This window comes from Cibotium barometz, chromosome 5 (genome assembly GCF_041138505.1).
Source record: "Cibotium barometz isolate CiBa-2024 chromosome 5, ASM4113850v1, whole genome shotgun sequence".
Taxonomy (NCBI): domain Eukaryota; kingdom Viridiplantae; phylum Streptophyta; class Polypodiopsida; order Cyatheales; family Cibotiaceae; genus Cibotium; species Cibotium barometz.
The window spans coordinates 34216233-34284931 of record NC_141050.1 but is presented as its reverse complement, the minus strand read 5'-3'; the positions used below and the strand labels follow the sequence as shown (position 1 = coordinate 34284931).

General features: G+C 41.2%; 3 protein-coding genes across 4 annotated transcripts; 1 reads left to right on the top strand and 2 right to left on the bottom strand.

Annotated features, from left to right (window-relative positions):
* Positions 1 to 11958: 11958 nt before the first annotated feature.
* LOC147638394 (protein RETICULATA-RELATED 4, chloroplastic-like) lies at positions 11959 to 19870 on the bottom strand. 2 transcript variants are annotated; one of them, XM_086798321.1, is made up of 10 exons: positions 19653 to 19810; positions 18509 to 18610; positions 17613 to 18362; positions 17422 to 17490; positions 13227 to 13358; positions 13099 to 13152; positions 12963 to 13007; positions 12736 to 12875; positions 12450 to 12575; positions 11959 to 12248 (listed from the first exon to the last, which is right to left on the bottom strand). In XM_086798321.1, exons 3-10 carry the CDS (start codon positions 18252 to 18254, stop codon positions 12200 to 12202), a joined length of 1257 nt encoding a protein of 418 aa, XP_086654447.1. In that variant the 5' UTR covers positions 18255 to 18362; positions 18509 to 18610; positions 19653 to 19810; the 3' UTR covers positions 11959 to 12199. The 2 variants fall into 2 exon arrangements, with proteins under 2 accessions (XP_086654447.1, XP_086654446.1); XM_086798320.1 differs by lacking the exon at positions 18509 to 18610 and having other exon boundaries at positions 19653 to 19870.
* A 16992-nt stretch (positions 19871 to 36862) lies between these two features.
* Positions 36863 to 44035, top strand: LOC147638393 (uncharacterized). The gene is made up of 2 exons (XM_086798769.1): positions 36863 to 37206; positions 43561 to 44035. The coding sequence occupies exons 1-2, from the start codon at positions 36863 to 36865 to the stop codon at positions 44033 to 44035; spliced, it is 819 nt and encodes a 272-aa protein (XP_086654895.1).
* Positions 44036 to 54262: 10227 nt separating this feature from the next.
* Positions 54263 to 57472, bottom strand: LOC147638392 (putative pentatricopeptide repeat-containing protein At3g01580). Its single transcript, XM_086798319.1, has one exon. It carries the CDS (start codon positions 57365 to 57367, stop codon positions 54788 to 54790), a length of 2580 nt encoding a protein of 859 aa, XP_086654445.1. The 5' UTR covers positions 57368 to 57472; the 3' UTR covers positions 54263 to 54787.
* Positions 57473 to 68699: the final 11227 nt, after the last annotated feature.

Sequence of the window (68699 nt, the reverse complement as noted above, 5' to 3'; positions counted from 1 at the left end):
TTACTTATAGATAGGTGAAATTATATCAATTAACACTTATACACGTGAAATTTATACCGCTTATACATAGGTGAAATATAATGCCAAATTACCATACCCCTTTATATCTTAATTCCATAACAAATATAATGCCAAATTAACATACCCCTTCATATCTCCATTCCACTTATACAAACGTGTAACCACCATCTTCATGTTATCGACACATTAATAGATGAAAGAGTTTTTCATAGCAATATTGACAATATCTTCACAAAAAAGCAAGTTTAAGATTGCAAATCTACACTGGCACTAATTTATTTAAAGTCATTTCAATAATAATACTAGCATGTAGAGCAGTGTGCATATAGGAAACACCCCTTTAATACTCTACATTCACAAAATTGAGATAATACCTATAATGTTTGAAGCTCTACCACCAAGAGTAAGTATAGAAAATGTCTACAATAACCAAATACAGATAATGTCATAATGTTCAAAGCTCTAAGTATAGGAGTAGCTTCTAAATATAAATAAACAAATATAAAAACCAAATTCTAAACAAGAAGGCATCATTAGCATTCGAGGTTTTTTACTTTGTTCTAAATCTATTAAAGAAACATATAAACAAAAATATATATGTTAAAGAGGAATTAATTAACATATATATCAATTAACACTTATACACGTGAAATTTATACCGCTTATACATAGGTGAAATATAATGCCAAATTACCATACCCCTTTATATCTTAATTCCATAACAAATATAATGCCTTTAATGCCAAATATATTTGAATGCATTTTAGTGGTAATTACTTAATCTTGAGAATACTTATGACCTTGGTAGAGTAGGTTTGAGTAAGCTCTCATAAATGTGCTCATCCTTCTCTAACAATTGCATTAGCGGTAATTACTTAAGCTTGAAAATACTATGACCTTGGTAGATTAGGGTTTGAGTAAGCTCTCATAAATGCGTGCTTCCTTCTCTAACAATATCACATTGCAATCCATATGCATTGCTGTAATACCAAGAGTCCTAGTCCCAATGAACAAATGCACAATAGTATCCCTAGGTTTGCTGAACAATGAAACAATATAGTTGCATAATGTCAAGCCTCTTTGGCAACCATCTCTCCAAGTAGAGCCCTCTTTAAACCAATTCTTTAGGGGAAACTTTGATTATTCAAAAAAATATCAAACTACAAGACGAACATAAAGATAATGATAACTTAATGAGTATAAAGTTAATTGAAAGTAAATACATATATATCATGAATGAGTTCATGCCCCACATTAAGTTCCTCTCCAAGGTTCACAACTCTTTAACTTGATCACTATTATGAATTGGCAATACATTTTTCGGTGAAGAAGATTATACAAATGCAGTACGATAAGACGTCTCCTGTGCTACACATTTGTTAAGATAATGAAAATAAAGTTTTATTACCATTATATGTAATAAGTTTTTTCATTAAAAGGTTACCTTTGTTGGCATTAGTCTCTTTTTCCTTCCCACTAGTGGTGTACACTCCTGCACCACTACTAAAACCTTGAATTGAGGCACAATGCTCAACATTTGTAGCCTCCTCCATTATGTATAGGCATGCAAAGAAGCCATCATTGGGGCAGAGATATAGAAGTTGGTAAATTTAAAGGCCGAGGAGGCATATAGATTATCATCAACTTTATTCCAATATGGAATCTTATTTATGGAACAACAGTACAATGTCAAATGGGAAGTCACCAAAAATAAGATCAACACAATGATCCACCATCTTCTCTTTCACCTTGCATTTAGTATAAATTATGTTTAAAACTTCCATAACTCCACTCATGGTGGTAGACAGCTGTTTCTAAGATTGAACATCTAATGCAAGATCTACAATGTTTACATTAAAGGCAAATATAGTTCCTGTCACAATTTTAAATGTTAGGATGGCTTCATCTTGTGGGGATATCTATTGTGATATATGTGGAGAGTCTACTCACCTTTTGGTTGCAAAATATATATTATTATAGGTTCTCTAATGTTCTCAGTCTTCTGTGCTACTACTGCTTGTGTCGCTTGCCTCTTGGTTGTCATCCTAGGTTCACAAGTGTTATGAGTAGTGTGGCTGTCGATGTAGTAGACCGTGCATGGGATGAAATGGGAGTATTATAAATAAACGACACATATATGAAACACATGTTACGTCATATAATTATATTAAAACTCATGAAAGATTATTGACTCTCAATTTCCTTATTTGTAATCTCAGGTTGTGCTCACAGAAGTAATATAGACTTATGGCATTGGTAAGATCCATCTCTTCATCTGAAGAATTTTTTTTTTCCATGTCCACCATGGGTAATGATATCTCTCAATACTAGAAATAGCATGTACACTCACTTAACAAGCATAAGAATAAATAGTAGACTCTGGTAGTATAATAAAAACTCGAAGGTTACACACTTACCCTTCCCAACTACAAGTCTTCATACATATATGATGGTGTGTCATTTACAAGCCCATATGATTGCAAGAGGAGGCTCACTCTCAAGTGAACCCATGCTCACAAGCTTTAGAAGCCACCTGCTTATTATATAAGCTGATTTTGAAATGAGTCTATAATGATAAATTTAATAAGTCAAGAAACAAATAGAAAGAAGGTAACCTATAAATAATACGTTGTGTATACTTGTGAAGCTGATGCTCAATGTCATTGTTACAACTTATGCTTCCTGTTGATAAGTCTTAAAAGGCTTTCTACAGTACTTTTTTTGATTGGTCATGACATACTCTGTGTACACATTGTCATTAGGAAGTGTCACTCTATCTGCATTATGTATAACATCATACAATAATCTAACCCCCAATTGAGAGATTTGAAGCTAGTAAACAAACATGTGTAGCCAATCTCTTCTCTTCCTTTTGTCATTAGGTAAGTACTCCAAGATACATATAACAGGTTTGGAATTGTCGAGCATCCCCCCCCCACAAGATAGGCCTTATCCTCATCTTTAATGTAGGCAACATTAATCATGTTCAATTTCTCCTCTGTGGCCATGGTTTGATTGTCTCATGCCATGACAGAGAGAGCAAAGCACACCAATGACACTCACCATTGCAAGGACCTGCAAGCCTCACATACTTTCATGCTTTTCCTCTACATGACACCTATAATCTCTAATTAAAAAATACAAGTTATATAGATGATGGAGCTCAAGTGTGTGTCATGACTGAGGAGGCTATACATGATTTAGGTTTGTAAGTGGCACGTAAATCTATTTTTAGTGTCAAGATGGCCAACATTTCAAAAGTTGTGTCTTGGTGTGATTGAGGGTATGGAGATGAATGCACTTGGACAAAAGGTAGTAATTTATATGCATGTCATGCCAGCAAGGGTTGGGGCATATCCCATCATTTTGGGAAGACCCTGGGCTTATTGCAATGAGATCTAAACAGGATTGGTATAGAGGATGTATTGATTTATTTGTTGACAGGCCCAATCAACTGTAAAACATAAAAATCAAGAAATTCATAGATTTAAAATTTATAAATAAGTAAGCTTACATGGAGTTTGTAAGCTCTCCTTTGGCTTGAGGGATTGAGGGTTCTACTCTTGTTTGAAGCAAGAGAGGCCACCAATTCACTTTGGAGAGTATTAGGCCAAAAATAATTAAATTATTAAGAAATTCAATGTAGACGGCTCAAGACATGAGTAGAGTAACAGTGCATAAACACCATTAAGCTTTTACAAAGGGGGTAGGAAAAAGTGAGCCTCTAACCAAGCAAACTGATTCTAGAATTTTCCAGATCAGTTTGGTCAATTTTTGACCATTTTGGGTCAGTTCAGCTTACTTTTTGGATCTAGTTTTGAACAGGAGAGATGAAAATATATCATTTTATTGATTAAAAATTGGGGGTAATGATGAGAAAAAAAGGTGCCTACTTCATGAGGGGAGATCCCCACTCTGAGGTGTCAAAAATCAATTTTTTAACTCTTTTCTTTGGTCCTTAGTCCACTCTTCATCTTTGTGAGCATTTACTCATTTTAGGGGGGTTTTTCTTTTATTATTCAATTTATCTCCTCCCTACATTTGGATTAATCTTATTGGTCCATAAGAACCTTAATCCAAAATTTTCAGAATATCTTGACCCTTAGGCTGTCTTTTGTGCACATTATAATTTATTTCTAATGCACCTTAGGAATGTCTTTTTAAACTTCTGTTTCGAGGGAATTTATTTTAATAAGAAGGGATATTTTTTCATCCAAAGATATCTAAAATTGGATTAGAACATTTTCTCTCTCTAGGCCAAAACAGGTAGAAACAAGATCTCTTATTATTCTGAAAAGGGGATTGATTACAGGGGAAGAAACTGGACATCTTGAGGGGCTAGGGAGAAATCTTACATCCTCTCCCACTTGAAAAATGCAAGATGTCCTCATCTCGCAAATTGGGGGGTAATCCCGCATCAGTTCGGCTTCTCTCCCAGGTGTGGCATCTTCAAAAGGATAGAACTTCCACTTGACTAATAATTCTCTCAGAATTCTATTCCAGAGAACCTTCTCTCGAACATCAAGGATTTCTTCAGGTTGGAGTTCCATCTGCCCTTGGGTTGAAGAAGTTAAGAGTTCATCATTAAGCACATGACTCGGGCTCGGTACATACTTCTTAAGTAGGCTGACATGAAATACATTATGTACTTTGAGATGAGGAGGCAGCAGAAGTTCATAGGCTAAGTCACCTACTTTCTTTGTAGTCAGATATGGCTCACAGAATCTGGGGGATAACTTCTTGTGCTTCCTAAGAGATCGAGAACTTCTTTTGGGGCATACTCGAATGAAAACCATATCTGCTTCTTCGAATTTTCTGTGACCTCGTCTTATCTGCATACTGCTTCTATCTATCCTGGGCAGCTTTTATATCCTTGCCGATTGACTGCATCTGCTGCTCCATGTCGTCAAGCATTTGTTTGGACATCTCGACCCTAATCAATGAGTCGGACCAAGTTAAAGATGGGCAACTTTGGTTAGTCTGTCAACTACCACGAAGATGAAGTTGTAACCTGATTGCACTGAAGGTAGTCCAATAATAAAATCCATATTGATACATTCCCACTTCATCTGGGGGATATCTAATGGATGTAACTTCCCATGCATTTTTACTCTCTCGGCTTTGACTTTTTGACATATCAGGCATTGACGTACATGATTAAGTATATCCTTTTTTAGTCCAGGCCAAAAGAAGCTTTTCTTTACAGACATGTAGGTCTTGATGAAACCTGGATGTCCTGCTATAAGGCTATCATGGGCTTCATTCAAAATTTGATCCTTAGTCCCCTCATCATTGGGAATGCATAGCCTGCTATTATAATACATAATTCCTTCATCCAGGCTGCTGTACCCTTGAACTCAGTTCACCTCTTGAGGAGTTTCACTTTCTTGCATAAGTAGGGTAACAATAGGGCCAAAGAATCTATCCTGCATGATCTTCTCTCTTACTTCATTAATCAATGGATTTGACACCACTGTGATTGCAAGCAAGGAGGCTTTTTTGCTAAGGGCATCTGCTACCACATTTTCTTTGTCTGGGTGGTACTTGATTTCAAAATCAAATTCCTGTAGGGTCTGCATCCACCTTCTTTGGCGCATGTTGAGATCCTTCTGAGTGAAGATCCACTTTAAGCTCTGATGATCTGTCATCAAAGTGAATCTTTGACCCAGTAGGTAATGTCTCCACCACAACTTCAGGGCATAGACTACTCAAAGTAGCTCCAGGTCGTAGACAGCATAATCTCTCATGCGTTCTGAGTTTTCGAGATTCATAGGCCACTGTATGACCTTTTTGCATAAGCGCACCTCCCAAGGCAAAACCACGGTTTTAAGAAAGCAGGGTTTCTATTCAAGTTTTAGTTTGATTTTCTTTTGAATACAAGGAGTATTTCTTGAATCAGTGTCCCCAAAACTTCTTGATTGGAATTCTGAATTTCATACCAGAGTTCTCTTGGATTCTATAACCTTGATCCACATATCAATTCGAAGAGTCTCAAAGTTTCAGATTTGGCGAGAGATTTGAGAGTATTTTTTTCTAAACTGGTCACACCTTCTTTCCTCAAAACTAACAAAAGAGTTTGGTCTTGGTCATAGTCTGATTCAAAGTTCGAGTCGGATAAGTTTTTTCCTGAGCTATCTTTATCGAAAAGGTTTGATAATTCAGTTACTATTTTACTGAATTTCTTTCTTTGAATATTCACTTAACTGACTTCTAAATTAGTTATGAACTCCAATGAGGAATAAATTAATAATTTATCTGAATATTTCGATCATCTCGATAGATTTTTTGAATTTTCTTTTTACAATCCGTGTGAATATAAAACAATAGAAATTTCTCTCTTACAGTATTTAATTATTCATTTATCAAATACTCATACAATTTAAACATAGAATTTAAGAGAATTCTAATTTTGATATAAAAATTCTTTATGCATCTATTTATGCATAAAAATCAACTTCAATGGGAATAACACTTTTATAAAAAAAAATCCTTTTATGCATCTATTTATGCATAAAATTAATTTTAATAAGAATAACACTTCTAAAATAAAAAGAATTTCTTTATGCATCTATTTATGCATAAAAATTATTTTTTATAAGAATAATGCTTTTATCATAAAAAAATATTCCTTTATGCATCTTTCTATGCATAAAAATTCAAATTTAATAAGAATAACACTTTTATAATTAAAAAATATCCTTTATGCATCTTTCTATGCATAAAAATTAATTTTAATAAGAATAACACTTTTGTAATTAAACAAATTCTTTTATACATCTTTCTATGCATAAAAATTAATTTTAATAAGAATAACACTTTTATAATTAAAAAAATTCCTTTATGCATCTTTCTATGCATAAAAATCAAATTTAATAAGAATAACACTTTTATAATAAAAAATTTTCTTTATGCATCTTTCTATGCATAAAAATTAAATTTAATAAGCATAACACTTTTATAATAAAAAAAATTTCTTTATGCATCTTTCTATGCATAGAAATCAATTTTAATAAGAATAACACTTTTGTAATTTAAAAAATTTCTTTATGCATTAAAATCAAATTTAATGAGAATAATAATTTTATAATAAAAAATTTTCATTATGCATCTTTCTATGCATAGAAATCAATTTTAATAATTAATATCAGTGATATCTATGCATATTCATAGGTAAATATGTACATGGAGTAATTAGAATATTTCTTTTAGATGCAAAAATGGTGGAAATTACTCGTTTGGAATAACATAAAAACAACTTTCTTTTCCACAAAACTATGGAAAATTTTACCATAACCTCCTTTGTATGGCTGACCATTTCTCATTTTTATCATTCTTTATTTAACTTAAATTAACCCAAATTAGATTCATAGAACTCTAATCTACATAATTTTCTAAATTCAAGAGAGTAAACAATAAGAAGAGTTTAATTAATCCCTTAGTTAATCTTTCTAAGATTAAGAAAGGCTGGAAAGTAAAGAAGAGAAGGGGTGGCCTTTTCCTCTCAAAGGCATAGCATTTGAATTTAATTCAATCAACTGTAAAACATAAAAATCAAGAAAATCATAGATTTAAAATTTATAAATAAGTAAGAAAAATAGCTTACATGGAGTTTGTAAGCTCTCCTTTGGCTTGAGGGATTGAGGATTCTACTCTTGTTTGAAGCAAGAGTAGCCCCACCAATTCACTTTGGAGAGGATTAGGCCCAAAACAATTGAATTATTAAGAAGTGGCCCCACCAATTCACTTTGGAGAGGATTAGGCCAAAAACAATTGAATTATTAAGAAATTCAATGTATACGGCTCAGGACAGGAGTAGAGTAACAGTGCATAAACACCATTAAGCTTTTACAAAGGAGGAGGCTTCTATTTATAGAAAAAAGTGAGCCTCTAACCAAGCAAACTGATTCTAGAATTTTCCAGATCAGTTTGGTCAATTTTTGACCATTTTTGGGTTAGTTTAACTTACTTTTTGGATCTAGTTTTGAACAAGAGAGAGGAGAGATGAAAATATCTCATTTTATTGATTAAAAATTTAGGGTAATGATGAGAAAAAAGGCACCTACTTCATGAGGGGAGATCCCCACTCTGAGGTGTCAAAAATTAAAATTTTTACTCTTTTCTTTGGTCCTTGGTCCTTAGTCCACTCTTCATCTTATGTGAGCATTTACTCATTTTTTTGTTGGGGGGGGTTTCTTTTATTATTCAATTTATATCCTCCCTACATTTGGATTAATCTTATTGGTAATTTTCAGAAAATCTTGATCCTTAGGCTAAGGTCTTTTGTGCACATTATAATTTATTTCTAATGCACCTTAGGAATTTCTTTTTAAACTTCTGTTTTGGAAAAATTTATTTTAATAAGAAGGGATATTTTTCCATCCAAAGATATTTTTAAAAATTGAATTACCTCTCTCTAGAATATTTTCTCTCTTTAGGCCAAAACAGGTAGAAACAAGATCTCTTATTATTCTGAAGAAAACGGGATTGATTATAGGGGAAGAAACTGGACATCTTGAGGGGTTGGGGAGGACTCTTACATGGTTGAGCAAGATCTACAAGTGAGGACTAATTCTCAAGAAAGAGTACTTTGTGAAAGTTTTTAAAATCAATGTTGCTTGGTTGTAAAGGGTAACAAAAATAGAAACTTAGCTATGGATCTCACATCAACATTGTTGTTCACACATGTTTTTTCACACCCACCTGTGCATAAGAGTTTGTGGCGGATATAGCGTGCTTGTGTTCCTTATTCTACTAGGCTAATGGGTCCAACAAAATCGATGCCCCATTTTTAGCAATGATACTATGTGAAAAAGAGGCATTCTATCTTGAGTGTGGGTGATGGCAAAAACCATTGGCATTTGTCACATTCTCTAACAAAAATTGTCACATTGCCAACAAATAGAGTTAGCCACAAGCCTATTAGTAAGACATTTTTAATAGTAATATCCCTCAAAAAATGTTAACAACAAGCCTGCTAGTAAGACGTTTTTTTTGAGAAGATGTGGTAGGTAAACTAGTTATAAAGTCCATAGAAATTTCTTCCCATGGTGTTGCGCGAGAAAAGGTAAAGGCATGAGTAGCCCATACTATTTTCCTTGGCGTCTTTTAACTCGTTGACATATCACACATTCCGATACAAAAGAAGTAACATCATGTTTTAATTGTGGCCAGTAAAAATATTCTTCTATGGTGCGAAGAGTAGTGAGAACGCCACGGTGGCCAACATATAGGGGACGATGCATCTCTTCAAGAGAATAAAAGATCTATCCCATCCTAGCCTAGTTTGTACAACTGCCCAATTATCAACAAACTAACAAGGGGATGACTCACATCTTGGGTAAAGAAGTGGTTGGCATATGTTGTCCCTTCCCAACCCAACTCTCCATTATTGGGTCATCTAATGTATAAGTGTTGTGGTGGGATCGGCGGCTCTTTTGCCCTTGTGCTTGCCTTTGAATGATGAAGTCCTTTTAGGGAGTTCGTCAAGGAAACACTCCTCGAGTTCTCATGAAGTTTTCATTAAAGTTCATTGCACTTTCACAAGGAAACTCTCATGGAGTTCTTATGAAGCTTTCATCAAACTCAATTGCACTTTGACTATGCTTTGACAACATGGTTCAAAGGGCGTGTGTTCCTCGAGTACAAGGAAATGTGTAGTGTTGAGTCTTGGGAGTCCCTCCAAAAATCTCCCTGTCGGTGTCTCATCAAAGAATTTGTCCCTATCCATGCAACACAAATGAAGGTAGCACATGTGATTGATGTAATTGCTAGATTGACTCCTCCTTGAGTGTTTCACATAGTAAAGTTAATATCCAAGAGATTCCATAAGGCCAAGAGTTGTTCTACCTGAGCTAGTAAGGCTAGCAAATGTTGCCTCATGGGCTAGTTTTTATAGCAAGTCGTGTCATGATTTCTGACTCTGTTATAATGTGCATACCATAACCCTCCTTTTTTTTAGGTCTCAAATGTTGGGGTCATATGGTGGATAATAGGAGTGGCATAAAGCCATATGCATTAGTAGTTCCTAGTGTTGCTATAATAAGTGTTAGCAGTTTCGAAGCCATTCTCAAAAGTACCTGTGCCGAAGAGTGCAGAGGTGAAGCCTAAGTCTCATACTTCCTCTAGCTCCTGGCCCAAATATTCCAAGGGTCCTTCCCCTAGGCCTCTAGGATATTTGAGGAGTCTGGGACTAGGGCTTCCCAGCTAGCTAAGCCAAAGGTTCCTGATGATGAGGCTACACAACAACTGAGTCATTTGTGGATTCGAGAAGGAATGCTTTCTCCCGTTACTTGCTAATCTTGGTGCATTGGGTCTAGTTTTAGGATGTGATCTCTGATTTCTCTTGTTATAAGCAAAGTGGATCTCAAGAATTGTGGCAATGGGGATTTTTCTCTCGTCCCAAAAAATTGCATTTTTATGACTCGAGAACTTTTTCTTTGCCTTGAAGCAAAGATCTTGTTGTCAGCTCTTCAGTCAATTAAAAACAAAACATTGAATCTTCTATGTGAAGCAGAGACGATGGATTGAAATTCTCCATGAATATGGTTTTGAAATTAAATTTAGACTAGGAAAAGAGAATGTAACAATCAACATTCTTAGCAACAAATCTTTTGTCACCACTGTCAAACTCAATTCCTAGTCAAACCAAACAATAACGGTTAGAAGATCATTTTTTCAAGCCTATTCTTTATAAACCACTCCAACAAAAAGAAGAAAAACCTAAAATTGAAGAATTTATCTTGGAAGAAGGAACCCTTTAATTTAACAAAAGGCTATGCATACTAGATAGCTCGGGTCTTAGAAAACAAATTCTTGAGAAAGTCCCAATGGCCACTCATCCAAAGTATCATAAAACCTATACTTCTGTAAAACAGAGTTTTTCTGGCCAAGTATGAAAAAGGATACCCTAAATTATGTTAAGAAATATTTAGTTTGTCAAAAAGTAAAAGCAAAAAGAATCAAATTACCAAGAGCCTTTCAACCCTTAGATGTGCCCCAAATGAAATGGTGGGAGTATATCAATATGAATAGTCACCCAAATTCCTAAGGTTTAAGGAGGGTATGATACTATTATGGTAGTACTTGACAAGTTGATTGAAATAGCTCACCTTGTCTAAAAAAGACCTATACAGTTGCCAACATAGCTAAAAGGAAGAAACACTCAGAATTTCCCAAAGTGTGCTAAGGATTTTGGTTGACGCCCATACTCAAGAGTATTTTTAAGGTGCTTTAGTTAACTAGCATGCTTAGATGCTGTTCTAGAATTGCTAAGCCCTTTAGTAAAAAGCAAAAACTTCATTTAGTGTAATGTTTGGTGAGTCAAACTTGTAATTATGTCCATCAACCTTTTCTTTTATCTTTGCTGTGTGATACTCCATCTAGGGTAGGATGACCTAGATTGGGTTTCATGTGTGGAATCAAAGTTACTATTTAGGTGTAAAATAACCGATGTAAAAGTTAACTCGGGGTTGTTTAGAAGCATTAGTTCCATGGTTTTAAGTTGAACATATGGAGTTCCAAGAGCCGAGTTCTTGAGGTCTCCCTGAACAGTGCTATTCATGAAAACAGATGTGACACTAAGCCAAGCAGCCATACCCCACACAAGGCATGATACCTAGCCTAGAAATACTGCACCCCCTCCCCCTCAATGATGCATAGAGCTTGTCTATTAAGGACCATACAAAGTGCGTACACTGAGGTGTGTGCGTGTAGATCAAGACATGCCTGCATTTAATAGCCCTTACCCCAACACTTGTGATGTCTATGGTAGGCTCCCAACAACCACTCTGTGTTTACGAGCTTCGGATGGTTCTGCAATCCTGCTTTGAGTTACCTATAGTACACTTGCAACAACCTACCTGCCTTTGTCAAACACATGATTGAAATGTCTTCCAGCATTCAACCTTTTGGTGACACTGATCAACATACTCTTTGATGTAGGTAAATCATTCATAAAACTAATTGATTTTATCGTTTTTTGGGCCTAGCCTCATGAACTCCTGAGAGAAATAAAGCCACTTATCATGCATGCAAATCCACGCTGCTTGGAGAAAGGGATGGGTAATACGCGATCAGCTATGATATGAAACATTCTTCAACAAACAACAAATGTTTAGGTAAGCTTCTAATCCATGTTGCCAGCTGCATATGAGATCCTGCCACCAAACTAGTTTGATAATTACTCTCGTATTTTTTGGACTCCCACCCAGCGTGCATAGTCTACCCACCTGCACATGAAAACAAACAAGATACATGAGAAATACTTGCATGGTAAGGCTCTCCTATTATTCTTCTGTTAAGAGGGTAGATGCCTATTTGCTTGAGGCATTAAAACTTATGCATGTGCAGGTGGCATGCATGCGTGAGTGCGTGATTCAAGAAAATACTTTAATAAGTTCAAAAATGCTGCACAAAATAATGACACTTACATTAACGAGCCCAAAAATGTGTTTCCTGTTCTTACTGCAAAGCAAACAACACTTAGGGCTAACTTCTGGCTGTGTAACCAAGGTTCCAACATTCTCTGCTCGATCACGCCTGCAAGTATTTGGTATCTGTGGCCACAGCAGGTGCATTGTGTCAAATGCCCGTGGTGGAAAAAATGACAGAAATAGTAAACATTATATAGCAAAGCAAAGAGGGCCCCTATGTGCTACATGTGCCTGGGCCTTCCTTGCCATTTGGTTGTTGGAGTACTAGTAACAATAAAAGTACCTCAGGTTACTTGACACTGCCATGTATACACCATATGCTAAACTTGTAGATACAATAGGCACGTCCTCTGCGTGCCCAGCAAAGTCCTTATCAAAGGTTTTCCTCACATTGATAAGGGCATTGGTAACTCCAGTTCCAACCTGCATAGTTAAGACAGCAAACACAAAAGGTTATAGTTTTACATGAACATGACCACTTATTAACCAGGGGAAAAAATTCAATCTCACCAATGATGCAGATGTCCCGACAATCAACAGCTTTGCTCCATTACGCTGTGCAAACAAGGTTCATCCATCAAAAAGCTGCCATGACAGGGAGTTTCTTCCATACGAGTAAAGCAAATAATTTTGAAGCTCTACATACCACAATGGCTCCAATTCGTTGTAGAAAAGAGTACGATGTCCCTCGCAATGCAACCTACTTGAACAGAGTTAGTTCTATTTCTGTGTAGATTTTGAGATGGCTTTGCTTCAGCTGATCTATCGCTTTACCTGGAAGGCATTGTCGGGGCATCCATAGAAAAACTTTGCAATGCTGCCAGCTTGTTTAGAAATTGGAGCCCGCAGTGAGACCGTTGGTGCAGGAAGCCACACTAGCATAAAGTCTGCAATTAAAGCCATCACCTGCCCAGCACTCAACCAATGTCATCTCTCTCTCTCTCTCTCTCTCTCTCTCTCTCTCAGCAGCCACACGGAACTGGAATGGGACCTTATGGTTTGATCCGGGTGGCTTTGCCGAGACATACACTTGAAGAGACATCATCTTCTACATATCAATTGTGAGAAAATGACCATGGAGTAATTGCAACACGATCAACACCATGAATTTATTGCAGTAAGACAAGCGGTTACAATGATCTTCTCTCTCTCCGCCTGCGTTGGACTCGGGTGAGCTCCTCACCAATGTGCCTCAGATGACTCTTCATGAAGGGATTGTGAATACAAGACCCAGGGACCCTATTTATAGTGTTTAGAGTGGCCAATTCTACCCAACTAGACAACAGGATCAAATAAGGCTCGTGTCCATAAATGACATCCCCCACTGACCCACCCAAGTCCACCAGAACTCGTTCCATAAACATAATACAAACTTGTGTCCACACGTCCAAGCTTTGTTCATGTATACAGAACCACACAACACCCCACCCCCGCCCCCACCCCCAAAACCAGTCGAGCAAACATGCAAGACATTGGGCTATCTCCGGACCATCTCACGGGAGAGCTCCCAACATAGATATGTATATCACATGTCTGAGCACACTAAACCCAACACCACCCCCACTCATCTCTATGGTTGGGAAGTCGATGTAGATATGTCAATGTCGATGCTCCTTGGGATGGCTCTAGCAACTCTAGAGAATGTCTTCATGCATACATCCATACTTATCTGCCTGCTCCAATTTTTCTAATGAGTTCAAATCCATGTCCTCCTTAAGTACAATCTTCTGGTACCTCGATCAACACCCACTCTCAATCATCACTTGCATTTGCTATGCTGAGGGATTTGGTGACATACACATCCTTCTCCCAAAGGTCAAATTACAACCATCACAAAGGTTTATTACTCCAATAACAAAGGCATCACCACCTCACATCTTCCCAGCTGCTGGCTGCAGTCCCACCTCGCCCATGAAGAAAAAATAAGACAGGACCCCGTTAAATCTGCCTAGATCTGTACCAAGGATTCTTAGTCCCCCTCTCGATACTCTGTACACATCTTCAACTGTTTCAGACCACCACAATCCGACGAGTCAGAACCTCAAGAGACACTCCCCCTGTGTCCAAGCAAAAATGAGTAATCCAATTCCATATAAATAAAGCCTGCATACTCGCTCCACCTCCACCTGGACCATAGACTCCCCGATCTTTCAATCTTCTGCCACGACTTAACACTGTGTAATGGCAAAGGACACAACATTCCCATCATCACCAAACTTGCTAAGATGTGGTTGCTGTCAAATGTGGTTCTACCTTCCAAAAACTTAATTGTTTTAATTAAGATAAGGAAACATCTCCCAAGCTGAATCAAACTATAGGTGCTGCACCATATTTTCAAGCTCTTCTTTCAACCATGGATCCCACTATGCTTGCTTCCTTGGATTTGCTAACATGGGAGTTTTCTCTGGACTCACTTCACCTGCCATTGGAGTGAACTTGGACAATGAAATTTGATGACTTTGAACTATCGGGGTTACCACCAACTCTAGGTTCCTTAACTTGTGTTGACTTTGCAGAATCAGAGAACTGAACTTGTTGGTTTTGCACGACTGAATGATAGATTGGCTGATGTTATTAGTCTTCACCAAGTACTTTGCTTTTATAGCCTTAGAGGTTCATCTATCTCATAGACTCACATAAAATGCATACTAATCCACTCTGAAGTTGGGTTCTCACACACACATACAGACTAACACTCATAGCGAGTGTTCATACACATACGGCACACTAGCCTTTTTAGAGACTCCAAATCCCAAGAAATACCAACAAACCCCCCTTCGGAACAAGTATGGAATTGCTTTGAGAAACCTTAAGTAGTCATGGTGATTCTAAATTACTGTATCATATGCTCAAAAGAGAGACAATGACACCAACATCAAAACTCTCCAGTCAGGCCTGATATAAGAGCTTGACCACTCATGTCAGCCTACATCAGTCTACCAAAAACAATCCCCCTTGCTCTAAGCAAGGATAAGATGAGTATGATGGAGCCTTTTATAACATCAAGGCATTACAAAATAGAAAATACACAAAAGGTTTATTTGATTCAGATTTTGGGGGACTTCCCGGGCAGAGAATCCTTGACACATGCATAGAGCAATCAGAATGCCCAATCATAATCATCATAAAGAGAAAGATGTGGATGCTTGCTTCTACTTCATCTTCTTCTTCTCTATCTTTAACTAGAATTTCATGCTCCTTTGCTAGTTCCTTGGCCATGTTCTTGAAGCACATATCTTCAGTGTGTCCAAGCTGCTTGGAGAAGTTGCACCTAGTTGTTATGCCTTCCTTCTTACCTCTGAACTTTGTGACCACGGTATTTTCAAGCTTCAGTGTTGCTTTTCTTGAGACAACAGTCTCCATCTATAATGATTGCAACCATATCATTATAGGAAATTTCTTGAGCTACTCTTATGGCAGTCAAGGTTTCAGAGTGCTTAGAAATCCCTTCTATACTAGATAGAGGGACTGCCATCATATCATCTTCGTCAACATTGGCTTTTGAAGTGCCAAGTTGCTGAAGAATTGACCCTGATTTGCTCAATTGTTCTACCGTGGTATCATTCTCATTCATTTTTAAATTGAAGAGTATTTGCAAGACCGACGAGTGCAAGTGCTTTGTCATTCTTGTCTTGCCAGATTCGGACTTTATCAGCACCTTTTCAGGTTCTTCTGTTTCCTTGTCGGTGAATTGACCACATTCCATACTCCATCCCTCATCAAGAGAAGCTGGATCTTCGTCTGCCACGCAGGAAAATTGGAGCCATTGAGTTTCTCCAATGCAAAGTTGCATCTATTGATCTCCGTGGCTTTTGCAAAGACTACCATTTGATGCAGGATGCCCGATTTTGGAAAAGCCCCGAATTTTGCTACATTAGGGGATTTAATTTGGTCAAATTCACCTTTTAGGAAGGTGCATGTTACATACTCATGGTAGTCAACCCACAAGACTATATAACTATCAACTCCATTATGCATTGTACGGACTAGATACGACATCCCCACTAACGTCATCAGTGCCCAATAGTGGGTGTAGAACTATGTATCAAGATATGCTCTCACACACACACACACACTCCACACACACACACACATAAGAGCATATATTCACACAAAGCCCTTCGTACTAAGTTTCTGTCAAACCTCCGGATATGCTCTAATGGTAACTTTAGCCCAATTTCTGAAAAGCCCTAAATTTTGGTGAGTGCAACAGCTTCAATGACACATTTTTAACCTGATTTTTTAAAAACTCCCTTAATTTGTTGCTGATGTGACATATTGTGGGTACATCAGCTGAATGTGGAGGCATCTATTGTCAGACAGGTGCTGATGGGCAGCAAGATGACGTGTGGGGGCTGGCGGCCGGAGCAGGTGTTGGTGACTGCTAACTGCAATGCAGGTGAGAGTAGCACAAACTGGCCGCAGCGGTGGCCGTCGTGGATGCAAAGCGAAGGCATTGAAGGTGCTGATCAGAGCCGACAGATGCAGTTGAATGACTATTGGCATATCTTGCTCTGATAACATGTTATCTTACAGACTCACATTAAATGCATACTTATCCACTCTCCTAAGAGTGTGTTTACACATACACATACACACTAACACATGCGTGAAGGGGCTGTTCACGCATATGAGACTCCGAATCCCAACAGATCAAGCCTATCCACCAAGGACATTTGTGGTGAGTCTAAGTTAGCATTACAGAAAAAGGAAGATTCACAGCTTTCATTGCAGAATGCAGACTCAATTGTAACAGTTGTCCTTTACTCAGCCCTTGTAACTAGGACTCTTCTAATCGTGTAGCTCCAAGCTACATGCAATGTCTCTAGAAAAAATCGTTTCTACATTTAATTAGTAACAATATTTAAGGATTTAGCTGACGAAAAAATAAACCAATTGGGTGAAGCCCTATCAGCACAACTATGACAGAACGAGCATGCAAGCAACTACAAGGGGAAAAAGGCATTACCACATCCGCAAATACAAAGTCCAACTCCTTTTTGAAATTTTCTCTACGGCGCTCCAATTCAGCTGCAGTCTGTCACAAACAAGAGAGCAACATCAGCAAAGTAAGGGAAGAGAGTGGCAATTCTAGTACATAAGGGAACACATATAACCCCATGGCAATGCTACAAATATGCAAGCTATAGCATAGTTCACCTTGGTGAATATGCCAACCCCACACTCGATGGCAACTTTTGTGAGAAAGAGATCGTCTGCCAGCAGCCTCTCTTTGAAGCCTCCAAATTGCAGCAGCCAACGAAAGAAAGGATTAGTTTGAAGCTCGAAGAAGCGATTGACAATTGCAGCTGGGATTCTGCCTTGCTCTATTGCTGATGCAAAGTCTACAGGGATATCAGCAAGCGATTTTCCAAAGCTTGCCAAGGCAACTAGAGCTTCTATACGATTCTTCTCAGAATCGCTTCCACCAGTGGCACCATCACCATCACCACCGCCTCCGCCTCCACCTCCACCGCTGCCAACGCCTATCCCACCATCATCTCCACTGTCACCGCTTGCAAGTTCCGCTGGATACGCCGTGGAGGATGCATGCAGGTTAAACCTTAAATTTTGAGAGGGGGAAACATCTGCAAAGGTCCTGGTTCCTTTGGCAAAGGATGTGATGTGTACAAGCGAGAGTTGCCAAGAGTGAGGATCTGTAGGGTAGCCTATTGAGGCTACAATGCTGGGGTTGAAAGAAAGCTTGCATGCCTTGGGAGAAGAGGCCCAAAATGATGAGGTTTGCGGAGAGGACACGCTAAGAGAAGATGATAGTTGCAGTGTCGTCAAATTGAGCGCCATGAAGAAAGGGATGGCTTGATCGATCACAATGAGATCCAGGCCGTGGGTTAGCACGGCAGTCTGCACCCGTTAAGGTTTCATAAACAGCGGGATCGTTTCTTCAAAACCCTGCGAACAAAACACAGGAATCATCAAGCTTCAGTAGACAGGGCAAAATGCTTGCTTTCAAATCGTTAAGAGCGGATTGAGAGGCAGGTCATGGACATGCCTTTTTGAGCTAAGCAATGACTATATATATGTGTATATATACATACATGTGTGTGAGTGTCTGAAAACAGGGAAACTGCCTCGATCGGCTTTTTCCTATGAAAACAGGCTCCCAGCTCTATACGTCAACCTTTCTAGGACACTTTTCCCTTTTCATATGAATAGGGTGCAGTGTCAAGAAAAGAAAAAATCGTTCTTTAGTATAATTTTCACTGTTCAAAATAGAGAAAAAAAAACAAGATATAATTTTGCTTAATTTTTAATTTTTAATTTGAATTTTTTGAAGTTTTGAGCCTAATCGATGCATTTTTTTAATAAAAACCGATTTGGGCTAAAGGTCATCCTTTTTTTCATTGGTTTAAAAAAAATTATTTCTGACACTCATAAAGTGGCTTCACAACCACATTAATCATGTACACGTTTCGTGCTTTCTGATCTACACTAAAGTTGTAGACAGTGTCACAAAAAAACCGTCTTTTAGTGTAAAAAAACCGATTAAATTTAAACCGGTTGAATTTTTCAAAAACCGACTATCGTTGAGGCTATGCTTGAAATAACCGGTTGAATTTTACCAATTTCAGTTATAAAACCGATTGAGAGGTTCAATTTTTATAAAGAAAACTGATCAAAGAAAAAACTCTCTTTTTATTGGTTAAGAAAAATGCTTTTTTCTCTCATATATGCCCTGGTGTTGCATTCTACCGAGGTTAATACCTCTCTCTCTATCTCAGTGGTTGTAGACAAATTTTAGAGAGATATTCCAAGAGAATTACTGGTCAAACTTGGTTTCACACCTCATAGCTCTCAAAGTGAAGGTATTGGGTTCGAATGTAACCTAGTGGCATTATAGTTCAGTACTTATTTTTGAAAAAAGAAAAAATAACAGAGACACTGCAAGAGAAAACTCATCCTTAATCTCGCTTTCATGTCGTTAAAAAAAAAACACACACACACACCCTCTCCTACACTGCAAGAGAAAACACACACCCTTTATCTTGTATGGATTTGTCTATGCAATATGTAAGGAACAGACAGAGATAACACTTCATCTACAGCATCAAAGGCTACGGTGAAAAAAAGAAGAGTGAATCTTTACACAGGACGAGCACTACAAGCTGCTCCAGTTGAAGGTTTTAGGGTTTTCAGGCAGAATAGGAAGGATGCGAGGGTTTGCGGGCAGGTTAGACGCACCTGGGAAGTGATGGAGGGGCGAGAAACTCTGGTTTTGCTGTTCGGTGCTTTTGAATCTCCGCCGCTCTACTCAGGTAGGTTTCGCCCGATGACATCCACCTGTGTGTGTGTGTGTGAGAGAGAGAGAGAGAGAGAGAGAGAGAGGCGAACAGGAAGGTGTGAGGCTGTTCTTTCCTGGTGCTTTTGGCCACGCTCTGCAGATGAGGCAGCGAAAACGTGTGGTCCGTGGATCTTGGATCTTGCTTCGCTCGATGACCTGGACCCTTATGCTGACTGGGACCCTAAAGACCTTCCACGTCCCCAACCAGTTGCCTACCAAACCCCTTGCCTTTTAGAATCTGTTGAATCTGCCTTTTTTTTAAAATAGAAGTTGCTGCCTGCTGAGCTGGCTCCTAGAGGTTTGGAAGAACTAGTCCAAGAATGTGAACACTAAGAATCATATAGTATTGAAGAGTGTCCTCCCTAATGGGTGTCTAATGTCCATTAGAGTCAGGACTCCTAAGAGAAGTCTACAAAGTTCAACCTAGAGCCGTGTCTCACCTCGATACCATGAAGAAGGCCTCCCACATAATTTTATAAGTTCCAAATCATAATTGTAGCTCACAGTGTGATGGCAGAAACCCTATTCGATTGAAAGTAGTAGGATATAATATTGTTTACAATCTCCACATGATTATTAGTGTTATAAGGCTCATGTATCACGAGAAAGTACACATTTTGTGAAAGACAAAACTATAAAGTATTTGTCAAATTCAAGAAGTATAAAGTATTTGTCAAAAATCAAATGTACAACTTAATTACGATCTATCAACTATGTGACATTGTCCATAATTAAAGTAATAAGATGGTAAATGAAACATTGCTTCTATAAATATCGTAAAACTATATGATGAACCCGTATGTTAATATCTTTAAGCTTTCACATCTCTTGTGTAGAGGACTAGTGCCATAGCCACGTTGTAAAGCCACAAACTACAATTTACATATGCATAAATCACAAGTATAGCCATAACTTAATATAAACCAATGAGGATGCAATACATCAATTGCGTTACAAATGAGGAGTAATTTTTAAGAGAGGTCTCTAATACATTTTTGCCTACATGCACCACCGATGTGTTGGTCTTGCTCCATTTTTTCAAGGCAACTAACGTCCTTCAACAATTATATACAACATAAACATATTGTTTCCAAGAACTGTATGGCATAGTCAGACTGTTTAGGGTTAGGGTTCACCAAGGCAACAGGCCTCGACCACTGAGTCACCGGCCTATCTCAATGAACATGCATTGTACCCCATGCTCGCGCATACATACGGATAGGATTCGATTCTCTCCTCATGGTAAGGGCGAGCAGCTTGCAGAAGGATGGAGCAGCCTGAACCTAAGCGAATGATACCATGTTGGAGAATGCATAGGCGGAAGCATAAACAATACAACAATGAGAGAGAGCGGCATTGCCTTGAATGCAGCTCTGAATGGGCAACAGAACACCTGGCCGGTCATCATGCACAAGATCTGATCTGGCTCAAGTAACCTTCATGTAACAGTGTTAATGAAAAAGCAATTGCCCCAATGACTGCCCTTTTTAACCACAGAGGGAAGAATGTTTTATCTCATCCTCTCTCATATGCTGACACCTTGTCTTTCGGTTCAGTGGTGGATGCCACTATTATGCAAAGCCTACAAGATGCAGTCTCGCTCATCGCCTGCCCGCCGCAGATCTTTGAACCACCAAGCCCAACCCCTCTGATAAACTCGAGCCTCCTTTAGCACCAAAGAAAGTCTTCTTTGCTCGGGTCGCCCTCCTCATGGACTGTGTGTGCCTTGAATTCAAGCATGCAATAGATTGTGGGGCATATCTGTACTTCATGGGGTGCATTCCTGTGCCAAAGAGGACTTCAAGAAATGGTTCTCCACATCGTTTCAAGGTAAAGCTTCTCTAGCTCGTTTTCATTTTGCTTATAAGGGGTTCTTCCAAGTGCTGGTTGAATTAGTGGCAGAAAGAGACACCATATGTTCGGTGTTTCCCTATAACAATAGTAGCCTGGTGCACATCATCCCATGGTAACCAGCATTCAAACCAGAACATGTGCTCCAAAACAAATGCTCGGTGTGGGTTAGCTTCCTGGACTTAACATACTACCTGTAGGCTAAGGCCCCTACAATGGCCGATGTGCTTGGAAGAGTCCTCTACACACCACCCTTGGAACTTAACAAAGGGTGGGGACCAAGGCGATGTTACATCCTATGGGATTGGAGAAATGACATCCCAGATGTTCTCTTGCTATCTGCCCCGAAAGAAATCAAGTTCAATGTCACTGTCCACTTTAGAACATTCCTAGACTCCTACTACAAGTGCAAGCAAACTGGACACTTCGTAAAGGAATGCCCCCACAACCGGAGCCGTGAAACTAACTCCCCTGCAAGTGAGTTCTCCAAGAAGAGCACAAAAACATCCTTGGTCCCCTCAGAGGCCACTGCTGCAATTGTGGCTCAAACGGCAGGAAACAGAGTCATAGTTGCAAAAAAAAGATAGAAAACCACCCAAGGATCAGGGGTCTGGGGTGGCAAGTAAGAATAACCCTATATGCCCTCCACTGCAACCTAAAGACATTAACGTCTCCTTGCAGTTTGCAAGGTAAAGGGTCTCTCAAGAAGGAAGCCTGCGCCCAAGGGGCAAACGCTTATCTTGGGTAACAAATATGACGCACTGAAGTGGATATGTCTCACGATGTTGAATATGTCTTTGCACATCAAGGTGAAAATCATTTTATGGAACATCATGGGAGGATGTGCTCCACTAGGAAGAAAAGAGAGGCTTTGAATCTCTTTGTTGATAAATGGCAAGCTGACTTTCTGTGTCTCTACTAGCAGCAATTAAAAACCAGAGGAGACCACCACCTCAATCTCAAGAGGGGTGGAATTTCTTTTCACTAGGTGGGAGGCATGGCCATCTTGTTCAAGCCTAGCTGGACATGCATTGAATAGTTCAGAGAGGAGAATGGTTACACGCTGGTGTGCTGAAGGTAAAAAACCCCATTATTCAGTTCACCTTATGTTCTATTTATGCACCTAACAACTCTGTTGAAGAGAGCTACCCTCTAGGAATGCTTAAGCGTGGTACTTGAGGGGAAAGATGACATCATTGTTGGTGATTTCAATATGGCAGAGATGGCAGCCAACTGCTCTTACCCTCGGACAAACATGAGTCATGCTGAGAAGGAGGCATGGTAGAAATGTACCCAACAATGCAATTTGGTTGATATAAAGCAAGTTTGTAGGAAGGTCAGTGCATGCAACTACACGTGGTCTAACAAGCAAGCTGTGTATGACTAGCAGGTAGCCAGATTGGATAGATGTTATGTTTCCAAGGGAGGATGGTTCCCTTTGGGACCTTCGGACCCTCCTAGACAAAAACTACTCTAACCACTCCCCTCTTCTAGTCTCCTTTGCCACTCCAGTCTTTGTCCCTAGCAGAAATGGGTCTCTACACTTCAAGCTCAATATCTCCCACACGGGGAAGGTGTATTTTAGTGCAGGGATTGTGGTAGTGTGGGATGCAACAAGAGCCCAAGGTGGGACCCCACTGGAACGTTGTGATAGATGCATTAGATATGCAACAAAACTTATACGAGAAGTATGGGAGAATCAATGCTAGGCTGGGAAGGGCATAACTCATAATAGCTAAAAAGTTGAGAGAGAACCTCATTCAAAAAGTGCAACATGAGGAACTCAACCCAGTCAGTACCACGTTGATCAACAACATAGGCACAATCGATCTCATTAGAGATGAAGCGATAAGGGTTCGCTCTTGCACTCATTGGTTAGCCAAGGGAGATGCACCCACTAGCTTCTTCTTTTAGCAAGTCAAAGAAAAACACCACCAAGAAAGAATCAACAGATTGATGTTGTCTAATGGCTCGTTAACTGAGGATGAAGGGGAGATAATCTCCCACTTCACTACACGCTTATCTGCCCATCTGCCCCCTTGGTAGAGGTGGGATACGCAATAAGATTGGAGCACTTTCTCTCAAGATTGACTAGGACAGTTGAAGACTCCTCGCTCCCAGTTTGGAGCACGACTTTCACGGAGGAGGAACTCAGGTTTGCTACCCCGGCAAGATGGGTAAGGAGAAGACCCCACGACTAGATGGCCTTCCCATAGAATTCTACTGGCACCTCTGGCAATGTGCCATGATTAATGATGCATGCAAACATGGGGAACTCACTTAGGAGGTGAATTGGGGGCATATCAAGCTCATACAAAAAAGAGCCCATAGATTGGTACTCAGCCTTGAACTCGTTTGGGATGCCCTCCATCTCCCCCGCATGGAGCAACCATATGTTATGATCAATAATGTCATGCACTATGTGCACGATGCCTACCCGGGGAAGACGACCACTAAAAATGGAGTGGAGTGGCAACATATCTCTTGCCCTTAACTCATGATGCCGGCTAGGGCCCTAACCTTCCTCCTCAACATTGTTGGACCGACAGGTTTAACCAGTGTAACATGTCCACGTTAGCCTCTATCCACGTTAGCCTCTATCCACCAAGGTGTCCATGTCAATTGGGCCGAATATGTACATAAAGAGCTTCATTCGGTCTACTTGAACCCCGAGGGAAAGCTTGTTCATCCTCTCTCTTAACAAAGGTCATATATCACGCAGCGAGCTAGGAGAAGCTACCGCAACCCATCCACATTCAAAGCCCAACCACCATTCCACACCCTATCCCTGAGCCTAGAAGCTCTCCAAGCTCTCCGCCCCCCAAAAACCACCACATCGATACCCGAAAATAACAGGAGGAAGCTCGTAGACAGGCTGCCCACCACCACAATGGAATAAGCTCAGCTCAAAGCTTCACAGGAGGAAGAAGCCCGACGCAAAGCGTAAGAAGAGGAAGACATAGGTTGTACGACCCAGTTTTTTGATGAAAACCTCATCAAAACCCCAAGCCCTAGAGGACACTATTTCCACACTTCACCCTCGATTCTTTCGAAAGAAGGACCCTCATCACCCTCCTCCTCTCAACGCACACTATGGATACCTTGTGTTGGGTCCACATTGGCCATTTCCGCTCCCAAGCCACCTACTCCGAGGGCATCAAATCAACCCATGGAGCCATTCCATACTTTGCACAAGGCTTTTCTAACCTTGCTCGTGAGCTAGTCACCTTAATGACGGATTATATACAATGTCAGTAGGAATAGGTGAGAGCCACCTAGTACAGCAGCAAATGCTCCTGGCCAAAGCAGATTGGCAGCAAACCCAGAAGACCCTCTAGGAAGCCACGCTTGCCAACCAACAACTGCATGCGGCCCTGGAGGATTGAGAAGCAACCCTTGCCACTTAAGAGAGCTCCAACAACAACTTCAGGCAACTCAAGAGGCTTCCCAACACGCCACATAAGCCATTTCCCTAGCCCACACAACGAAACCCAAGAGCTTCGGTGGCCACAATTAGATTTTTCAAGCTCATCATCACACTCCTAGAAGACTTTCTAGAGTGGGCCCACTACCAAGAGGGCAGTCAGGGCCTCACCTTTGACCTCAACAAAGGCCCTACCTTGCAACAACTATTCGGCTACTATGAGCACATCCCCAATGGATGCTCGCCTGGCAACACCAAACCTCCGAGGATATGATGGAGACAGCATTTTGGACCAACTACAAAGTCCCCCCATATCCCAAATCATGGTACGACTTTATTAGAACATATTCCATCTACTACCATTGATTTGCCTTGCCAACTCCAAGGATGAATTTAAAATAGGGAGGAGACTCTGTTAACCACACTGGTTAACATTGTTTTTAAGTGTGGTTATGCTTCATGTAACTCATTTTGATGTAACTATGCTAAGCGCTTCATGTAAAAGATATATGGGATGACTAAGCTTATGACTTATGTAATGCCACAAGAATAAGCCTAGGTGTACATAGAGCTAGGGAATTAGTTTTGGGCCCCCAATTATTAAATGGGTGGCCGGTCATTGTAAAAAGAGAAGTCATGTATATAAGTGACTTATGAAATATGAAAAGGGGCAATCCTATTATCACATTTGAGTTTTCCTTCTCTCTTTCTCTCTCTCACTCTCTTGTGGCTATGGTGGTGTTAATCCCACTTTGGATTAACAAAGATGCTCCTCCGTTTGAGGACATTAATAAGTATTATATAATGGCACTATAAAGGTTGTACATTATGAGATACTGGCCAGCCAAGGCTTTAGTTAGTAAGTTTTGGGCACCCAAGTGTGAATAAGGGCCAATTATATATAAGGCAATTTCTCATAATGGAAAGACTCAATCCCTCTTTGTGCTATGAGAGCTCTTGTCTTGTCTTGTGTATGAGAGAGAGAGAGAGAGAGAGAGAGAGAGAGAGAGAGAGAGAGAGTACTCTAGTGCATGTACCTCTTCCATGCTTGTGTGTGGGAGAGTGAGAGGACGATTGCCTTGCATTGTGGTGTGAGCGACTCCGCGGTTTGACAGAGTGGAGGTGGAGATTGGAGGATTGGAGCTTCCAAAAGCGAGCTTGGAGAGCCTAAAGGGATGTGAGCTTGAAGCATTGGTAAGTACCCTATGATAGTTGTTATCTATTGCTTCTTCCAATTGTGAATGTGTGGAGTTCTTTTGGGAGGTGCAGTAGGCCATAACATTTTTGGCACCACTGCTAGAGAATAACCATTGTTTCTTCCATCTTCTTAGAGCTCTAGCTCCCATTATGCAAAATTCACTATTGCCTTTGCATTCTAAAAGTGCATTGTGAAAAACTGTGTAGATAAGGTTTGTGTGGAAGGGAAGAAATAAGAGTAGTTGTGGAAAATCATGTGTGTGGAAGTGTGGGTGAGTACTTGGTATTTCCTAGAAAAAAGCTATACTTGGATTTTCTTTCAATTTTTTTGTTTTTGTTTTACCAATTTCGCTAGTGTGAGATAGCATTGGTAACACTCTTTTTTCTATTTTTTCAAAAAAAAAATCACAAAACAAGGATGCATTGGTTGTGTTGGTGACTTGCATTACATTCCTTTTGCTAGGCACAACCTTTCTGGATCTTTTGGGCAGGTAGATCATACTCTAAATCAATCAAAACATCATTTTGTTGACTTGCCTGGCAATGCGTGAAACTGTAAGAAAGCATTTCATGGCATTAAACGCATTGCATTTCACGATGTGAAACATTGCTACCACTAGCGTTGAAAATTTTGGGATTGCCTTACTAACGTTCGTGCATCTTATCCTGCCACGACTGACACAAGGAAATGAAAAAGTTTTATTTCGTGAAAGTGAAACGCATTGCATTTCACAACGTGAAACACAATCTGCCATTTCACGACGTGAAACATAGTTTGTTATTTCATGGAGACTGTTGGAATTAGGGTTGCAGGAATGCACACACAACTTCAAGAAGATGAGGAAGCTTGAGCACAACACAGTAGTGTATTATGAGTGCCAAGAATGAAAGATAACAAGCCCTAGAAGATAATGGGCGTATATACAATGCACGGGGGAAAAAACCTCCTAGTGAGGGAAAAAGTGCCCCGGCGGTCCTAAGTGTGTTCACACACATCACTACTATAATATGGTAACAAATCCCCCCTGGAGTGATGCGGTGAACAAGAGCTAGCACTCATGTATAGGGAAGTGTCTAGCTATGTGGACGAATCCACAAAAGGGAGTAAGCCCAAAGCTTTGCGAAAAGCTTCGAACTTCTCACGAGGCAGAGCCTTTGTGAAAAGGTCTGCAAGGTTATCCTGTGTTGGCACATAAGCCAAACTGATCTCTCCTGCAGAGAGTCTCTCCCTGACATAATGGTAGTGCACCTCAATGTGCTTCGTACGAGCATGGAACACTGGGTTCCGCGCAACTGCCAATGCGCTCTGACTGTCAGTGAAGATGGTGGTGGCAGATGGCTGCCCAACACCCAAATCAGCCATAAGGCGTCTGAGCCACACACACTCAACCGTAGCTGTGAAAGCTGCCCTGTACTCAGCTTCACAACTAGAAGTGGCCACAGTAGGCTGCTTCTTGCTCAACCATGATATGCATGAGCTTCCAAGCATGAAGCAAAAACCACTCGTGGACACGCGTGTGTCATAACAACCAGCCCAGTCAGAATCTGAAAAAACATGTAAATCTGGCGGCAATGATCCCCCCTTGGGATAAAACAACCCAAGATGCCGAGTACCACTCAAATAGCGAAAGATACGCTTCACTGCCTGCCAATGCTTAATGCCTGGGCTATGCATAAATCTGCTCACCTGTGAGACTGCAAACTGAATGTCTGGCCTCGTAATGCATACATAAATGAGGCAACCAACAGCTGTCTGATAGAGTGTGACATCAAAGTGATCTCCAGCATCATGAAGACTCAACTTCAAACCTGTCTCCATTGGAGTAGCAATAGGCTTGCAGTCTTCAAGGCCAAATCTCCGCAACAATGTTTCAATATACTTTGTCTGACACAAAGCAATACCTCCATCACACTGCTTAAATTGTATCCCCAAATAATGATGCAAATGCCCCAAATCTGACATCTCAAAAGAGGCATTCAAATCAGCCTTAAAATCAGCAATATGACTCTCATTTGGTCCTGTGAGCAGCATGTCATCGACATAGAGAGCAATGATTAGATGTACACCATCCACACGTTTAACATACAAAGTGCTTTCTGTTGGACTATTCTGAAACCCATGTGCAGTCAAATATGCATGTATTTTTTCATACCAAGCTCGTGGAGCTTGCTTTAAACCATATAAAGCCTTTTTTAACCTGCACACTTTGTTTTCCTGCCCTCTTTGAACAAAACCACGAGGCTGCGATACATACACCTCCTCATGCAAATCTCCATTTAAGAACGCAGTCTTTATGTCCAGCTGATGTACATTCCAACCATTATGAGCTGCTAATGCACAGATGCTACGAACAGTGGTCATACGACATGTGGGAGCAAAAGTCTCATCAAAATCAATGCCCTTCTCTTGAGCATAACCTTTTGCAACAAGCCTAGCCTTATGGCGATCCACTGTGCCATCAGGCTTACGCTTCAATTTGTATACCCACTTAGTGCCAATGGCCTTCTTGCCAGGGGGCAAGTCACATAAAGACCATGTACCATTCTTCATAATAGCATCGTATTCTGCTTGCATAGCAGCCATCCAATTTTCTGAACTTTGTGCCTCATCAAATGAAACAGGCTCACTTTCATCGCACATACTAGAAACAGCCAATGCATAACAATCTGACGCATAAGAGGCACCATGAGAGCCAGAACGAGTGCGACTAGACAAAGGGGCATCCAACTTGCTGTCACGCAAAGTCTGCACCAGCCATCTAGGCATATTCCTAGAGCCCTCAATCTCTTGTCTCTCATCCTCAAGTGCATCATGCACATCTGCATCAGATATAGGCTGATCTGTGCCATCATTTAAAACCTGCATAGGCTGAAAAACTGCCTCATGAGGTATTGCACTTGACTGTGCACCACTGAAAAGAGGCAACAATGTATCATAGACATCACGTGAGCTGATATCTGTCTCCTTAGTACATGAAACCAAGGGCTGAACTGCATCTTCCACAAATACAACATCACGGCTAACCAAAATGCGCTTTGTCTGTGGATGATACAAACGATAGCCTTTGCTCTCAGCACTATATCCAACAAAAATACATTTGACAGCTTTGTCATCCAATTTTTTGCGATGTTGCACAGGCACTAATGCATATGCCAGGCAACCAAAAACACGTAAATGGCCAACAGATGGCTTGCGGCCATGCCAAGCCTCATATGGAGTGACAACCTGTAATGCTTTGGTGGGACACCTGTTTAGTACATAAGTGGCACACATGACAGCCTCAAGCCAAAAACCATGTGGTAGACTTTGACTCTTAACCATACATCTTGCCATTTCCATGAGAGACCTGTTTTTTCTCTCAGCCACACCATTTTGCTGTGGTGTATACGGCACTGTACATTGGTGTTTTATCCCACGCTCAGCCAGAAATGCATTAAATTCTGAAGACATATACTCCCCCCCTCGATCTGAACGGAGGGTGCCCATCTTACTTTCTGACACATTTTCAGCCATAACCAAAAACTGTTTGAAGCACAAAAACACTTCGGACTTTGCCTTCAAAGGATATACCCATGCATGCCTGGTAAAATCATCAATGAAAGTCACGAAGTAAAGGTAGTTTCCAAATGATGGAGTTTGCATGGGACCACAAACATCACTGTGAACAAGCTGCAATCTGCGTTCAGCTCTCACTGATCCATCTTTGGGAAAGGAAGCACGCTGCATTTTACCCAATATGCAGCCCTCACAAACATGCTTGACAGGTGCCTCAAGCTTAGGCAAAGAAGACACCATTTCAGATTTCTGCAGGCGCAGCAAACTTGCAAAATTCAGATGACCAAAACGTGCATGCCACAGTTTTGCATTTGAAATAGCCTGCGTATCCATAATAGCACATGCTGAATCCTCTACACATTTGCCATCCATATTGAGCTTATACAGCCCTCGACATAGTGAACCAGATGCTACAATGATGTCACCACAAGAGAGATCATGAACAGTACATCTGTCATCCACAAATTTTACAACCAAACCTGTTTTGGCAAATGCGGAGACTGACAGCAGATTCTTTTTGATCCCTGGCACATACAATGCATCAAAAAGTGTAAAGGTGTTGCCATTTGCAACATTCAGCACAATCTGTCCAACTCCTTCAACGGGATAAGAGGAGTTATTGGCACAAGTGACAGTATTCCCTGTGGGAGCAGACTCAAGGAAAGTGAATAAACTGCGCTGCGAGGTGATATGCTTAGTGGCACCACTGTCAAAGTACCATACATCTGAATCTACTGCAGACATACATGTGTCATGCAAAGATGGGTCATAACTGCACTGCGCATTGAATGCCCATTCTGTATCTAGCACAACATTAGCAGATTCATTGTTAGAAGGAGAGGCATCTGCAACAGCCATACCAGCCTCTTTCTTCTTAGCCTCTTTCGCAGCCAGCTTAGGACACGCTTTGATGACATGATCATTTCCCTTACAGTACTTGCAAAATGTCTTCTGTTTGTCACCCTTCTTCTCATCTTTGTCTTCCTTCTTTGGTTGCGCAGCATTTGCAGATTTCTGCTTACTAGAAGAAAAGCCAGCTTTACCTTTCCCGCTTCTCTGACTAGCAACGAAAGCTTGATCTGCGACACGCATATTATTCCTGTTTTGCCTTGACTGGTCTTCTTGCAGCAAAACAGAAACTAACTCCTCAAATGATAAGGCATTGGGATTGCCTTTCATCATCAAGCGAAGAGTGGAAGCAAAACCCTGATAAGAATCTGGTAGACCATTCAAAACAGTCTGCACAAGTGAACTGTCTGACAGGATTTCATCTGCAGAAATGAGCTGCTCTTTGAAATCCTTGATCTTTGTCAAGAAGCTATCCATAGAATCACCTTCGTTCATATGCTCATTCTCCAACTGTTTTCGGAGATAAGCAACACGAGCCTCATTTCTTGCCTGATACAATGTGGCAAGTACATCCCAAGCATCCTTAGAAGTCCTACAGGAGCGAATATGTGGGATAATGGTACGTTTGACAGACAGCGCAATCAAGGCATGAGCCTGCGCATCTCTACCATCCCAACGAATCTGCTCTGCTGAAAGTGGTGGTTCTCGAACAGCTGCTACAGCACTTGTGCCTGCACCATCATCAACAGTACCTGTTTCTGATGTGTTTGCAGCATTCCCAGCCACAATAGGACGTGCATCAATACCCTGCACAATGTTCCATAACCCCTTTGCTACCAATACATGTCGCATCATATATGCCCACAGTGGATAGTTGGTGCCATCCAACTTATCCTCAGCAGCCAACATGCGGAATACATCATTGTTGTCAGCCATGGCCAATGACTGTACTACTAGATGTAAATGCTGTCTGTAAGAGGTAAACCTGTATAAAATCGACCTGTGCTATGTAGCACAGCCCAAAACAGACGAATGGGCACCTGTCCTGCAGATTTTAATCTTGACAGAAAATCTGCACAGTAGGACGATTTTGCCTGCGCAGTACTTGGAATGCAAAAACGGAGGGCGAAATGACTTCAGATCAAAATTCTGAAACGACCAAACCCTACGGGCTTTCCCACGGCATATACTAACCTGCAGACGCTCGTGAAACCTCGTCGCAATCGGAGGAGATGAAGCGGCAGGTGCCGGTGATGCTGCCCGGGAGGAGGAAGCCTGCTCTGATACCAATTGTTGGAATTAGGGTTGCAGGAATGCACACACAACTTCAAGAAGATGAGGAAGCTTGAGCACAACACAGTAGTGTATTATGAGTGCCAAGAATGAAAGATAACAAGCCCTAGAAGATAATGGGCGTATATACAATGCACGGGGGAAAAAACCTCCTAGTGAGGGAAAAAGTGCCCCGGCGGTCCTAAGTGTGTTCACACACATCACTACTATAATATGGTAACAGAGACCTGTTGTTTCACGGAGACCTGCTATTTCACGATGTGAAAAGGGTTGTTCACAGAGTAAAGGATTGTTAGACTAGATGTAAGAGAGGGTCACAAGTGCACTATAAGAGTCTCCCAACTTGGATTAATGCAATTCTAAACCGAAAATTTAAAGCGTGAAAGACAAGTTGTTCTCACGGTGTGAAATACATTTCACAACGTGAAACGCAGTTTGCCATTTCATGACGTGAAACGTAGTCTGCTATTTCGCGACGTGAAACGTCAGTTCGACAGAAATCCGAGCATAATAGTTGGAGTAGTGAGTTAGCATGTTGAATCGTATTCTCATGCACTTGAACTCAAGGAAACTTATTGAAGACAACCTTACCCTCGACGACAGTGCATCTAATCACCCAAGTTCTTTCTACTAGAGAACTATTGGTTCAGGTCGCTCGAGCACTCAATTCAGTGTTGTAGCTTGGAGAAATCGAACTACTATAGAAACTAGCAAAGAATACATGGAAGAAGGATTAAGGTTCTCTTGACTTGGAGAGGAAGGGAAATCAGCTTCCCCTAAGAAGTCCAGTGAAATCTTTGATTTGGCCAAGGGATTTTTTGGTCTCCAACATGGCATAGAAGATGAAGCACAATCTACGGGCACGGGCCCGTCAATGAGCATGGGACATGGTCCAAGATCGAACTTACCAATACATACAGCCTAGTTGGCCCTAGGAATAATAACACCTTGAGACTTAGTGGGATGACTCCTAGGGTTAAGAGAGACAAGGAAAATGCTGTCAAGATGAGTCAAATCTTCTTCCCCACATCTGAGGAATTAGAGGTTGACATTAAGTTGGTTGAAGCAGAGCATCAATTGTAGCTTTGAGCTTAAAAAGGCAAGAGCTCAATACGCAAAGAATGATGGTGAAACAGAGGGAAATTGGTAATTTGAATCTATTACGACCATGTGGCAAGGAAATAGAAACGTTTAGAGAAGCCATGGATAACATGGGGATGGGAATGAAAGAAGGAGGGATACCAGCCCTAGAACCCATAAATGAGGAGCCCAAGGTTGAGGAAGACCTCGAATTGCAAGAAGAAGTGGGAAATATACCTAGGGCATTTGTTGGAGGAGAGGATCGGCTCTACAGAAGAGAGGAGATAAATGAAATGATCAATAATCCCACATTCTTGCAGAGCACGGAACTTTTAATTCAACAATGGTGGGCTGAGGCTGCTAATGATGAGCCAGGTGATAAGGAATTGCCGAGACCTAGTCATAGACCCGGACTGTATAGATGGACTTACACAGGTAGACGATGAGGTCTAGGTAGGGGGAATAGCTCCTCAAAGGCCTATAGTGGATCCCCACGCAAATCTAAATACAGCCATAAGGACGGATTTGTTGATTATGGCTGTAGAAATGGGCAGAGGCATGGTTGTCAAACTAGGCATGCTTAGCGAACTAGGCATGGCCCTTGAATCTAGACCATATCAGATGAAGCCACACATTATTTCAAAACTCGTGCAGAAGTTCTCAGGAGATGGGGACCCGATCTAACACATAGAGATCTTTGAGTCAACATGTGAAACATGTGGGCCAGTGAATGATGTGACCATGATACATGTCTTTTCTCTAACTTTAGAAGCCCACCAATGGTATCGAACCGTAAAGCCCGAAGATAAAATCAATTTCATGTGGCTTAATAATGTGTTCATACTAAGCTTTACTCGAAGTGGTGATAGATGGAGTCCTATGGCTCAAATCCATAACATCAAGCAAAAAGAACAGTAAGCAAAAAGAAAATGAATCCATGCGGGATTATGTTTCTCGACTCAAGCACCTAAACTCAAGATGCAAATTGAGGGAAAAACTAACTGATGATTAGTTATTGCCCTACTTACGGAGAGGAGTTTGAGATCCTAAGATGCATTATTATCTGGTGTTAGCCCGACCGACTACTCTAGATACATGTTGTAAGTTGGATATTGAGTATGAAGATAACATGCTTGAGTTGCCACAACTAGAAGATGTCAAGGTAGCTTTGGTGGTAGTAGCATCACGAGTCTCTAGTCATCAGGATGCGGGATCCAAGAACAAGCAATTTGACAACATGACAGTTGAAGAACTCGATTCTACCATTTTGGAAAAGTTGAAAGTCACGGATGGGAGAGAAACATCATGGAATGCCCATCTCTACCCTTGGAGAGAGTTGATTTGATGTTCAATCTGTAGAAAAAATCATATCAGCACTGAACGCCCTCACCTAAGACAACCGAGGCATTTACTTTATTGTTCATTGTCAAAGACTAGGAAACCAGGATACTACCATGTGTAGATATCTGAGGATCTAGCCTTTAGCACAATTGCCAGCACCCAGAGTGCCTCTAGCTTTACCAACACCACCAATGCAACCCAATGTGGATGTAGGGCAGCCAAATATGTCCTACTTACCACAAGGAATGTTCAGGATGCAGGACATGTCGCCATTGCTGCTACCTATTCTACCACCATAGGCCAAGATTGACCAGGTGTTGAAGAACCCTAGGACTATGTGTGCAGCTTGGAAATATCACACTTGTAAATGTCCTGACACGCGCACAAACAAAATAGGTGGACAAAGGGAAAAACCCAGGAGGTATTACAGCCAAAAGGAGAAGAGTGAAAAAGGTGGGTAAGGGTGACACCTTGGTCATAATTCAGGATAGATCCGAGAAAGATACCATTAACACCGGTCCCACCCAATCAAAGAAGGAGACCATCAAGTGCCGAGGATGGATGAGCAAGCAAAAAGGAGACCAGCAACCCCCAAGGGTGTTGGAGAATATCCAAATGCTAAGGAGAAAATAAGAAAGCTTGAGGAAGCTAAGGCCCTTATAGAGGAGTGTCAGTGTAACCATGAAGCCAAATTGAGGGGCTAACAGGGCTAGGGATACAATGTACCCATGGAAGAAGTTAAAGGAAAGAAAATTGGATGTACCTACTCTAATTTTAGAAGAGTATGAGGAAGGGACATAGTGATCTGATGGCAAGAATGTTTGTAGAGACAGATCAAGAATTATCAAACCATTCATTCCCTAGGATTGAATATGAGACAAACACGTGGAAGGATCCCTCACTTGCCAGAGAACCTAGAGACATAGGCAATCTCTCAACAATACTATCTACGACTGTCAAAATGCCACTTGGACGAGGAAGGGACATAGTGATCTGATGGCAAGAATGTTTGTAGAGACAGATCAAGAATTATCGAACCATTCATTCCCTAGGATTGAATATGAGACAAACACGTGGAAGGATCCCTCACTTGCCAGAGAACCTAGAGACATAGGCAATCTCTCAACAATACTATCTACGACTGTCAAAATGCCACTTGGACCATTTCTACGCAACACGCCGGCATTGTGGGCATATGTCAAGGATTGGGTAGAAGGGAGAATGAACCTAATGACCTCCACGGAGAAGAGCCAGACACCTTTAGAAGGGAAAAACCAAGAACTTGAGGAAAGGGGAGTACCTAGATTCATCCAAATACATATCAACCAATTGGGGAAGTATTATGAGAGCAATGATACGAACCCCACAATTCCAATCCACCACAACGGGTACCAAGCACCAGCTATCCTAGATGGTGATGTAGGTGTGAGCATTATCACCAAGTGATGTTGGGAAAACTGGGGAAAACTGGAGTTAGAAAGAGCGGACCTAATCTTGTTAAGATGGCAGATGGAACATCCTCAAGACCAATGGGGTTATTGAAAAACGTTAAGCTTAAGGTCTTTTCGTTTCGTTACCATCATGCATTTGTAATGGACTTTCTGTGCCAACCAAATTCATATGATATTATCTTGGGAAGACCCTTCATGAGGGAAGCCAAGGTAGTACACGATTGGGCATTAGACCAAGTGTATATACGAAAGGATTTGCAAATTCTGAAGATTGATCTCCATACGTGGAAGGCACACCCCATGGAAGGGATTTTTTTGGGAATGATTCGATCACAATTGAATGAACCACATCCTTACTAGTATGCCACCAACCAGTTAAGGAGAATTCATGGGAAGAGGAAGAGGCCGAGATGTATGCATCACTTCCACCTCCGGACTTTAGTGAAAATTGGATGTATATACTTGCCACCATAGATGTGTTGCCCCCCATAGGAACAAAGTATGTTGAATTGAAAACCATTCCCACCACCTCAGTGTGCATGGTGGATGTGCAACCCAGGGAAGCAAAAATAGAGGATGAAGCCTCAAAGCACAGAAGGGCCTACACCGCATGGTCGCAAACAACACCCAATGCCTCAGGAAGTCATAAACAAAAGAGGTATATTGCTTGACGCAATGCCTTGTTTTACGAAGTAAACCCACGGACACCCAGTCGTTTTACTCCATAACAAGGTATATTGCTTGACGCAATGCCTTGTTAGGAAGTAAACCCACGGACGCCTAGTGGTGGCTGAGATATCTTGAAGTCACTAAGGCACATGATGAGTTCTCTAAGAACTGGGGTGAGGAGTTAAGTAAGATCACCTTGGAAGGAAAACAAGAAGAGAAAACTACTCTTCAAGAGCCTGATCCACCTAAACTCACTAAGCCAAGAAGAAGAAAATGAAATAAGGCATTGGCTGAAGCCGAGTGAGGAAGCCGATTTAAAAGGAGGATGAGGATGGCGACGACCTAGATCTACACCTAGTGCTGGATCATTTCAAAACCTACACCATCGATGTGCTAGCGATGGACGCAATCAAGCATCCCAAGAGAGCTCTCTTCGTTTTCGTCCTTGCTTTGGGGGCCTTCTTGGGCTTCTTCTTCGCAGTGGATTACCCACAGATCCTCCGGACCTACTACATCCTTGCCTACATGATGCAGGTGCAGACGGCCACAATTCTGCCCAGATATTGCTGTAGCTTGGATTGCTCCTATGCTGATGTAGATCACAACGTGGAGCGATGCAGGGCGATGGAAGCTCGGTCTCAGGGGCTTTCGCCGCCGCAATGCGCCGCTGGAAACCCCTCGCAGTGCCCGCCATCGAGAGACGCCGCCATCTGCAACAACGGCTACTTTTGCTGCGCCATGCTGTAGCACGTGCACACACTGCAGCAGCTTATCGGGAGGTTCAACAAACAATGGCGGGACGTCCTGCTCTAGTTGTGTCATATCTAATGGGAAGGAAGAGCATCACAACTAAATGATGGCAAGGATACCATTATTGTGCCATTATGGAGCCCCTTAAACAAGCAAAAACAGGCAATGGCAGGTGACATGGAGCCACCAATGCCGGAGAAACTAGAGGTCATACCCGAAAAGGCATCCAGGTCACAACCTCACCACCATACGAAAAAACCATAGAAACAGCAACAAAAGTATCTAGTACGTCATAACCTCACCACCATACCCGAAAAGGCATCCATGTCATAACCTCACCACCATACGAAAAAACCATAGAAACAGCAACAAAAGTATCTAGTACGTCAACGGTGGGTTCCCAAAACCCAACTTCAAGCATAAGGATACTATGACACAAACAAGGTCTCATGTGGATTAAAGCAAAGAGGTCAGACCACAAGCATGAAAAAAAGAAAGCTAACCCAAGAAGGAAAGCAGTATTCCAATTGGAACCGCAATTTCAAGTTATTCAAAAGCAATGGGTTCGAAAGGATTTACTATCTACACAAGGTTATTATCAAGGCAATACAGCAGTATGGGTACCCAAGCTCCACCCAAGACCCAATACCGCATGTACCTTCAGAAGAACCGGAAAGACCTATTCCCAGTTAAATCAAGTGATAAAAAGGCACAAAAGTGGGTCTGGCAGTAAAAACCTGTTCAACCAAGTGAACAGAAAAGTGCGACATTGCCAATGATCATCTCACCAAGGAGAACATGCTAAACAAAGTTGTGGAGGAAGGAAAGGAAAACGTGCACTCACATGCACAAGAAACAAACCAGGTTCCACAGGATTTAGTGGATGCAACTTTTCAATTAGATGGAGGGCAAAATTAGAAGCTCCCACTCTAAACTCAAGTGATTAAAACAACAGATTCCCACAAGCTCCAAAGTACCACATTGGCTTCTATGGAAAATAAACCAGAGAAGATTACAAGAGGTACCCATTTCCTAGTAAATGGATACGAGGTAAACAAGTATCACTTTCATGCCATGAAACATGTTCATTCGTTTCATGTGTATTCATTTCTTCTCTAAATGTATAAATTTTGGCTTTGTGTGTTTGAGCATATAGGCAACTGTAAGGTATCAAAAACTTGCATGCATTAAGGATCAAATAGTTTCATGATGATGTCATGAACTAGTTTAGGAAGTTTCACGTCGTGAAACCACCAAAGATGGTTCACATCATGAACAGTCTTAGCGCTTCACACCATGAAACATTTCAAAATGGTTCATGATGTGAAACGGTCACAAACCAAGGACGAATCGTGCATTGACACGTGGTTTTCTCATTAAGGTTAGCTGCAGGGACCGACAGCTACATCATAAAAGCGTCTTCTTTCCTTTTTTGTGCATTTGCTTTCGTCGTGCTCGCTCGCTTGTTCAATGTTCTTCATTTACGCTCGTTGACAATAGTCTTGCATTCGTACTCATCGCCATTGGCATTGCTTACGATCCTTGCTCCCAGTCTTCGTATGAACATCATGCTGTCTTTGTTTAGAAACTATGTGGGTGTCTTCACCCTTAGCACCTCATAACCCGTGAAATAGCAATATGCTATTTCAGAGAATTCCACTGCATCACCCTATGATGTTTAGGACTACCCACTGTATTCAATCACACTTTAATGGTTAAGACATGTTACACACTCACTCTACTTTTCCCCAAAAATATCATAAATAAAGCTTTAACAGTTCACGATTTCATTACCTAAACTTTCACGGGTTAAGGACTCGTACTACCTGCACTTTCATGGGTTAACACCTGAACTTGAACTTTCACATGTTAACACTTTCACATGGTCAACACTTTCACAGGTTAACACCCAAACATGAACTTTCACGTGTTAACACTTTCATGGGTTAACACTTGCACCTACGACTTAAGACTTTCACGTGTTAACACTTTCCACGGGTTAACACTTTCACGTGTTAACACCCAAACATGAACTTTCACATGGTCAACACTTTCACAAGTTAACACCCAAACATGAACTTTCACGTGTTAACACTTTCATGGGTTAACACTTGCACCTATGACTTAAGACTTTCACGTGTTAACACTTTCCACGGGTTAACACTTTCACGTGATAACACCCACACCTGAACTTTCACGTGTTAACACTTTCATGGGTTAACACCCGCACCTAAACTTTCACATGTTAACACTTTCATAGGTTAACACTCGCACTTGCACTTTCACGGCTTAAGACTTTCATGTGGTAACACTATTTCCCGCCGACTAGCACTCGTCCATCTGTTATTGCTCACCCCACTAACATACTTCTCATCAAAATCTCTCTCTCTCTCTCTCTCTCTCTCTCTCTCTCACACACACACACACACACACACACACACACAACACACCCAAAAAAAAGGGGGGAATGAAAAAAAAGAGGAAACCATAAGCTCCTACTAGCCATTATGACTGATGATCTTTCCAATGTTATAGATGGCTTCCTCCATTACACCTGAAGCAGAAGTCGAGGAGACTCCAAATGTGACTCAAACCAGCACCACATGGTCACCTATGGAACGGAAGAAGAGAGGACCTCGTGGCACCAAGATCAATTACCTTGGGCCATATGCACAAAATTTCCAGGGGTCAGTGATCAGCAAAGAAGTTCAAACTAAACACGGGAAGATCACACTCCAGTACCACAGCCCTAAATGCTTACACATACTGGAGGATATAGAGGTCAAAGGGGAGCTAGAGAGAGTAGGACTTGGGAGAATGGCTGAATGCCTCCCCTGCACAATTAACATAGACTTATGTGTAGAGTACCTTAAATCTTATGATAAAGCTACCAAGAGGGGACATGTCACAAAGACAGATGGCACAATAGAACAGGTCCTCCTCTCAGAAGAGTTGATACATGAGGCTCTGTAGCTCTACCGCCACAGATAAAAATACACATTCACAATATTGAGAAGATGCACATGGAAGCAATGCTCAAAAGGAATTCTTACAACTCAAATGGGAAAGAATATGAGAATATACGTGATGAAGTCACTGAGAAAACATGCCGAGAAATGTCTATGATTATGCAGGTCAAGCCAGTCTCGACAAATATAACATGGTTCCTCTCAACCGAATAGCCAAAGTGAATGAAGAGAAAGAAGAAGACTAGGCTTGGTATATCCACACAGAGAGATGGAGAACTACTTAAAGTCACACCAATCAAAGGTGTGCAACCCCTACTTGTTGCTAACCAGAGTTGCAGAAAGGCCAAGAATTATTAAAGGAGACAAAGGAGATAATGCAAGAGAGATGAAGAAGGGGCAGCGCAAAAAGAAAGACAAAAAGATGAGGAGAATAATACCAACAATTGTTGAGGAATCCCAACGTTTGGAGGCAAAATTAGCACAGCACATTGCATCATATCAGCAGGTGCTAGGAAAACAAGAGGCAAGGGGAATAAGCTTGTCTGAGATACCAGCTAGAACTGCTTCAAAATTTCCTCTACAAACACCCCCTCCAAGCCCAGCACACATGGCATTCAAGAACCTCTCCCCACTCTGCGATTTTGTTCTCTCCAATCCGCAAACTTCCACGGAGGTTGGTGCAGGAAAGGTTCCGATAGAAGTGGTGCCAAAGGACGCCATGGATATAAGGAATGAAGAGGCCGCATCCATACAACAACTAGAGGCTCTAAAGGAAGGTCAAGAAGCTGAGAAAAGGAAGCACACTGACAAACCTGAGAGCTCAAGCAAGAGACAAAGACTAGACGATGAAGGCCCCGCTCACTATGGATTCATTTTTGCATAACATCAATGTCGACCGCTTCCTACAAGAGACAATGAAGGTCTCGACGAAGCTTGCTATAATTGCCATTTCGAGGATTAGAAGGGCTAGCCTCTACAAGCGCTTCCCTTTGGGAGCAAGAATAACAGGTTTGGCAATGTCATTTACTCACCACTCATTTGCTACATGACACAAATGCAACCTTATGGAAGCAAGTGCAGGAAGCGTTCGACCAAGTACAAATGCTCAAGGAGAAAATGGTTGAGCTGACGCTACACACAGAGAGGTTATACTTAAGGGTTTAAAGGATGCAAAAAAACAAGAGGTGAGATACTAGGTGTTGGAAGGAAACAACCAAGTGCTCAGCAAAACCATCGTGCAAAGAATCAAAGAAAACACAGAGCTGACAGCACAAGTCAAGCAAGCTAAATAACATCTTCAAAAGGAGGTGGCCAATGCTCGAGAAAAAGAAGAACAACATACACAGTAGCTCAAGGAGGCTCAAGCATTGTTCTAGGCCAAAGATGAAGGGTTAAACAAGAAAATCGCCACCCTAAATGAATCTATCACTGCAGCTGAACAGAAGGTTGTTACTCTTCAAGCTGAAAGAGAACAACTCAACAAAAACCATGCTTAGAAGATAAAGGCCTTGAATGAAGTAATCAATGCCAAATCTTTGGAGATAGATCAGATGCTTGCTATCCACAAACAAGTACTAGAACATGTCAATTAGTAGCTAAAGAATAGCCAATTATTGGCCACAAAGCAAGTCAAGCGGATTGAAGATGCTCATGCCTTGGAGACATCGGAAAGAAGGGCACAAGAAGCAGCAATACGAAGATATGAAGAGCTAGATGCAGCCCGCATGGTACGTGAAGAGGTAATTTCTAACCTTCTGTCATAGCAAAGACTCAAGGATACAGGACTTAGAGTGCCAATTGGTCATAAGGAAAAGGAGCAAAAGACAGGAGCCTACGGATGAATTGAGACTACTTATTGAACGAGCCTCAAAAATAGGTTCGTTGTGGTGACTCCTCGGGCCCCTCCTCAAACCTTAACTCTATTTTTGTCTACACCAACCCTCTCAGTTCTTCAATATGAAATTAACTTTTCTAAAGACCTCGATCTAGGGGACTTAACACTAATCAAACAAAATACAGAAATAGATGCAGACCCAACTATAATTATGGGTATTTTTTAGGAGACTTAATACTAACAGATCCAAGTGATATATTTTTCTACCCCTTACATCCAATCATGTTAAACCTATGTAGTTGGTGTTGGGTGTTATAGCAATCAGACATCTTGGATAATAGTGTCGACAAACTTGACCTGTTTATACCAGATGATATCCCCAATACACCAGCCAACTACGTGGGGTGAACCTCCACTTAATTGGCATGTACAACGGATCAACCCTTTGGGTTGGTGGTGAGCACTGGTACTATTATCTATACTCTGGAATGGTCAAGTACTCTTTACACCAATCAGGTTGTATACCAAAATCTTCAATTCGGGGATTGGTATCATTTGTGATAATGGCTGTATAACCCCATCTTATATGTACAGTATTTGCTTTTCGCCACCTGTGAAAATAGTAGTTGATCATAAATGTAACAATTATGATCTCAAGCAGGTCCGTTAAGTGAGGGTTGGGCAGCTTTGTATGTTTTGCTACATTAGTCCATAAGGCTCTTCTCTTGCTCTGGCAATAACTCTTCCAATTTGGGCATTGGTGCTCGGAGAGGATATGGCACATATGGTTGCTGTGTAGATGAGACTGTTGAATAGGCATTTGGCATGATTCTTCTGTTTGGTTCAAAAGGTGTGATTTGCATCAACACCTTGAACATCAAATTTGGCTTTAGTAATGGGTTGCCTACCCTGATCAAGCCTTCATATTCTACACATAATAAAGACTCAAGGATATTGTTTTCAGTAAAAGGCTCAACCATTTCATCTCTCGGTTGAATGGAACTTACCCATTGAATCAGCCTTGGTGGAGACGAGTGGGTTGCCGGCATTTCCTCGGGGGCGAGAGTATCAGTAGGAAAATCTAGATGTATAGAAGGTAGATGAGAGAAAATGCAGTCAGCCTCAAATTTGTTAGTAAGACTAACACTCGGATAAGGGTGTAGTAATTTACTAGCTATAGAAGAAAACACTGCATAAGTAGTAGAACTTGAAGAACTTTGTGTTTCTTATGGGCCCTCACCTGAACTAGGGGGTGGGTTGGCGGGCTTGTGTATTTTCATAAACTCCTGGAGTTCTGTGATATCTTCTGAAATTTAGGGCTGCGAGACATCTGATAAAAAAAGCTACGCACTTTTTCTTGGTCCTTGTATATCTTTAGATACCTTTTGTGAGGTGGGGAAACCAACCCCATACCCATGGGACTTTTGGGGTATGCTTAATCGTGTCCTCGAATATCATGCATCTATATGGGGAGGAATTGTAAGGAAAGGCAAAACATGGACCTATATCTAGACACACATAGGAGGAAGTGTAAACACACATAGGAGGAAGTGTAAGGAGAGGCAAAGGTGGATTTTGTCGACCGCCAAGGCGTGCCGCGCACCCGTCGGGCGGAGTTTGGACGACGCCAACCGTTTCTACGATTCCCACCTGCCCAACTCCACCTTCGTGGCCTTCTACAAGCCGTCCGATCCCACCGTCGTCATTCTCTCCCGTGACTTCAAGCCCCGCAAGTGGGGTCTCTTGGTCCTCTTTGCATTTCCGCTCTTCGTAGTAAGCGTCGTGCTCACACAATTCTTCATCTCCGTCGCCTGCCGACGCTTCCGAGCTGCGCCGGAGCATCTTGACTGGAAGCTGAACGCAGCCCTCTGGTTAGGTATCATCTGGCCATTGATCATCCTGCTGCCAATTCTGAAGGTCGGCTACATCAAACCGTCTGGAGAAATAGCTCTTGCTGTCCTCATTCCGGTCATAGCTGCGATCGGTTGGCTGCCTCTGGTCCTTGAGCGTCTGCGGTAGGAGTATGACTGCCAGGAATATCGTCGCCAGTTGCGTGGAATTTGTGCCGATAGCGGCGCTTCTTCCGATACTTATCTTGGTCCCAGCGACTACCATACCTTTGGTCGTCGTTCTGGTAGTGCTGCTGCTTGCACTCCCGGGGTCTCTGATCGTTTCGGGGCAGAAAACGCTCGATTCTTTCATGAACCGCAATCCTGTTGACGATAAAATAGCAGCCCAAACTCCAAATGACGAGACAGGACGCCGTAGAACAGTTGAATCTCATAATTGTAATGGCTCGTTTTGCTACCGTGCATAAAGGTGATATTCTGAACTTTGAATTAATGTCATACCACATCCCTTCGCAAACCTTCTTGTATATAGGTATGACAAACCTTATATATAGGTATGGAGTATAGGCAAACCTTGTACATAGGTATGACAAACCTTATATATAGGTATGGAGTATAGGCAATGGAAGAAGGCTAAAGGATGCTGACTTCCACTAAAGTTTGATTCAATATGAAACCTGTATTCAATTGGGTTCCAAAAACTCTAGCGTTCTCTTGGTCAATCACAAATGGACGTTGAAGGATGTTCTTGAGTCCATAGTGAATTGTTTTTCGATGGCATGCCGGATAACTCTAAATACACAATTGATAGAACTGTCATAGAAAGAAGATCAGAAAGTACTTTTAGTTGTATGAAATGTCTTTTCCCTATAACTTTGACATTTGAATCTTAATTGTTTTGTTGATGGAATTGTTGTAGAAAAAGAAGATCAGAAATTACTTTGAAATGTCTTCTCTCTATAACTTTGATATTTGAATCTTAATTTGATATATAGATTACTGTTCTACTAGTCATGTTTAATAATATGTGAACTTATTGCTATATTTGGTTTTTTAAAAATATATTTGAATAGTAGTTTTTTCTAAAATAGAAAAATTTTAAGTATAGAAAGACAGTGCTCGGCTATAATCTCTCATTTCACTCACCTACTCAATGAGCCCTCTTCCTAGCTTCATAGCCCTCGCACCTTCACATCCTTTACTTACCTACTATTGATTGAACCTTCTTCCTAGCTTCAGAGCTCTCATACCTTCATAGAGCCACCACCCACTATGGAAGCATGCCGTACACTATGGACCAATTATAGCGACATATTTGATGAGCTATTCTAGATCTTTATGTAGAAGATCGATGTGCTTAGGATAACTGGGAGGAATATTGATGTGCTAGTTGACTACATGAACACACATGTTAGTCCACAAGTTGTTCATTTTGATGATTATGGAAAGGGATCATGGGTTCCATTTGATTTTCTAGTGCATCTTTACGTCAATGATGCCATCTTTAGAGAGAGCTTAAGGTATTTTTTCAAGCATTTTGACTTAGACATCTACTATGAGATGGAGAGCCATTTTTTAGATGCCAAAGGGATTAAGGATATGAGGGCTAAGTTTCTCGTGTAAAGCAACCTTCATCCAATTTCTACAAGAGGAAAAAGAAGTTGAGAATGACATCGAAAGTATAGCAATGCCAAGTGCTAAAGCATTATCACTGCCCACATATGAGCCAATGGATATGTTCAAACGAAAGGATGTAAAAGAGGAGGTGAGACATTGAGCTTTAGCATTGATACTGCATTGATGAGCATTAAAGAAGACCTTGATAAACAAGCTCAAGAGAAAGAGGCGAGGCGATAGGGCCGGGCAGAGGCAAAGGCAAAGGTATATGAAATGGATTATGGAAGAGTAAGAGGAGAAGGAGGAGGAGGATGACGACACTCCAGAGCAAGTACAATCTTAGTGGTTTTCTATGAGGCTGGGATACATGTACATGTACATGGGTACACAGATGCAAATTGGGTTGATCTACTAGAGTGGCTTTATGTTTTCTTTTGGAAGTATTACTATTAGCTGAAGCAGTAAGGAGTAGCCTATAGTTGCTTTGTTGATTAGAGAGACTCAATACATGGGTGCTGCTATGATGACATGTGAGATAGCTTGGTTGTAGAAGATGTGGGTGAGCCCATGGTGGATATGGCTATTTTTTATATATTGTGACAATATGAGTAGCATATAGTTGATCCATCGTATCATGCTACGACAAAGCACATTGAGGTGTATTATCATTTTGTCAAGGAAGAGTTTTAGTAGGTGATGTGAATTTGGGATATCAAATAGAGGATCAAGAAGCTATTGTCTTTACAAAGGTATTGGGTGCAGAGATGCTCTACGACAAAGCATATTAAGGTGTAATATTATCATTTTATGACAAAGAAGGTTTTAGTATATGATGTGGATTTTGTATGTCAGCATAGAGGATTAGGTAGCTGATGTTTTTATAAAGGCATTGGGTACAAAGAAGCTTGAGCTTACTTGGAGTGAAGGATATGGAGTTGATCTTGAGGGATAGTGTTGAGATATTGAGCTCTCAACTAGTGCGGATATGAATGGCATACCATGATGCAGCGCTGCACTTACACCATTGCCATGGTTGGTGAGATTATGGGTGATATGCTACTAATGGTTTATAGGAGTGGTTTACAAGTTGTGAGACAACCACTTTAGTTCACTAAAGTTATGGCATAGTTATAGCACCATCTCATGTAATCAGGTTGTTCAGACTATGGATTGATTTTGTATGTTTTAGTAGTAGATTACTTTCCCACTACAGTATATACTCTTGTCTTTATGTTACAGCTATAGAGGGGAGAAGAGAATAGTAGACAGTATTCAGCCATCTATCTCTCTTGCATGCTTGTCTACTCTTATCTGTGTGTATGTGTGTTTTCTTTGCAAGGAGCTCAATCTCACCCTTTCACCTGCATTCTTCTTAGCAAAGGGGTGAAGTATGGGAGAAAGGCAGAGGAGGTGGTAGTGGTGGCACCATAGGGCATACCGTATTAAGCACACATAACCCCCAAAATCCCTATGCTATTGTGTGGGGGCCTTTGAGGGCCCCTAGACCCCTCTTTAGGGAGCCTTAAGCAACCCCCTATTCCCCTGCTAATCGAGGGGGATGGGGTTGGGACTCCCCCAAATCCCCCTGCTAGCTATGTGAGTGGTGACCATACTCTTTTACTATACCTTCCTTTATTCTACCCATATCCTACCATGAAACCAAGTGTTTTTTAAAAACGGATTCTAAAATCTTTTTTCTTGATTAGTCTTTTATATTTTTATTAGTTTCTTTTATTTTTTTACAAAGAAATAGCTTGTAGGGTTGGGATTCTAGAATCCCTTTTCCTTGATAGTTTACATGGATTTGTCCTATAAATAGTTCAAGGTTTTAAATTTGGATTCTAGAATCCGTTTTGATTCAGTTTTTCTTTTCTTAGTTTTTTACTAAGAAATAGCTTGTGGGGTTGGGATTCTTGAGTCCCTTTTGCTTGATAGTTTACATGGTTTTGTCCTATAATAAATAGTTCAAGGTTTTAAATTTGGATTCTAGAATCTCTTTTGATTAACTTTTTCTTTTCTTGGAATACACAACTTGTTTTAAAATTGTATTTGTGTTGGCATAACCCTTTTTGAATTGATTTATGTAAAGATCTTATTACTAAATTTTTTTAATCCCGAATCCCGATCGAATGAAATAATCCAACATGCTTTAATTTTTTCTTTGTTTTCTCATTAAGATTCATGGCTTCTCAAATGCTTGGTGGTCAAAAAAACAAAAGGAAAAAGATAACAAACAATATCCCTAACTAGAAGAACTTAAGCTTATTCGTTGAGGACAAAGTCTTAATGGAGGGCTCTTAGGCAATCTTACTTTTGGGTGGTAGAAGATTTTCACCCACCAATGAGTCCTAGATTTTAAGCTAGGAATTTTTCTTCTTTTTCACGTTCTACTAAAAGAGAACTCCTTGGGGCACATCAAACTGAGAAAACAAAGAAAATATAATTTAATGAGCCTTAGTAGGATAAGGCCAAACAAAAGAATACAGTTAGGCATGTTTGGTCGAGGTTTGGTCCATGTGATTGTGCTTACTTGGAGAAAGCAGACAACTTTTTGACCCAACTACTCCTTATTTTCTACTTCCCCTGAATGTTGAAAGCCCAAAAGATCCCAAGAAGTACATTCTCACCTTTCCCTTGTTGAAAGAATGAAAGAGGTTAGAAAGTCAAAATAATGGGTGGACTCATACATTCTTTGTGAGATGAATGAAGAGAAGAACCTTATGGTTTCTTTTAATGGAAGTGATTTTAGCATTGAGGATGTCACACCTCAAAGGCCTCAAGGTTTTCTTTCTTACGATGCACTCAAAACATGTACTTTAATTTTTAAACTTAAATACAACCAATGGCTCCTTTTTTCATAGTTTTAGTGATTTTTAGAAAAAATAATACACTGCGTATTACTAACTGATAGCATACAGTGTAGGAATTAGTGAGACGAAAAACAATAAAATTGAATGTAAAACTAAGTGTAGCTTTCCTCTAGGTTCTACCAAGTACTCACCCACACATCCAACACACGATTTTTTAGAACTAATGTAATTCTTTCTCTACCACTCAAACCTTATCTACACAATTTCTTTACAATGCACCTTCCAAATGCAAAGGCAATAGTGAATCTTGCATAATGGGAGCTGGAGCTCAAGAGGATGGAAGAAACAATGGTGTTTCCTCGACAGAGCGATGCCAAAAATGTTATGGGCTACTGCACCCCCCAAGAGAGAACTCTACCCATTCACAATCGGGAAGAAGCAATAGACAACAACCATCATTGGAATGCTTCGAGCTCACGTTCCTTGAGGCTCCTCAAGCTCGCTTTTGGAAGCTCCACTCCCCAATGTCCATCTCCACGCTGTCAACGCAGAGTCGCTCTCAGGCACAATATGCAATGCAATCTACCTCTCACTCTTCCACACACACATGCATAGAAGAGGAACACGCACTAGAGTACACTCTCACTCTCACTCACTCTCTCTCTCTCTCTCACACTCTCTCTCTCTCTCTCACTTACAAGACAAAGCAAGAGCTTTCATAGCACAAAGGGAAATTATGTCGTTTTATTATGAGAATTTACCTTTTATACAACTGGCCCTTATTCACACTTGGGTGCCAAAACTCACTAACTAAGACCTTGGGTGGCCAGTATCTCAAAATCTACAACTTTTATAATGCCTTTACGTAACAGTTATTAATGTCCTCAATTGGAGGAGCAGCTTTGTTAATCCAAAATGGGATTAACAGAATCTCTTCAAACACAATGGCCAAATGCTGATGGTGTTCCTGCTCATTCTTGGAAAATACTAAAATTTCAAAAAATACACCTATGAATTTTTGACACTCGCTCACAAAAAAATGTGATTCATCATTCTATTGAATGTGGCCAAGGCATTCATGAGACCAAATAGCATAACCAAAAGCTCATATAACCCAAATGATGTCCTGAATATCATTTTGTGTACATCCTATGGTGCAACACAGACCTGGTAATACCCACTCTTAAGGTCAATGCAGCTAAAACATGCAAACCCATCAAGTTTATCGAGGATGTCATCTATGCTTAGGATTGAAAACTGGTTCTTAATAGTAAGCTTATTTAAAGCCTAGTAATCCACACACATAAGAAAGGGACCATCCTTTTTTTGCACTAGCGAGATCGGTTAGCAATACTAGCGAAGAGCTTGGCTGGAACTAAAGCTTGGTCCAATAACTTTGTCACTTGTTTCATAGTCTCCTCTTACTATGCTCCTCTTACCCTATATGCGGGTCTATTTGGTAGGGAGCTCCCGACACCAAATCAATGCAGTGATCCTTAGGTCTCTCAGGAGGTAAGTCTCCTAGCAATGCATCTACAAGACAATCTTTGTATGCATCTAAAAATTTCAGTCTATAACTGTACATCATCATTTTAACATTTTCACATACAAAAACCAAGTACACAAAAACACTCTTTTTCATTGCTTTACTAATCTGAACATGAGATACAATTGGGATGGAGTTTCCCTCTTGGCTAGCATAAATAACATGCATGCGGCCCTTATGCATAAAAGTAATCATGTTTGTTTTATACTCCTTGCATGACTCAATGTGGTGATGCCACGACTTTCCCAACAATACACCACATCCTTGCATTGGCACAATCAAAAAATTCTCATGATCAAGATACCCCTGGTGGATGTGTACATGAAACTTTCCAAAGATAGAGGTCGCTTGCATTTGCTTGCCCACAAAAGTGGCCTCCACCTCAATATGGGGTCCCAGGTCCCCTACATCAATGTTCAATGTAGATGCCATCTCCACATAATTGAAGTTATTTGTGGCACAATCATCAAACATAAAGAGTGCAAGCTGATCCTTGAGCTATCCCCAAGCTTTGCAAACCATCCTCTCTTTGTCTTCATTTCATGTATTCCCTTGCACATTCGGAATGGCATGCATATTTTCCTTTTGCTGCTTCTCATGGTCCTTATTCTTAGCTTGGGACACTCACAAAACATGTGATCTTTACTACCACATTAGAATCATTTATCCCCCTTGGCATATTGCTCCCTTTGCTTAGGAGTGAGACTAAACTTGTGCTTTTTTTGAGAGGCATCCTTGGGCTCCATGTTTTCAGCCTTCCCACCACTCTTTACATCTTTCACAAAAGGTTTAGCATTATGTCCGCTCTTTTGCTGGTTATGATCAACCCTCTCTTTGCGCTTGAAAGCATGGTCTCCTTTGCTAGAATGATATAATTTATGCTCCAATTTCTCGGTGGCAAGAGCAATTGCTCTATAGTCCTACAAGGTAGCATTGTGGTGAGTATCAAGATGAGACTTGTAGACCCGTTGAAGTCCAAACTTGAACTTCCTTTTCTTCTTGGGTTCACCCACAAAGAAAAATGGCAAGATCTCCAAGTAGATCTTCCAAAAACTGTTTACATATGTCTAAACGAACTCATTGCCCTTCTGCTCAATTTTATCCCACTTGCTAATGATCTTCTTCACATCATTGGGAGGTAAGAATTGTGCATAAAATCTCTCTTTAAAGTCCTCCCATGTATGAACAGGACTATTTTTTCATCATCCACCAATGGATAACCGAGCCCTTTAGAAACATGCTCACGTGGTGAATCTTTGATTTCTTAGAGAACTTATCACTGAAGGCAATGTCAAACTGGGCTATAAAAGCCATTGCCTTGCTTGCATCATGATCACCATGATAGGCTTCAAACTTTACAAATTTGTCACTTGCTTTAAATTCTTTAAGCCTCTTGGCATGGTGACCCTCATCTTCCAGCTTTCTCTTCCCCTTATCCAATGGGACAGTAGTAGGTGCATGCACATGACTCTTGCGAGAAGCATGCGATACAAAGGCATGCGCCCTATGCAATGGTAAGCTGTGCAAAGGCGGCTTCCCAATACTTGCATTTACATAAGGATTTCTGCATGAGACTCGTTCACCATGTGTATACTCGTGGTGGCATGAATGGTAAGTGATACATAATCATCTTTGGTTGTCCCAACATTATGCACAACTTTCAGCCCAGGACGGGGCTCATCTCAAGCCAATTCCATAGGCAAAGCGCGACAGCGGCTAGCATGCCTATCACTTTCCCTATCGGAAGTCATGAAAGCCTCATCTTTGTGCACATAAGACTTAATCATGCAAGACATAGCATTACCTATCTTGCCATGCAAGGGATCTCACACACACAGTCTCCCTACATTGCCCTTTACCAAATCTCCAATGCGTATAAGGTAGTTAAGGGCTACCTTTCAGGGATTCATACCCAATTCCTTTGCCATAGAATCCATAGTGTGTGCCACCACGGGCTCGGCCTTTGTGGCCTCCATAAGCTTATGAGCCCGCGCATTATCAGAGAACATCTTGAGTTCTTCCCTAGCATACAACTACCTCTTGACACGCTCAATCTCTGCTTTCAATACATTTGGATCATCCTCTTGCATCTTCTCTTTATCTCGAGAAGGCTGTCTGTCCCACATGTATTTGCTCCTCTATATAACCTACATGCATATGCTTATTTCCGAAGCTTCAAAAGCATGAGTACCACTTGCTTGGCCATGTGAACTAGCCCCTTCCCCACTTTGTGCATGGATGTCCATAGTGTTTGATGGCTGTTCACATGGAGCCCAATGCCTAACCACCCGTTTCTCCACTAAAAAGTGAAAAACTATTCTGCTCTGATATCACTACATCAGCTAGGTGTGAATGTCCTTGGGCACCATCTCATGAACAATACACACGTCAACACTTAAAATGTAAAAGCCACATTATACAAAACAACCGAATTATGTATCACTGCACAAGATAATCTACAAAAGAGACAGACACTGCACAGTACACCACCATTGGGGCCGCAAACAGGCCGACCCTCCCCCCCAATACTGAAGTATATTATTGAAGTATTTAATCTGTACAAAGTTCCAAGGGTCTGCCAAACAGATAATCCAATGTAATGCAAATATGATAACAAGTTACCCAAACAAAAGTGAGTCGGAGTAGAGTGTCATTGCTAGACTTCTCGAATGACTCAAGTAAATTGCCTCGCCACCAGTCTCATACACCTAAAAAGGGAAGTAAAAGCGAAATCATCTTTTCAAGACCACACACAAACAGGTGCTCTCATACTAGAGCCTAGCTCACACCTTCGCAAAGATTGTGGCTCAAGCGCCTCCTTGATAAGAGTACACTAACAAGTACAAGTACACAAACAAGTACAAGTTTACAAACATGTATTGGTATGCAGTGTCAATAGCAGATGTACACTTGGTGCAGATTCACAACAATTACATATGGTATTGTAGATATAGGATGATATTCAGCAAGTACTTGTAGGCAATGCTAGAAAAAAACGGATTCTGGTTTTATAACTAAAATAGTTACTTAATATCTCAACTGGTTTTTCTTAATTCTGACCGGTACAAATACATTGACATAGAAATTTTGAAAACAAAAACCGGATTTATTTAAGAGTTACCCTTATTTTGATTAGTTGAAAAATATTTCTTTTTCGAGCACTGCTTGTAGGTATGGTAGGTTTTTTTAGCATGTACTTGCAGATACAATAGGTTTTTCAGCATATACCTGGAAGTACAATAGGGTTTCAACATCTACTTACAAGTAGAATAGGATTTTCAACATGTACTTGCAAGTACAGTAGGCAACTATAGCAAGTACTATTGGTACACAATCAGATACAAGTATACAATCGAGTACTGCTTGTAGGTATGGTAGGTTTTTTAGCATGTACTTGCAGATACAATAGGTTTTTCAGCATATACCTGCAAGTACAATAGGGTTTCAACATCTACTTACAAGTAGAATAGGATTTTCAACATGTACTTGCAAGTACAGTAGGCAACTATAGCAAGTACTATTGGTACACTGCAAGTACAGTAGGCAGCTACAGTAGGTATTGTAGATACACAGTCGAGTACCGTAGGTACAGTAGGTACTTAGTCCGGTATTTAATTTGTATTTAATCTGTACAAAGTTCCAAGGGCCGGCTAGCAGATATTATTAGAGTATTTAATCTGTACAAAGTTCTAAGGGCCTAACAGCCAGATAATCTAATGTACTGCAGATATGATGACAAGTTAACCAAACAAAAGTGAGTTAGAGTAGACTATCGATACCGGTCTCGTTGAATGAGTATATATAGCCTGGCCACCAAATCTCATACACCTGAAGGAAAGTGAATGCAAAATTGTCGTTCCGAGACCATCATGCACAAACAAGCACACTAACAGGTATAAGTACATGAACAGGGTACGCGGAGTCAATAGCAGGTACTCAAACAAGTACAGTTGGTGCCAGTTCATAGCATGTACATCTGGTACTACAGATATAGGGTGATATGCAGTAGAGGTACTTGCAAGTATGGTAGGTTTTTCAGCATGTACTTGCAGATACAGTAGGTTTTTCAGTATATACTTGTAGGTACAATAGGGTTTCAGCATGTACTTGCAAGTACAATAAGATTTTCAACATGTACTTATAGGTCAATAGGGTTTCAGCATATACTTGTAGGTACAGTAGACAGCTACAGCAGGTACTGTTGGTACACAGTTGAGTACAACAGGTACACGGTCAGGTACTGCAAGTATAGTAGGCGGCTATAGTAGGTACACAGTTGGGTACTGCAGGTATAGTAGGTACTTAGTTGGGTACAGCAAGTACAATAGGCGGCTACATCAGGTACTGAAAGTACACAATCGAGTCCAACAGGTACAGTACAGTGTTCGAAAAAAACTATTTTCCCAAAAAGTACAAAACCATGTTCAGATGCAACAAACCATGTCAGAATTCAGAGCATTCGCAAGGTTCACAAGTGGGCGTCCCCTGCCCGTGAACTGGACACGTCATGGCAGGCAGTCACACGAAAACAATTTCAAGCAAGCAGAGATGCGTGCACGTGCATTGTACAATGGACCCATTCCTGGATCCTACAAATAGCAGCTCTTCTCGAGCACGGAACTAGCTCAGTGGGAAGCCTAAACAAGGATCCCTGATAGTGGGTTCTAGCCACACTATGGGTGACACGAGGCCTAGCTTCCCGTAGGTGACACAAGGCCTGGCCTCAGTACGGGTGACATGAAGCTCCCTAGCCTTCCGTACCTTGGCATGAAATAGGGGAAGACCACTTGGGTGGCCAAATGTTGACAATTGCCCAAATGATCATTCTACTTAGGCTCTGCGCCGATTGTTGTAGCAAGTCATGCAGCTGTTTTCAATGTGAGCTCTCAGGGTTGCCTACAAAAGAGCACATTTATGTTGTATCTTAGCAGGCTTCCTCTACACAGCTTCACTCTGCCTGTAGTTCAAACATCTCGCTTCCATATTGCTGCAGGCAGACATTGGCATAGATGTTTGACAATAAAATATATGGGGCAGCCTCCTTGGGCTGCAGACTCACTGCATGATCAAATGCCACTTTTCCTAGCTTCACATTGCTGTGCGCACGGCAAGCGCCCAGCAAGCACAACCAAATGGACAGATCACCCTGCACTGGGATCCTCTGCAAGATGTTTTCCACAGTTTTTAGGTCCCCCGCACGTCCAAGGAGGTCTACTATACTCACATAGTGCTTCAAATCTGGCTTTATGCCATAATCCTTGCTCATGGATTCAAAGTACCCGATACCTTTGTCAACAAGGCCAGCATGACTGCAAGCAGAGAGAAGTGAGGTGAATGTGACTCCAGCAGGCTGATTGCTTGTCAGTTGCATTTTCTCAAACATTTGCAGAGTGGCTAGACAATCTCCTTCTCCTGCATAACCAGCAATGCATGCATTCCATGCTGCGACAGCAGGCTTCGACAGTCCATCAAAGACTGAATACGCATCTACCATGCTTGCACAACTCCCATATGCGTGGATAAGAGTGCTGGTTACAAAAACTCTTGAATCATAACCAGCAAAGATGGTTGTGAAATGAAGTTGCCTACAAATCTCCATACACCCAGTTTCACTGCAGGCTTGCAGAACGCAGACGAGTGTGACATCATTCAGAATAACATGTTCGTTTTGCAAGTGTTTGTACAATTGTAAAGCCTTCTCTCCTTGGCCCTGATCAACATATGCTGAGAGCATGGCATTCCACGAGATGGTGTTGCGCTGGGACAAACCACCAAACATATTCTCTGCTTCTGCAACAGTCCCACACTTACCATACATACTCACAAGAGTGGTACAGACAAAGACATCTGAAGCAAAGCCCGCCCTTCGAGCATCAGCATGTAATGCCTGGCCAATTTCATGAACCCTAATTTTTGCTAACTGCCCTTCCACAACATTGCTAGTTTCTTCATTCTCTAAGAGGGTGCCGCAGGCCTGAAGGGCAACAACAAAAGTCCCCTGATTTGGGCACATTCCCTCCTCTTGCAATTGCCTATAGGATTGTAAAGCCTTCTCTCCTTGGCCCTGTTCAACATATGCAGAGAGCATGGCGTTCCATTGTACGATGGTACATTGAGATAACCCAACGAACACATTCTCTGCTTCCACAATTGCCCCCGACTTTGCATACACACCCACCAAGGTAGTACCAACAAATACATCCAAGGCATCGAACTTCCTCTGGGCATCTGCATGTAATGCCTGTCCGATTTGAAGGGACATTACGTGCCCCTGGAAAACACTATCTTCTTCCTTTTCTGCAAGGATGCCACATGCCTGAAGTGTGCTCACAAATGTTTGTTGGTTTGGACTTACACCTTCCTCTTGCATCTGTCGGTAGGACTGCAAAGCCTTCTCTCCAAGGCCCTGTTCAACATAGGTTGAGACGAGCGCAGTCCAAGAGATGACACCACATTGGGAGAAGCAGCCAAAAACGTTCTCTGCTTCAGCAATAGTGCCGCATTTGCCATACAAGCTCACAAGAGTGTTACCAATAAAGACATCTGAAGAAAAGCCCGTTTTCCGGGCGTTTGCATGTAATGCTTGGCCGATTTCGTGGGCCACCATCTTGTTTTGTTTGTCTAAATTAAGTTCTTCTTTGTCTGCAAGCGTGCCACATGCTTGAAGGGTGATTAAGATCGTTTGTGGGTTTGGAGTCATGCCCTCTTGTTCCATTTGCCTGTACAATTGTAAGGCTCTCTCTCCGTAGTCTTGCTCAACATATGCTGAGAGCATGGCATTCCATGACACAACGTTTCGAGAAACCAGCTCGATAAATACATTCTCTGCTTCCACGATGGCCCCACACTTGCCATACATGCTCACAAGGGTGGTGCCGATAAAGACATCTAACACCAAGCCCTTGCTCCGAGCCTTGGCATGTAAATTCTTACCCTCTGCAAGGTCAGGTATGCTACCACAAGCTTTGAAAAGACTGACAAAGGTGTAATGGTCTGGCTCTACACCCTCTTCCTGCATGTACTGATACATTGTAAGAGCATCCTGACCACGTCCTTGGTCGGTGAATCCCGATATCACAGCTGTCCAGGAAAAGGCCGTACGGCATGGCAATTGGTGAAAGATGTGGAGTGCATCTTCAAGGGCACCACATTTGGCCAAGGTGATGACTAAGGGCTCACCAAGGGATCCAGTCAGTTCCAATTTATGTAGGGCAAGATGGGCATGGATACGCTTGGCATGAGGTAGGGTTTTCTGCTTGTTGCATAACTTCAAGAGGGAAAGGTAGACGCTGTTTGGAGGAGGTGTGGCGAGCTGTTCCACGCAATCCAGTGTTCTGCCTAGCTGCCCTTCCTCGCACAGAGCTTGAAGCTCTTGGTCATCTAGGCGCCCACATGAAGGGCCTGCCGGTTCTTGTTGCTGAGCATGGAGAGTGCCCGCCTCGTCCTCACTAGTCAACCAAACGGTCTTTCTCGTCCTAGCAACCACATAATACGTCCTACCATGTTTGCCCAGGTTTCCTATGACCATCTATACCACTTCGCATCTTCGTCTCTGGGTGCGTTTGCATGGCTCTACACCATCATAGGGTCAGGTCTCACACAATGACATGGAGCTTTATATACAGGCTGAGCTTACACATAGGGCTCGGGCTCTATGCATGAGTTTATACATAGATCAGGCCCTATGCATAGGTGTTATGCTTATCTCTATGCGTATTAAAAGCTATGCATAGCTCTATTCATAAAGTTATGCATAGAGCTCTATATGCACAGAGCTCTTATTATACATAGGACTCAATCCATGGAGCTCTTAAGCATACTAGTGTCGCTACCCGTCGAGGTAGCGACATACCCGTCTCCGATGGGTAGGAGCTAGACACACCATTAAAAAAGATAACTTTTTCAAGGTAGCATTTTGCATGCAGTTACAAGCAAAAGAAATATGTGTAAAGTGGCCCTTCCTTTCCATATAAAAATACATCTAACATTACAACCCAATAAAATGATGACAATCTTAACACACCTGAACATGGCTTCAAAACAATCTTCGGGGACAATTGGATTATCTCTCCTTGGAAGCCTATACCCCTCGCCTCCATGTGGCAAAATAAACGCAAGATAAAAACATTAGCATTGAAGATATAATTTTCGTTGAAAAAAAGAAGGATAAGGAAAGAACCTTACAAAACTCATTTGGTGGATAAATATTTGAGGCAAACGGCGTTTGAATAGGCTTGTAAACAACAAATCAAAAAATTATGTATTGTCCAGTGCCTATGCACCGAAAATCTAACTTATCAGGCTTTTCATAGTCCACAAACATTACACGTACATGAAGTTGATCTGCAATTAGAGAGACGAAAAACTCTCTCACTTGTAGCAAGAGTAGTATGATCCACACGTAGCTCAATCCAATGGGATTTGCATCCCTTTCGGAGCTAGGGATTCAACCCGTACCAGTGCACAAAGCTTATCCATTTGATGGAGAGAATGCTAGGAATACTACTACTATTGACATAGACTTACACACACACAAGCTCAATCTTGCTATTGCTCACTCATCTCCACATTCCACTCATCCATGCATCCAAACAAGAAGAAAGCTTAGCTATTGCATACACAAGATCAAAGCATTCTTCATTCTCAAATACTCATTTCCCTAGCATGCACACAAACCTTGAAGCTATCAATAAGAAACATGCACACAAACCTTGAAGCTATCAATAAGAAACATGCACACTAGAGAATTGACATGAGAAGAGAGACAAATATCAACTCATTGTATTGAATTAACAAAAAATAGAACTTACAACAATGTAGATGGGGAGAGAGAAGAGCTTGCACCTCTATGGGAAAAGAGGGAGCGCTAGTCTCAAGAGAGCTCAAACATGAGTTTGCCCAATGTGTCTATGCTCTCAAATGAGCCACTTTTTATACAAAAACTCTAAAACTCCCAAAAGTTCCCATGTGGGATTATTGTCAAGCCTACTCCCACACTCATCTACAACTTGGAACTCTTTACAAGAGCCCTAAGTATCTTTTTGTTGCATCCTTGCATTGATCTTCACTCGTCACGCAACACTCCCCCCTTCCTATTTTGCGCACGTTCTCGAGCGCGGTAGAAGCAAGAGCTGCAAAAAACAATGGATACAAGTAAAGCCCTTTTATTGAAAAAAAAGAAAGAAAAGGAAAGACAAAAACCAGCAATGACAATTTCACATGTGAGCATACAAGTGAAAGGCTGATTAGAGTTTTAAAGAGTACTAAAATAGGTGAGTAAAGACTAGTCAAAGTGAGACTAAGTGATAGATAGTGCTATGCAAAGGCAAGTGTGCTTGCACACCACAGGTTATGATCGCAGTCTCAATGTCCTACAAGTATTTAAGTTATTCCTAAGTGGCAAACCTACTCCTAAATATGAGCAATGGTTATTGGACCTTTTTTTTTTCTTTTTTGATGTGTGTGTAGAGGATGATAAAGATTAAGGTTCCATCCCAATGAGACCCAAGCAATGGCCAAGAGACCTCCGCCAAGAGAATCTAAAGGCCGCTAAGTATCTCAAGGGCGACAGACCTTTTTCTTTCTTTTATGACATAAGGAGTACCCCATGAAGATGAGGGCATCGGTCTCGAGGGCCCATAATGTACCCCAGAGTCCTACCAACATCTATCAAGGCGATAGATTCCTTGAAGGTAGTGTTCATCCCATGGAAACCAAGGCATTGGTCCCAAGGTGCTAAGACAACCCCAGGTCCTACCAAGCATTCCACATGGCTGTAGACACGTCATGTCTCGATTCACTTTATATATTTATTTAGGGTATATTTTCGTAAAAAATTTTATTAATCCTAGCACCTAGGTGGACTATTGGGGCGTGTTTGTATGCTCTTGTTTAGCTGAGATCTCTGCAAAATGTTTATTAACAAACAAGAAAAGAAAAGAAAGGAATAAAATTTGTTATTGGTGCCAATCACCGAATATAGCCAAGGGAAAAAACCCAGTGGGATAAAAGTGCCCTAGCTTGTTGATCTTATTGTGGAGTCGCTGAGCTTACCCTTACCCTGGTGGTGGAGATCATCTCAAAAAGAACACAATCCTCTAAAGGCATAAGGAACCACTCTATTCAAACATTGATCTACCAAAGAGCTTCAATTGTAGTGTTAATGCCTTATCTTTGGTTTTGGGTATGTCCTTCTTAAGAGGTGAAATTTTATCAATTGTCTTGGAATTTGAGCAAGATAAGAGGATTTAGGCATTGAAGTGCTAGAATCTATGCTCAAATGAGACTCATGTGGACTTGTCTTAGGTACACAAGTTGAAGGTGGAATTGTGTAACAAGGAGAAATTGGGACAACTGGTGTTTCAATACATGTTTTAGGAAAATCAACACAAGGAGATTTGTAGGTGCTATCACAACCACCTATCCTATCTTGAAGAGGTTGTGTTGATTTCCGTTGCACCCACTTATATGGAAAACCAAGGGTGGCTTTTGGAATCTTATTGATACACTCCTTTACCCCTAGCAAACCATGGCATTTAGGAAGCCAAATTGCTGTTGCACCCTCATAATAGCCTTGTGCTTTAAGAACATGCTTTGGGACCCAACGAGTAACAATCTGAGGTTTAGGCTTGGAAAAGATGTGCTTTTTAGGAGGCTTAGCAACTAGGCTAGATGGTACCAATTTATATGCATCTTTGGGTAGCCAAATTGATAATTCCTTCTTGCCTTGCCTTCTTTGAGCAGTGACTAAAGTAGTTGGAACATGCCAGCCATGGCCCTCACTTGAGTACTCATCAATTATCCACATCATTTGTGTTGGAGCTTCAAGAGCAGATTTTAAAAGTGGGTTGTGTAAGGTAGAAACACCACCCTTTTGACATGATAAAGCTCATGGAGTAGCAGAGACTTCCTCTACATGCAATGCTATTGTGGATGCATTCCTATAGTACAAATCATCTAGAAAGTCACGTGGTTGTACCATTCGTATAGGAATAATATCATATCCATCTGAGTCACAAAATTGAATTGGCTTAGGTAAAGCACATGTCGATAATGTTGCAAGGACATGACTCCATTCTAGTGGATCAATTAAGTGCTCAGGGAAGGGTTGTGGAATGTATGCCTCATCTGATACACTTCGCGATTACCCTTAAGTCTCTCAGTGTTGAAGTCCCTACATAAGGCTCCACACATCCACAGATCTTCTCGCCCATCTGACAATGTAACTCTTGAGCCCTCAGATGAAGCAGAATCAAACTCATCTATTGGAGACCTTGTTACATCACGATATGAGTGATTCTTTAGGTTGACCCTTGTGATGATAGAATCATGTCGGAGGTACAAATAATTGTATCCCCAATCTTGAATCATTTGAAATTGTCGCATAAATGGTCTACCCAATATCACTTCATAGTTTGGATGTTTTCCAAAATCCACTACCGCAAAGGTGTGCTCATATTCAATCCCACATGGGAACTTTTGGGAGTTTTAGAGTTTTTGTATAAAAAGTGGCTCATTTGAGAGCACTTCTAATGGGAGGGTAGCATTTCCCTGATCGTCCTCACAAAATTTTCCTACTTTGTTGATAGGAACTGGCAAAACATGCTTTGTCTCAGGGTGTATAGTACACTCATGGTGACCCTTTTGTAGCAATACCTGCTCTGACAAACATGTGGCAATATCATTCCACAACTCAGGTCGAATTTTTATCAAATCAAGCAAAGGTAAGGTACAAGCCACTGGTGCTGACAAAATAGCTTGCACGATACCCATATCCATCTCCTTTGTCAACCTTCTATGCATGGAGGGTATCCTCAAGGTTTGAGAACAGTTCTCATATTCTCCCAAATATGATGGTAAGGTTTTCATTGTATGCTTACTTCTAGGAGAAACAATTGTTTGAACTTCCTCCTGGATGCTTGGGCGTCTAAAGTTGTTTTCTGTGCCCCTGGTAAAATCTACCTCAGAGAATGGAGGTGAACTAATAGAGGACATGTTCTCATTAACTTTCTCATGAACTGCTGCCCACATCTCATTTGCCATGTCCTCGTTAGCATCAATAACTTCATCATTGCATGGGAAGGCAAGGCTAGGTGGTGGCAGAATTCCTTCTTTCAATGGGGTGTCAATTGGTGCAAACCTCTCGCTATGAGCTTGTGAGATGAGCTCACTTCTCATTTTCCAACTTGATGATACTTCTGGTATGGTTTCTAATGTTGGCTTAAGAGAGGTTGGGCCCCGAGGAATAGGTGGTGGTGGTCCCTCAAGTATTGACTGAGCTTCCCTAATGAGTTGCTGATGTACAGCTAGATTGATCTTCTCCTCACGAGGGTTTGGGTATTCTTGAAGCTTCTTGGGTAGCTCAGATAAAGCTGCAATGCGACTTCTATGAGCATCAATGATGGCATCTAGAGTCTCATTCACCTTATCCACAAAAATAGAACCCCCAGAACTATCCTCGGTCGTACTAGTCTCATCTTGTTTAGCACTAGGCCCAGGTTGAGGTTGAAGCTCCTCATGCACTTCTTGGGATGTAAAAGTTTGATCCTTCATGTTTTGTTTAGAGGCTTCTTGAGAACTAATGGACGCACTTTTAGTTCGCTTGTTGCGGTTCTTTTTCCTCCTAGTGGTCTTTTTTCTATTGGAATGTAGGGTCTTGTCCACTAGATTTGCCTTTGCATCCTAGTTCGAGGTGTCTCATCAGTTTGCATTTCAGCATTTCGTGTCTGTGATCTGGTCATGACTCTAAGTGGCACGACATCCTCATTCTCAAATGAAGGTGGTGATGGAACTGCCCCTACAAGGTTGAGTGAGACCTTTGGTTGAGAGGTGCCTTCCTCATGTGGTTTCAGCAGACAATCCTTTGGGAAGTGTTCTACACAACACCCTAGACAATATCTTTCAATTGGTGGAAACTGTGGTACTGTTGTATTGGATCGAGCTGTTTGCCTTGAGCGATGTGGACAATCACGAGCCCAATGGGGTTCTCCGCACTCATAACATGGGCCCATTAGTTTGGCTTCTACTTTCCTTTACTACCATTGACCTGAGGGGCCTGGAGTCCTAGGTTGGTAGCCGCCTAGCAACATCAAAGAATTTTGTTCCCCTGGTTGAGCCTCCACCAGTGCTTGGCTTAGGTATGCGGGACTTTCAAAGAGATTTTCCTTGGATGAATATGATGCATATTCCTCCTCCACGTAGCCTGGGTTTACCAAGTCTCTACACATATTTGAAATGTCGTAGTCAACAACCCTCACAGGAGCAGTCCCAGGAGCAGGAGGTTGAGCACCAAGAACAGGCCGTGCTTGCTCTTGTGCCATCGGTGGCTTACGTTCAAAATTAGTATACTGTTGATACATTTGTGGAGCCACTCCACCCCTTTGCTGCTCACGCTCCTGTCTCATTCTTGCAATGCGAGTACATTTCTGTGTGGTGTGGGTAAAGTTCCAAGCATAGGCCTGGCACCACTTTTTTGTGGGTTGGTTTGTGACTAGAGGAGAAAAGGTATTACATTCCTCGGTTTTATGGTTACCGCCACATGCCCCACAAAGATGAGGACCTGTAGTAGGTAGTACACTCCTCATTCGTTGCTGCTGTTGTTGTGGCTGCATGGGTGGGCGATAGGTTTGTCCCAATCTCCTTAGTACTAGGTTAGCTATCTGGTCTGGATTCACTAGCGCGCTAGACCCTGAACTTTGATCATCACCCCACTGATCTCTAGGTTTCACCTCAGAGCTAGAACCATCTTGGAATTTGAAGTTATCGGTGAAATCCATAGCATCATGGCAACACTCATTGAAATTTGTATGCTTCTTTGCATAGAGATGTGTATGTAGTGTTGAATTTTTGAGCCCTTTTAAGAAGAAGAGAGAAATTAATCGACTCTGGGCGGGCTTCTCATCTTCTGGGCAACGATTAATGTACTGCTTCATCCTATTAACACAATCTCTAACACTCTCATTCTCACCTTGCTTGAAAGAGTAGATGTTTGCTACCGTGTCATGTTGAATCCCCATCAAGGAAAAAGCAGCAATGAATCTCTCTTCCAAAACTCGTAAAGAAGATTTGTCTGAAGCCTCTAGTGCCTGAAACCAAGCAAGGGCCTTTCCCTCAAGAGTGAGCCCAAATCCTTCAATTTGAGTATGCTTGTCAGCCACTTGGTCAGCTCGAACTGCTTGCCTAAATGCTGCTACATGGTCGTATGGATCTCCCGACCCTTCATACTTCTTTACCAGTTTCTGAAGAGTTGATGGCCTTACTTGTCTTGAATACTCATCATAGGGCCTACGGCCTCTCACTCTCAGTGGGAATTGTTCCTCTCTTTGGTAAGATGGTCCACATGCATCCCAAATTGGTGTGGGTACCCTATTGCCAGCCTCACCAATCCCCTCCAAAGATCTTGTTACCCGCATTTCAGGAGGTGCATTTATGGGAGGCCGAGTTGACTCACCTACCCTCCGATTGTCATAGTGAGAAAAATGTTGTTGTGGTGTGATCTGTGGTCGCACTTTTGGTGTAGGATAATATCTTGGTGCTAGAGTTGGGCTACTAGCAGTGGTCCACTTTGATGTTGAGGGTCCCTCTCTAGTGAACTCTCGTAGGGGAGGAGCAATAGTTTCTCCAAGAAAGGCTGTCTCTCCTGGTTTAGCTGTATTTGTTGAGAACACTTCCATGAATAATGGTTGTCCTTTCCACGTGAGCTCCCGAATCTCCTTCCAATCTAAGGTTCGGTATTCATTGGCCCATTTATCAACTATTCGGTTCATGTGTCCTGCAAGCTACTCGACTACCACCACAAGTGCTAGAGGAAGATCTTGCTCTGGCAATCTAGTTGTGGCATAATATCCCTCTAAAGAGTCCTTATAGACCTCTTGAAGTGGGTCATCCTCTAAAGAGTCCTTATAGACCTCTTGAAGTGGGTCATCCTGTAAGACCTTTGTCACTGGAATTTGTCGTACAAACTCCCATTGGTTCTCAGCCCCCTGATCCATTTTGCTCTTGCCTTTCCTATCCCTTTCCAAATTTAGATCTACAAGAAGTAAATCATCTATGGATGGCTTTGAGGACTAGGCATTGGATGGTCCTGGCATGTCCGGCTCAATGAGCCAATCATCTCTAGACTCCCTTGCTCTGGAAAGCTTTGATAAGTCTAAGAACTCGGTTTTAAAGAGCTCCCCTAATTTGTCTACATTCTCTGGATGGTAGGTGACTTCGTAGCGAACACCATCTCCACCCATGTACATGTTACCCTGGTCATTGACTAGAGGTGCTCTATCAAGTTCGGAGAAAATGTCTGCGATCTTAACAAGATACTGTTGTTGTGGATCCCTAAAGATCTTAGCTCCTTGAGCATTCGTGTAGACATATTGGAGTCTCACATTGAGTGTTAACCCCATGGTGTCGGCTTCAAATGGATTAAAAGATCTTGTGGGTGTCCTATTTGGGGCTAAGGGATGACTATTTGACGGCCCTAGATTGTCCATGGACAATGAGCTAGTTGTTCTGGAGGAAAGGGTATCGGATTGGGATTCGGAAAAGGTTTCAGCAATATCTGCCAAATTTCCTACCGATTGGGTCCCACTTTCCTGCGTAGGTACTCTAGAAGGTGCCCTAGGCCCTATGGCAGAATCTATAAGACGTCCCGACCGCAAGTGCATAAGGTCAAATTTTTTTGTTTTTGTTTTTGGTTTTATATATATATATATATATATATATATATATATATATATATATATATATATATATATATATATATATATATATATATATATATATATATATATTTTACCCTACCTAACCACTAAATGCAACTAAAATGAATATGTGTATAAATACCTATCCTATTTTTTTGATTTTTTTTGAATGATTTTATTTTTTTTACTCTTCTTTTTCTTTTTTCCTAATTACACAAAAATATGAATTACGCTAATAAAATACTAATTATGCACAAAATTACAAAAATTTTAAAACAATGCAAGTTACTCTAATTATGCAAAAAATTACAGAAATTTAAGAAATAAAAAGTTATAGAATATGCAAAAATTTTGGATTCCTAAAAAATACATAATTTATAAAATTTTATTCTATTTCTATTTCTGTTATTTTCTTTTCTTTTCTTTTGTTTTCTTCTCTCTTTTTTTTAAATTTTTATTATTCTTTATATATATATATATATATATATTTCTTACTAACTATGCACAAAATTACAGAAATTCTAAAAAAATGCAAGTTACTTTAATTATGCAAAATTTTACAGAAATTTAAAAAATGAAGAATGGACTCAAAATACAAACACAAAAATTGTTTTTTTTCTTTCTTTCTTTCTTTTCTCTCTTTTTTTTTAAAAAAATTTATTGTTTTATGGTTTTTTTTCTTTTTTTCTTTCTTTCTTTTTTTCTATCTCTTTTTTTTTAATTTATTGTTTTATGGTTTTTATTTTTTTAATTATTTTTTTTAAGAAATTACAACTACAAGAAAATTAAGAAAAATAATAAATAAATAAATAAATAATTTAAAAAAAAGAAAATCACTAACCTTATCAGCTCCGGATTCCCTTGCTCTGCTGCTGCCCGTTGCCTTCACGTGCTTGGCTTTGATGATCTTCATAGCTGGCCTTCGCCCACCGCCTTCAACTGCCTGCAGGCGACTTCACTCCACGCGGCTGGTTTGCAGCCACCACTCATTTTTTTTAAAAAAACTCCTTCACCGGCCAGTCTCCTGCGCCAGCCAGTACCGCTTTGCCTCCGACTGCTGCTGCGCCTCCACCTACACACCTCCCACAGCCCGCCTTCACAACTGCAGCTACAGCCCGCCTACACGCCTTCAACTTCTAGCTGCTTCGACGCTATCACACGCCGCCTCCTTCCACGGCCACGTCAACTGCTTCGACTGCTACGCCTTCCGCCTGCTCTTCTGCTGCGCCTCCAGCTGCCGGCCCTCAGCGCCTTCTCCTCTTCCCACGCTTCGACGCCCTGCCTTCCCACTAACCCGGTCCTCGTGCGTTTATCTGGAGGCTTTCAGTCTCTAGCGCACCGCCCTTAGCCTTCGGCCCTCTATCTGTTGGTTGCCGCTTCTCTAGGGTCTCGGCAGCCCATTATCAATCCCGGTTGGTGGCCGCTTCTCTACGGTTCCAGTAGCCCATTCGCGTTTCCAGGGAATCCATCTTTTAAGCACGGCCTTCAGCGTATTTGTTTTTGTTTTTATTTATTTTTTATTTTTTTTAAAGGCCTCTATATACTATATAAGACCATGAACACAAGCCTAGCAACCTTAATATATTACGCACATTTAAAATGCAAAGGTCGGTGCCTACGTGGAAAAGGAAAGACTGAATGCCCATCGCTTAGCAACTCTGTCCATGTTTTTTTTCTTTTCTTTTCTCCCTTCTCTTTCCCTCTCTCCTCTCTTCCTTAAGCGGGCTTCACGCTTGGGAGTCTATGGAGCTTGCATAAGCTATGGAAGAGCTTAGCAACACACCTCTTTTCTTTTTTCTTAATTTTTTTTTACTAATCACATGTTAGCGAAAAGCATGAAAGCATGAAATGGCAAAAAAACAATGAATGTAAGCATAATGACGGTACTTGAAAAGAAAATAAAAGCAAGAAAACATAAAAAACAATGCGGGAGAAACCTCAACCGCTCAATGGTTTTTTTCTTATCCTAACCTTATCCACTCACACCGGGATTGCACACCCGCACTTAACCTAGTCACTCAATGGTTTTGCAACCAAAAGAGGAAATAGTGGTGGTTTCTACACACTCTCAACCGGACTTGAGTCTTCTCCCCGCCGGCAGCGGCGCCAATGGAGAGACGAAAAACTCTCTCACTTGTAGCAAGAGTAGTATGATCCACACGTAGCTCAATCCAATGGGATTTGCATCCCTTTTGGAGCTAGGGATTCAACCCGTACCAGTGCACAAAGCTTATCCATTTGATGGAGAGAATGCTAGGAATACTACTACTATTGACATAGACTTACACACACACAAGCTCAATCTTGCTATTGCTCACTCATCTCCACATTCCACTCATCCATGCATCCAAACAAGAAGAAAGCTTAGCTATTGCATACACAAGATCAAAGCATTCTTCATTCTCAAATACTCATTTCCCTAGCATGCACACAAACCTTGAAGCTATCAATAAGAAACATGCACACAAACCTTGAAGCTATCAATAAGAAACATGCACACTAGAGAATTGACATGAGAAGAGAGACAAATATCAACTCATTGCATTGAATTAACAAAAAATAGAACTTACAACAATGTAGATGGGGAGAGAGAAGAGCTTGCACCTCTATGGGAAAAGAGGGAGCGCTAGTCTCAAGAGAGCTCAAACATGAGTTTGCCCAATGTGTCTATGCTCTCAAATGAGCCACTTTTTATACAAAAACTCTAAAACTCCCAAAAGTTCCCATGTGGGATTATTGTCAAGCCCACTCCCACACTCATCTACAACTTGGAAGTCTTTACAAGAGCCCTAAGTATCTTTTTGTTGCATCCTTGCATTGATCTTCACTCGTCACGCAACAGCAATCTTCCGTAATCTTAGATTGTAAATTCCAAGGAGCCCAAAGCTCTCGTTGTAAGTGTCTCGAGACCATTCAAACCCAACAGTAATCTGGGTTCTAAAAAATAAAGATATTCCCTGTTACAAAAAGAATGTTTCAATAAAAATATAAATTAATCAAATAAAACACAAAAGCTTCATAAAAAGGAAGTTTCTATATATATATATATACTGTAAAACACCAGTGCTCTCTAATAGTTTGATAATTAGAGATGCTGTTGCTTGTCCTTCCCAAAATGGAGGGTCTACAATTCAACCATGAATATTTAAATAAATATTGAAAAATAAT

Excerpts from the sequence above, each read along its gene's own strand:
- LOC147638393 (XM_086798769.1), top strand. The coding sequence starts at position 36,863 with ATGGACGCAATCAAGCATCCCAAGAGAGCTCTCTTCGTTTTCGTCCTT. Across the intron at positions 37,207-43,560 it reads TACTTTTGCTGCGCCATGCT|GAGGAAGTGTAAGGAGAGGC; the intron begins GTAGCACGTGCA and ends AAACACACATAG.
- LOC147638394 (XM_086798320.1), bottom strand. The coding sequence starts at position 18,254 with ATGGCGCTCAATTTGACGACACTGCAACTATCATCTTCTCTTAGCGTG. Across the intron at positions 13,359-17,421 it reads ACTTTGTATTTGCGGATGTG|GTGATGGCTTTAATTGCAGA; the intron begins GTAATGCCTTTT and ends AGTGCTGGGCAG. Across the intron at positions 12,249-12,449 it reads ACATTTTTGGGCTCGTTAAT|GTGGGTAGACTATGCACGCT; the intron begins GTAAGTGTCATT and ends TTTCATGTGCAG.
- LOC147638392 (XM_086798319.1), bottom strand. The coding sequence starts at position 57,367 with ATGGTCATAGGAAACCTGGGCAAACATGGTAGGACGTATTATGTGGTT.